Here is a 71,664-nt window from a genome sequence, read left to right as displayed (position 1 = left end):
TCTGGGGTTCAGTGACCGATGGGACTGGGGTTCACTGACCGATGGGTCTGGGGTTCAGTGACTGATGGGACTGGGGTTCACTGACAGATGGAGCTGGGGTTCACTGACCGATGGGGCTGGAGTTCAGTGACCGATGGAGCTGGGGTTCAGTGACTGATGGGGCTGGAGTTCAGTGACCGATCGAGCTGGGGTTCAGTGACCGAAGTGACTGGGTTTCAGTCACCGATGGGTCTGGGGTTCAGTGACCGATGGGTCTGGGGTTCACTAACCGATGGGTCAGGGTTTCAGTGGCAAATGCGACTGGGGTTCGTGACCAATAGGGTTGGTGTTCATTGACCGATGAGTCAGGGGTTCAGTGACCGATGGAGCTGGTGTTCACTGACAGATGAAGCTGGGGTTCAGTGACCGATGGGGTTGGGGTTCAGTCACCGACGGGTCTGGGGTTTAGTGACCGATGTGCCTGGGGGTCAGTGGCAGATGGGACTGGGGTTCAGTGACCAATGGGTCTGGGGTTCACTGACCGATGGAGCTGGGGTTCACTGACCGATGGGTCTGGGGTTCAGTGACCGATGGGTCTGGGGTTCACTGACCGATGGAGCTGGGGTTCACTGACCGATGGGGCTAAGGTTCAGTGACCGATGGGACTGGGGTTCAGTGACCGATGTGACTGGAGTTCACTGACCGATGGGACTGGGGTTCACTGACCGATGGGGCTACGGTTCAGTGACCGATGGGACTGGGGTTCAGTGACCGATGGGGCTGGAGTTCAGTGACCGATGTGGCTGGGATTCAGTGACCGATGGGTCTGGGTTTCAGCGACCGATGGGGTTGGGGTTCAGTGACGGATGGGTCTGGGGTTTACTGACCGATGGGTCTGGGGTTCAATCACCGATGGGTCTGGCGTTCAGTGACCAATGGAGCTGGGGTTCAGTGACCGATGGGACAAGGGTTCAGTGACCGATGGGGTTGGGGTTCAGTGACCGTTGGGTCTGGGGTTCAGTGACCGATGGGGCTGGTGGCAGTGACCGATGGGACTGGGGATCCGTGACAGATGGGACTGGGGTCCAGTGACCGATTGATCTGGGGTTCAGTGACCAATGGGACTGGTGTTCAGTGACCGATGGGACTGGGGTTCAGTGACCGTTGGAGCTGGTGTTCAGTGACCAATTGGGTCTGGGGTTCAGTGAACGATGTATCTGGGGTTCAGTGACCAATGGAGTTGGGGTTCAGTAACCGATGGGACTGGGGTACAGTGACCGATGGGTCTGGGGTTCAGTGAACAATGGAGTTGGGGTTCAGTGACCGATGGGACTGGGGTACAGTGACAGATGGGACTGGGGTTCAGTGACCGATGGGACTGGGGTTCAGTGACCGTTGGAGCTGGTGTTCAGTGACCAATTGGGTCTGGGGTTCAGTGACCGATGTATCTGGGGTTCAGTGACCAATGGAGTTGGGGTTCAGTAACCGATGGGACTGGGGTACAGTGACCGATGGGTCTGGGGTTCAGTGACCAATGGAGTTGGGGTTCAGTGACCGATGGGACTGGGGTACAGTGACAGATGGGACTGGGGTTCAGTGACCGATGGATCTGGGGTTCAGTGACCGATGGGACTGGGGTTCAGTGACCGATGGGGCTGGGGTTCAGTGACCGATGGGACTGGGGTTCAGTGACCGATGGGGCTGGGGTTCAGTGACCGATGGAGCTCGGGTTCAGTAAGCGATGGGGCTGGGGTTCAGTGACCGATGGAGCTGGGTTTCAGTTACCGATGGAGCTGGGATTCACTGACCGATGGGTCTGGGGTTCAGTGACCGATGGGGCTGGAGTTCAGTGACCAATGGGACTGGGGTTCAGTGACCAATGGGACTGGGGTTCAGTGACCGATGGGTCTGGGGGTCAGTGACCGATGGGACTGGTTTTCAGTGACCGATGGGTCTGGGGTTCAGTGACTGATGGGACTGGGGTTCACTGACCGATGGGACTGGGGTTCAGTGACCGATGGGTCTGGGGGTCAGTGACCGATGGAGCTGGTGTTCACTGACCGATGGGGCTACGGTTCAGTGACCGATGGGACTGGGGTTCAGTGACCGATGCGTCTGGGGTTCAGTGACCGAAGGGTCTGGGGTTCAGTGACCGATGGGTCTGGGGTTCACTGCCGATGGGTCAGGGTTTCAGTGGCAAATGCGACTGGGGTTCGTGACCAATAGGGTTGGTGTTCATTGACCGAAGAGTCTGGGGTTCAGTGACCGATGGAGCTGGTGTTCACTGAAAGATGAAGCTGGGGTTCAGTGACCGATGGGGTTGGGGTTCAGCCACCGACGGGTCTGGGGTTTAGTGACCGATGTGTCTGGGGGTCAGTGGCAGAAGGGACTGGGGTTCAGTGACCAATGGGCCTGGGGTTCACTGACCGATGGAGCTGGGGTTCACTGACCGATGGGGCTAAGGTTCAGTGACCGATGGGACTGGGGTTCAGTGACCGATGGGACTGGAGTTCACTGACCGATGGGACTGGGGTTCACTGACCGATGGGGCTACGGTTCAGTGACCGATGGGACTGGGGTTCAGTGACCGATGGGGCTGGAGTTCAGTGACCGATGTGGCTGGGATTCAGTGACCGATGGGTCTGGGTTTCAGCGACCGATGGGGTTGGGGTTCAGTGACGGATGGGTCTGGGGTTTACTGACCGATGGGTCTGGGGTTCAATCACCGATGGGTCTGGCGTTCAGTGACCAATGGAGCTGGGGTTCAGTGACCGATGGGACAAGGGTTCAGTGACCGATGGGGTTGGGGTTCAGTGACCGTTGGGTCTGGGGTTCAGTGACCGATGGGGCTGGTGGCAGTGACCGATGGGACTGGGGATCCGTGACAGATGGGACTGGGGTCCAGTGACCGATTGATCTGGGGTTCAGTGACCAATGGGACTGGTGTTCAGTGACCGATGGGACTGGGGTTCAGTGACCGTTGGAGCTGGTGTTCAGTGACCAATTGGGTCTGGGGTTCAGTGAACGATGTATCTGGGGTTCAGTGACCAATGGAGTTGGGGTTCAGTAACCGATGGGACTGGGGTACAGTGACCGATGGGTCTGGGGTTCAGTGAACAATGGAGTTGGGGTTCAGTGACCGATGGGACTGGGGTACAGTGACAGATGGGACTGGGTTTCAGTGACCGATGGGACTGGGGTTCAGTGACCGTTGGAGCTGGTGTTCAGTGACCAATTGGGTCTGGGGTTCAGTGACCGATGTATCTGGGGTTCAGTGACCAATGGAGTTGGGGTTCAGTAACCGATGGGACTGGGGTACAGTGACCGATGGGTCTGGGGTTCAGTGACCAATGGAGTTGGGGTTCAGTGACCGATGGGACTGGGGTACAGTGACAGATGGGACTGGGGTTCAGTGACCGATGGATCTGGGGTTCAGTGACCGATGGGACTGGGGTTCAGTGACCGATGGGGCTGGGGTTCAGTGACCGATGGGACTGGGGTTCAGTGACCGATGGGGCTGGGGTTCAGTGACCGATGGAGCTCGGGTTCAGTAAGCGATGGGGCTGGGGTTCAGTGACCGATGGAGCTGGGTTTCAGTTACCGATGGAGCTGGGATTCACTGACCGATGGGTCTGGGGTTCAGTGACCGATGGGGCTGGAGTTCAGTGACCAATGGGACTGGGGTTCAGTGACCAATGGGACTGGGGTTCAGTGACCGATGGGTCTGGGGGTCAGTGACCGATGGGACTGGGGTTCAGTGAGCGATGGGTCTGGGGTTCAGTGACTGATGGGACTGGGGTTCACTGACCGATGGGACTGGGGTTCAGTGACCGATGGGTCTGGGGGTCAGTGACCGATGGAGCTGGTGTTCACTGACCGATGGGGCTACGGTTCAGTGACCGATGGGACTGGGGTTCAGTGACCGATGCGTCTGGGGTTCAGTGACCGAAGGGTCTGGGGTTCAGTGACCGATGGGTCTGGGGTTCAGTGACCGATGGGACTGGGGTTCACTGCCGATGGGTCTGGGGTTCAGTGACTGATGGGACTGGGGTTCACTGACCGATGGGACTGGGGTTCAGTGACCGATGGAGCTGGGGTTCAGTAACTGATGGGACTGGGGTTCAGTGACCGATGGGACTGGGGTTCACTGCCGATGGGTCTGGGGTTCAGTGACTGATGGGACTGGGGTTCACTGACAGATGGAGCTGGGGTTCACTGACCGATGGGGCTGGAGTTCAGTGACCGATGGAACTGGGGTTCAGTGACTGATGGGGCTGGTGTTCAGTGACCGAAGTGACTGGGTTTCAGTCACCGATGGGACTGGGGTTCAGTGACCGATGAGTCTGGGGTTCACTAACAGATGGGTCAGGGTTTCAGTGGCAAATGCGACTGGGGTTCGTGACCAATAGGGTTGGTGTTCATTGACCGATGAGTCTGGGGTTCAGTGACCGATGGAGCTGGTGTTCACTGAAAGATGAAGCTGGGGTTCAGTGACCGATGGGTTTGGGGTTCAGTCACCGACGGGTCTGGGGTTTAGTGACCGATGTGTCTGGGGGTCAGTGGCAGAAGGGACTGGGGTTCAGTGACCAATGGGCCTGGGGTTCTGTGACCGATGGGTCTGGGGTTCAGTGGCCGATGGGGCTGGGGTTCAGTGACCGATGGGTCGGGGGGTCAGTGACCGATGGAGCTGGTGTTCACTGACCGATGGGGCTACGGTTCAGTGACCGATGGGACTGGGGTTCAGTGACCGATGCGTCTGGGGTTCAGTGACCGAAGGGTCTGGGGTTCAGTGACCGATGGGTCTGGGGTTCAGTGATCGATGGGACTGGGGTTCACTGCCGATGGGTCTGGGGTTCAGTGACTGATGGGACTGGGGTTCACTGACCGATGGGACTGGGGTTCAGTGACCGATGGAGCTGGGGTTCAGTGACTGATGGGACTGGGGTTCAGTGACCGATGGGACTGGGGTTCACTGCCGATGGGTCTGGGGTTCAGTGACTGATGGGACTGGGGTTCACTGACAGATGGAGCTGGGGTTCACTGACCGATGGGGCTGGAGTTCAGTGACCGATGGAACTGGGGTTCAGTGACTGATGGGGCTGGTGTTCAGTGACCGAAGTGACTGGGTTTCAGTCACCGATGGGACTGGGTTTCAGTGACCGATGGGTCTGGGGTTCACTAACAGATGGGTCAGGGTTTCAGTGGCAAATGCGACTGGGGTTCGTGACCAATAGGGTTGGTGTTCATTGACCGATGAGTCTGGGGTTCAGTGACCGATGGAGCTGGTGTTCACTGAAAGATGAAGCTGGGGTTCAGTGACCGATGGGGTTGGGGTTCAGTCACCGACGGGTCTGGGGTTTAGTGACCGATGTGTCTGGGGGTCAGTGGCAGAAGGGACTGGGGTTCAGTGACCAATGGGCCTGGGGTTCTGTGACCGATGGGTCTGGGGTTCAGTGGCCGATGGGGCTGGGATTCAGTGACCGATGGGTCTGGGGTTCAGCGACCGATGGGGTTGGGGTTCAGTGACGGATGGGTCTGGGGTTTACTGACCGATAGGTCTGGGGTTCAATCACCGATGGGTCTGGCGTTCAGTGACCAATGGAGCTGGGGTTCAGTGACCGATGGGACTAGGGTTCAGTGACCGATGGGGTTGGGGTTCAGTGACCGATGGGACTGGGGTACAGTGACCGATGGGACTGGGGTTCAGTGACCGATAGATCTGGGGTTCAGTGACCGATGGGACTGGGGTTCAGTGACCGTTGGAGATGGTGTTCAGTGACCAATTGGGTCTGGGGTTCAGTGACCGATGTATCTGGGGTTCAGTGACCAATGGAGTTGGGGTTCAGTAACCGATGGGACAGGGGTACAGTGACCGATGGGTCTGTGGTTCAGTGACAGATGTGTCTGGGGTTCAGTGACCAACGGAGTTGGGGTTCAGTGACCGATGGGACTGGGGTTCAGTGACCGATAGATCTGGGGTTCAGTGACCGATGGGACTGGGGTTCAGTAACCGTTGGAGATGGTGTTCAGTGACCAATTGGGTCTGGGGTTCAGTGACCGATGTATCTGGGGTTCAGTGACCAATGGAGTTGGGGTTCAGTAACCGATGGGACTGGGGTACAGTGACCGATGGGTCTGTGGTTCAGTGACCGATGTGTCTGGGGTTCAGTGACCAACGGAGTTGGGGTTCAGTGACCGGTGGGACTGGGGTACAGTGACAGATTGGACTGGGGTTCAGTGACCGATGGGACTGGGGTTCAGTGACCGATGGGTCTGGGGTTCAGTGACGGATGGGTCTGGGGTTCAGTGACCGATGGGACTGGGGTTCAGTGACCGATGGGTCTGGGGATCAGTGACCGATGGGTCTGGGGTTCAGTGACCGATGGAGCTGGGGTTCACTGATCGATGGAGCTGGGGTTCACTGCCCGATGGGGCTAAGGTTCAGTGAGCAATGGGTCTGGGGTTCAATGACCATTGGGACTGGGGTTCACTGACCGATGGGTCTGGGGTTCAGTGACCGATGGGTCTGGGGTTCACTGACCAATGGAGCTGGGGTTCACTGACCGATGGGGCTAAGGTTCAGTGAGCGATGGGTCTGGGGTTCAGCGACCGATGGGGTTGGGGTTCAGTGACGGATGGGTCTGGGGTTTACTGACCGATGGGTCTGGGGTTCAATCACCGATGGGTCTGGCGTTCATTGACCAATGGAGCTGGGGTTCAGTGACCGATGGGACTAGGGTTCAGTGACCGATTGGGTTGGGGTTCAGTGACCGATGGGACTGGGGTACAGTGACCGATGGGACTGGGGTTCAGTGACCGATAGATCTGGGGTTCAGTGACCGATGGGACTGGGGTTCAGTGACCGTTGGAGATGGTGTTCAGTGACCAATTGGGTCTGGGGTTCAGTGACCGATGTATCTGGGGTTCAGTGACCAATGGAGTAGGGGTTCAGTAACCGATGGGAATGGGGTACAGTGACCGATGGGTCTGTGGTTCAGTGACCGATGTGTCTGGGGTTCAGTGACCAACGGAGTTGGGGTTCAGTGACCGATGGGACTGGGGTTCAGTGACCGATAGATTTGGGGTTCAGTGACCGATGGGACTGGGGTTCAGTGACCGTTGGAGATGGTGTTCAGTGACCAATTGGGTCTGGGGTTCAGTGACCGATGTATCTGGGGTTCAGTGACCAATGGAGTTGGGGTTCAGTAACCGATGGGACTGGGGTACAGTGACCGATGGGTCTGTGGTTCAGTGACCGATGTGTCTGGGGTTCAGTGACCAACGGAGTTGGGGTTCAGTGACCGATGGGACTGGGGTACAGTGACAGATTGGACTGGGGTTCAGTGACCGATGGGACTGGGGTTCAGTGACCGATGGGTCTGGGGTTCAGTGACGGATGGGTCTGGGGTTCAGTGACCGATGGGACTGGGGTTCAGTGACCGATGGGTCTGGGGATCAGTGACCGATGGGTCTGGGGTTCAGTGACCGATGGGTCTGGGGTTCACTGATCGATGGAGCTGGAGTTCACTGCCCGATGGGACTGTGGTTCAGTGACCGATGGGACTGTGGTTCAATGACCATTGGGACTGGGGTTCACTGACCGATGGGTCTGGGGCTCAGTGACCGATGGGTCTGGGGTTCACTGACCAATGGAGCTAGGGTTCACTGACCGATGGGGCTAAGGTTCAGTGAGCGATGGGACTGGGGTTCAGTGACCGATGGGACTGGGGTTCACTGACCGATGGGACTGGGGTTCAGTGACCGATGGGTCTGGGGTTCAGTGACCAATGGGTCTGGGTTCACTGACAGATGGGTCCGGGGTTCAGTGACCGATGGGACTGGGGTTCACTGACCGATGGGGCTGGGGTTCAGTGACTGATGGGACTGGGGTTCACTGACCGATGGGACTGGGGTTCACTGACCGATGGGACTGGAGTTCAGTGACCGATGGGGCTGGGGTTCAGTGACCGATGGAGCTGAGGTTCAGTGACCGATGGGGCTGTGGTTCAGTGACCGATGGGACTGGGGTTCACTGACCGATGGGTCTGGGGTTCAGTTACCGATGGGTCTGGTGTTCACTGACCGATGGAGCTGGGGTTCAGTGACCGATGGGGCTACGGTTCACTGACCGGTGGGACTGGGGTTCAGTGACCGATGGGACTGGGAATCACTGACCGATGGGTCTGGGGTTCAGTGACCGATGGGTCTGGGGTTCACTGACCGATGGAGCTGGGGTTCAGTGACCGATGGAGCTGGTGTTCACTGACCGATGGGGCTACTGTTCAGTGACCGATAGGTCTGGGGTTCAGTGACCGATGGGACTGGGGTTCACTGACCGATGGGTCTGGGGTTCAGTGACCGATGGAGCTGGTGTTCACTGACCGATGGGGCTACTGTTCAGTGACCGATGGGTCTGGGGTTCAGTGACCGATGTGTCTGGGGTTCAGTGACCGATGGGTCTGGGGTTCACTGATCGATGGGTCTGGGGTTCACTGATCGATGTGTCTGGGGTTCAGTGACCGATGGGACTGGGGTTCACTGACCGATGGGTCTGGGGTTCAGTGACGGATGGGACTGTGGTTCACTGACAGATGGGACTGGGGTTCACTGACAGATGGAGCAGGGGTACACTGACCGATGGGGCTGGAGTTCAGTGACCGATGGGACTGGGGTTCAGTGACCGATGGATCTGGGTTTCAGTCACAGATGGAGCTCGGGTTCAGTGACCGATGGAGCTGGGTTTCAGTGACCGATGGAGCTGGGTTTCAGTGACCGATGGGACTGGGGTTCAGTGACCAATGGGTCTGTGGTTCAGTGACCGATGGAGCTGGGGTTCAGTGACTGATGGGACTGGGGTACACTGACCGATGGGGCTAGGGTTCAGTGACCGATGGGGTTGGGGTTCTGTGACCGATGGGACTGGGGTTCAGTCACCGATAGGTCTGGGGTTCAGTGATCGATGGGACTGGGGTTCAGTGAACGAAGGAGCTGGGGTTCAGTGACTGATGGAGCTGTGGGTCAGTGACCGATGGGACTGGGGTTCAGTGCCCGCTGGGTCTGGGGTCCGTGTCCCTGGGTCTGGGGTTCAGTGACTAATGAGACTGGTGTTCAGTGACCGATGGAGCTGGGGTTCAGTGACCGATGGGGCTGGGGTCAGTGACCGATGGGACTGATGTTCATATACCGATGGGACTGGGGTTCAGTGACCGATGTGTCTGGGGTCCAGAGACCGATGGGTCTGGGGTTCAGTGAGTGAATGGTCTGGAGTTCAGTGGCCGATGGAGCTGGGGTTCAGTGACCGATGGGACTGGGGTTCAGTGACCGATGAGTCTGGGGTCCGTGCCCCATCAGTCTGGGGTTCAGTGACTGATGAGACTGGAGTTCATTGACCGATGGAGCTGGGGTTCAGTGACCGAGGGGCTGGAGTTCACTGACCGATGGGGCTGTGGTTCAGTGACCGATCGGACTGGGGTTCAGTGACCGATGGGTCTGGGGTTCAGTGACCGATGGGACTGGGGTTCAGTGACCGATGTGTCTGGGGTTCAGTGACTGATGAGTCTGGAGTTCAGTGGCCGATGGAGCTAGGGTTCAGTGACCGATAGCCTGGGGTTCACTGACCGATGGTGTGGGGTTCAGTGACAGATGGTCTGGGGTTCACTGACCGATGGGTCTGGGGTTCAGTGACCGGTGGGTCTGGGGTTCAGTGACCGGTGGGTCTGGGGCTTAGTGACCGATGGGTCTGGGGGTTAGTGACCAATGGGACAGGGGTTCAGTGACCGATGAGTCTGGGGTTCAGTGACCGATGAGTCTGGGTTTCAGTGACCCATGGGTCTGGGGTTCACTGACCGGTGGTTTGGGGTTCAGTGACCAAAGAGACTGCGGTTCAGTGACCGATGGGTCTTTGGTTTAGTGCTTGATGGGTCTGGGGTTCAGTGACCGATGGGGCTGGGGTTCAGTGACCGATGGGACTCGGTTTCAGAGAGCGATTGGTCTGGGGTTCACTGACCGATGGGTCTGGGGTTCAGTGACCGATGAGTCTGTGGTTCAGTGACCGATGGGGCTGGGGTTCAGTGACCAATGGGGCTGGGGTTCAGTGACCGATGGGACTGGGGTTCAGAGAGCGATTGGTCTTGGGTTCACTGACCGATGGAGCTGGGGTTCACTGACCGATGGGGCTGGGGTTTAGTGACCGATGTGACTGTGGTTCAGTGACCGATGGGACTGGGGTTCACTGGCCAATGGGTCTGGGGTTCAGTGACCAATGGAGCTGGGGTTCCCTGACCTATGGAGCTACGGTTCAGTGACCGATGGGACTGTGGTTCAGTGACCAATGGGACTGTGGTTCAGTGACCGATGGGACTGGGGTTCACTGACCGATGGGTCTGGGGTTCAGTGACCGATGGGTCTGGGGTTCACTGACCGATGGAGCTGGGGTTCACTGACCGATGGGGCTAAGGTTCAGTGACCGATGGGACTGGGGTTCAGTGACCGATGGGACTGGGGTTCACTGACTGATGGGCCCGGGGTTCAGTGACCGATGGGACTGGGGTTCACTGACCGAAGGAGCTGGTGTTCACTGACCGATGGGGCTACGGTTCAGTGACCGATGGGACTGGAGTTCAGTGACCGATGGGTCTGGGGTTCAGTGACCGATGGGTCTGGGGTTCAGTGACCGATGGGACTGGGGTTCACTGACCGATGGGTCTGGGGTTCAGTGACTGATGGTACTGGGGTTCACTGACCGATGGGACTGCGGGTCACTGACAGATGGAGCTGGGGTTCACTGACCGATGGGGCTGGAGTTCAGTGACCGATGGGACTGGGGTTCAGTGACCGATGGATCTGGGTTTCAGTCACCGATGGAGCTCGGGTTCAGTTACCGATGGGTCTGGGGTTCAGTGAACGATGGGTCTGGGGTTCACTGACCGATGGAGCTGGGGTTCACTGACCGATGGGGCTAAGGTTCAGTGACCGATGGGACTGGTGTTCAGTGACCGATGGGACTGGGGTTCACTGACCGATGGGTCTGGGGTTCAGTGACCGATGGGACTGGGGTTCACTGACCAATGGAGCTGGTGTTCACTGACCAATGGGGCTGCGGTTCAGTGACCGATGGGACTGGGGTTCAGTTTCGATGCGTCTGGGGTTCAGTGACCGAAGGGTCTGGGGTTCAGTGACCGATGGGTCTGGGGTTCAGTGACCGATGGGACTGGGGTTCACTGACCGATGGGTCTGGGGTTCAGTTACTGATGGGACTGGGGTTCACTGACCGATGGGACTGGGGTTCACTGACAGATGGAGCTGGGGTTCACTGACCGATGGGGCTGGAGTTCAGTGACCGATGGAGCTGGGGTTCAGTGACTGATGGAGCTGGAGTTCAGTGACCGATGGAGCTGGGGTTCAGTGACCGAAGTGACTGGGTTTCATTCACCGATGGGTCTGGGGTTCAGTGACCGATGGGTCTGGGGTTCACTAACCGATGGGTCTTGGTTTCAGTGGCAAATGCGACTGGGGTTCGTGACCAATAGGGTTGGTGTTCATTGACCGATGAGTCAGGGGTTCAGTGACCGATGGAGCTGGTGTTCACTGACAGATGAAGTTGGGGTTCAGTGACCGATGGGGTTGGGGTTCAGTCACCGACGGGTCTGGGGTTTAGTGACCGATGTGCCTGAGGGTCAGTGGCAGATGGGACTTGGGTTCAGTGACCAATGGGTCTGGGGTTCACTGACCGATGGAGCTGGGGTTCACTGACCGATGGGTCTGGGGTTCAGTGACCGATGGGTCTGGGGTTCACTGACCGATGGAGCTGGGGTTCACTGACCGATGGGGCTAAGGTTCAGTGACCGATGGGACTGGGGTTCAGTGACCGATGGGACTGGAGTTCACTGACCGATGGGACTGGGGTTCACTGACCGATGCGGCTACGGTTCAGTGACCGATAGGACTGGGGTTCAGTGACCGATGGGGCTGGAGTTCAGTGACCGATGGGGCTGGGATTCAGTGACCGATGGGTCTGGGGTTCAGCGACCGATGGGGTTGGGGTTCAGTGACGGATGGGTCTGGGGTTTACTGACCGATGGGTCTGGGGTTCAATCACCGATGGGTCTGGCGTTCAGTGACCAATGGAGCTGGGGTTCAGTGACCGATGGGACAAGGGTTCAGTGACCGATGGGGTTGGGGTTCAGTGACCGTTGGGTCTGGGGTTCAGTGACCGATGGGGCTGGTGGCAGTGACCGATGGGACTGGGGATCAGTGACAGATGGGACTGGGGTCCAGTGACCGATTGATCTGGGGTTCAGTGACCAATGGGACTGGTGTTCAGTGACCGATGGGACTGGGGTTCAGTGACCGTTGGAGCTGGTGTTCAGTGACCAATTGGGTCTGGGGTTCAGTGACCGATGTATCTGGGGTTCAGTGACCAATGGAGTTGGGGTTCAGTAACCGATGGGACTGGGGTACAGTGACCGATGGGACTGGGGTTCAGTGACCGTTGGAGCTGGTGTTCAGTGACCGATGGAGCTCGGGTTCAGTAAGCGATGGGGCTGGGGTTCAGTGACCGATGGAGCTGGGTTTCAGTTACCGATGGAGCTGGGATTCACTGACCGATGGGTCTGGGGTTCAGTGACCGATGGGGCTGGAGTGCAGTGACCAATGGGACTGGGGTTCAGTGACCAATGGGACTGGGGTTCAGTGACCGATGGGTCTGGGGGTCAGTGACCGATGGGACTGGGGTTCAGTGACCGATGGGTCTGGGGTTCAGTGACTGATGGGACTGGGGTTCACTGACCGATGGGACTGGGGTTCTGTGACCGATGGGTCTGGGGGTCAGTGACCGATGGAGCTGGTGTTCACTGACCGATGGGGCTACGGTTCAGTGACCGATGGGACTGGGGTTCAGTGACTGATGCGTCTGGGGTTCAGTGACCGAAGGGTCTGGGGTTCAGTGACCGATGGGTCTGGGGTTCAGTGACCGATGGGACTGGGGTTCACTGCCGATGGGTCTGGGGTTCAGTGACTGATGGGACTGGGGTGCACTGACCGATGGGACTGGGGTTCAGTGACCGATGGAGCTGGGGTTCAGTGACTGATGGGACTGGGGTTCAGTGACCGATGGGACTGGGGTTCACTGCCGATGGGTCTGGGGTTCAGTGACTGATGGGACTGGGGTTCACTGACAAATGGAGCTGGGGTTCACTGACCGATGGGGCTGGAGTTCAGTGACCGATGGAGCTGGGGTTCAGTGACTGATGGGGCTGGTGTTCAGTGACCGAAGTGACTGGGTTTCAGTCACCGATGGGACTGGGGTTCAGTGACCGATGGGTCTGGGGTTCACTAACCGATGGGTCAGGGTTTCAGTGGCAAATGCGACTGGGGTTCGTGACCAATAGGGTTGGTGTTCATTGACCGATGAGTCTGGGGTTCATTGACCGATGGAGCTGGTGTTCACTGAAAGATGAAGCTGGGGTTCAGTGACCGATGGGGTTGGGGTTCAGTCACCGACGGGTCTGGGGTTTAGTGACCGATGTGTCTGGGGGTCAGTGGCAGAAGGGACTGGGGTTCAGTGACCAATGGGCCTGGGGTTCTGTGACCGATGGGTCTGGGGTTCAGTGGCCGATGGGGCTGGGATTCAGTGACCGATGGGTCTGGGGTTCAGCGACCGATGGGGTTGGGGTTCAGTGACGGATGGGTCTGGGGTTTACTGACCGATGGGTCTGGGGTTCAATCACCGATGGGTCTGGCGTTCAGTGACCAATGGAGCTGGGGTTCAGTGACCAATGGGACTAGGGTTCAGTGACCGATGGGGTTGGGGTTCAGTGACCGATGGGACTGGGGTACAGTGACCGATGGGACTGGGGTTCAGTGACCGATAGATCTGGGGTTCAGTGACCATTGGAGATGGTGTTCAGTGACCAATTGGGTCTGGGGTTCAGTGACCGATGTATCTGGGGTTCAGTGACCAATGGACTTGGGGTTCAGTAACCGATGGGACTGGGGTACAGTGACCGATGGGTCTGTGGTTCAGTGACCGATGTGTCTGGGGTTCAGTGACCAACGGAGTTGGGGTTCAGTGACCGATGGGACTGGGGTTCAGTGACCGATAGATCTGGGGTTCAGTGACCGATGGTGACTGGGGTTCAGTGACCAATTGGGTCTGGGGTTCAGTGACCGATGTATCTGGGGTTCAGTGACCAATGGAGTTGGGGTTCAGTAACCGATGGGACTGGGGTACAGTGACCGATGGGTCTGTGGTTCAGTGACCGATGTGTCTGGGGTTCAGTGACCAACGGAGTTGGGGTTCAGTGACCGATGGGACTGGGGTACAGTGACAGATTGGACTGGGGTTCAGTGACCGATGGGACTGGGGTTCAGTGACCGATGGGTCTGGGGTTCAGTGACGGATGGGTCTGGGGATCAGTGACCGATGGGACTGGGGTTCAGTCACCGATAGGTCTGGGGTTCAGTGATCGATGGGACTGGGGTTCAGTGAACGAAGGAGCTGGGGTTCAGTGACTGATGGAGCTGTGGGTCAGTGACCGATGGGACTGGGGTTCAGTGCCCGCTGGGTCTGGGGTCCGTGTCCCTGGGTCTGGGGTTCAGTGACTAATGAGACTGGTGTTCAGTGACCGATGGAGCTGGGGTTCAGTGACCGATGGGGCTGGGGTCAGTGACCGATGGGACTGATGTTCATATACCGATGGGACTGGGGTTCAGTGACCGATGTGTCTGGGGTCCAGAGACCGATGGGTCTGGGGTTCAGTGAGTGAATGGTCTGGAGTTCAGTGGCCGATGGAGCTGGGGTTCAGTGACCGATGGGACTGGGGTTCAGTGACCGATGAGTCTGGGGTCCGTGCCCCATCAGTCTGGGGTTCAGTGACTGATGAGACTGGAGTTCATTGACCGATGGAGCTGGGGTTCAGTGACCGAGGGGCTGGAGTTCACTGACCGATGGGGCTGTGGTTCAGTGACCGATCGGACTGGGGTTCAGTGACCGATGGGTCTGGGGTTCAGTGACCGATGGGACTGGGGTTCAGTGACCGATGTGTCTGGGGTTCAGTGACTGATGAGTCTGGAGTTCAGTGGCCGATGGAGCTAGGGTTCAGTGACCGATAGCCTGGGGTTCACTGACCGATGGTGTGGGGTTCAGTGACAGATGGTCTGGGGTTCACTGACCGATGGGTCTGGGGTTCAGTGACCGGTGGGTCTGGGGTTCAGTGACCGGTGGGTCTGGGGCTTAGTGACCGATGGGTCTGGGGGTTAGTGACCAATGGGACAGGGGTTCAGTGACCGATGAGTCTGGGGTTCAGTGACCGATGAGTCTGGGTTTCAGTGACCCATGGGTCTGGGGTTCACTGACCGGTGGTTTGGGGTTCAGTGACCAAAGAGACTGCGGTTCAGTGACCGATGGGTCTTTGGTTTAGTGCTTGATGGGTCTGGGGTTCAGTGACCGATGGGGCTGGGGTTCAGTGACCGATGGGACTCGGTTTCAGAGAGCGATTGGTCTGGGGTTCACTGACCGATGGGTCTGGGGTTCAGTGACCGATGAGTCTGTGGTTCAGTGACCGATGGGGCTGGGGTTCAGTGACCAATGGGGCTGGGGTTCAGTGACCGATGGGACTGGGGTTCAGAGAGCGATTGGTCTTGGGTTCACTGACCGATGGAGCTGGGGTTCACTGACCGATGGGGCTGGGGTTTAGTGACCGATGTGACTGTGGTTCAGTGACCGATGGGACTGGGGTTCACTGGCCAATGGGTCTGGGGTTCAGTGACCAATGGAGCTGGGGTTCCCTGACCTATGGAGCTACGGTTCAGTGACCGATGGGACTGTGGTTCAGTGACCAATGGGACTGTGGTTCAGTGACCGATGGGACTGGGGTTCACTGACCGATGGGTCTGGGGTTCAGTGACCGATGGGTCTGGGGTTCACTAACCGATGGAGCTGGGGTTCACTGACCGATGGGGCTAAGGTTCAGTGACCGATGGGACTGGGGTTCAGTGACCGATGGGACTGGGGTTCACTGACTGATGGGCCCGGGGTTCAGTGACCGATGGGACTGGGGTTCACTGACCGAAGGAGCTGGTGTTCACTGACCGATGGGGCTACGGTTCAGTGACCGATGGGACTGGAGTTCAGTGACCGATGGGTCTGGGGTTCAGTGACCGATGGGTCTGGGGTTCAGTGACCGATGGGACTGGGGTTCACTGACCGATGGGTCTGGGGTTCAGTGACTGATGGTACTGGGGTTCACTGACCGATGGGACTGCGGGTCACTGACAGATGGAGCTGGGGTTCACTGACCGATGGGGCTGGAGTTCAGTGACCGATGGGACTGGGGTTCAGTGACCGATGGATCTGGGTTTCAGTCACCGATGGAGCTCGGGTTCAGTTACCGATGGGTCTGGGGTTCAGTGAACGATGGGTCTGGGGTTCACTGACCGATGGAGCTGGGGTTCACTGACCGATGGGGCTAAGGTTCAGTGACCGATGGGACTGGTGTTCAGTGACCGATGGGACTGGGGTTCACTGACCGATGGGTCTGGGGTTCAGTGACCGATAGGACTGGGGTTCACTGACCAATGGAGCTGGTGTTCACTGACCAATGGGGCTGCGGTTCAGTGACCGATGGGACTGGGGTTCAGTTTCGATGCGTCTGGGGTTCAGTGACCGAAGGGTCTGGGGTTCAGTGACCGATGGGTCTGGGGTTCAGTGACCGATGGGACTGGGGTTCACTGACCGATGGGTCTGGGGTTCAGTTACTGATGGGACTGGGGTTCACTGACCGATGGGACTGGGGTTCACTGACAGATGGAGCTGGGGTTCACTGACCGATGGGGCTGGAGTTCAGTGACCGATGGAGCTGGGGTTCAGTGACTGATGGGGCTGGAGTTCAGTGACCGATGGAGCTGGGGTTCAGTGACCGAAGTGACTGGGTTTCATTCACCGATGGGTCTGGGGTTCAGTGACCGATGGGTCTGGGGTTCACTAACCGATGGGTCTTGGTTTCAGTGGCAAATGCGACTGGGGTTCGTGACCAATAGGGTTGGTGTTCATTGACCGATGAGTCAGGGGTTCAGTGACCGATGGAGCTGGTGTTCACTGACAGATGAAGTTGGGGTTCAGTGACCGATGGGGTTGGGGTTCAGTCACCGACGGGTCTGGGGTTTAGTGACCGATGTGCCTGAGGGTCAGTGGCAGATGGGACTTGGGTTCAGTGACCAATGGGTCTGGGGTTCACTGACCGATGGAGCTGGGGTTCACTGACCGATGGGTCTGGGGTTCAGTGACCGATGGGTCTGGGGTTCACTGACCGATGGAGCTGGGGTTCACTGACCGATGGGGCTAAGGTTCAGTGACCGATGGGACTGGGGTTCAGTGACCGATGGGACTGGAGTTCACTGACCGATGGGACTGGGGTTCACTGACCGATGCGGCTACGGTTCAGTGACCGATAGGACTGGGGTTCAGTGACCGATGGGGCTGGAGTTCAGTGACCGATGGGGCTGGGATTCAGTGACCGATGGGTCTGGGGTTCAGCGACCGATGGGGTTGGGGTTCAGTGACGGATGGGTCTGGGGTTTACTGACCGATGGGTCTGGGGTTCAATCACCGATGGGTCTGGCGTTCAGTGACCAATGGAGCTGGGGTTCAGTGACCGATGGGACAAGGGTTCAGTGACCGATGGGGTTGGGGTTCAGTGACCGTTGGGTCTGGGGTTCAGTGACCGATGGGGCTGGTGGCAGTGACCGATGGGACTGGGGATCAGTGACAGATGGGACTGGGGTCCAGTGACCGATTGATCTGGGGTTCAGTGACCAATGGGACTGGTGTTCAGTGACCGATGGGACTGGGGTTCAGTGACCGTTGGAGCTGGTGTTCAGTGACCAATTGGGTCTGGGGTTCAGTGACCGATGTATCTGGGGTTCAGTGACCAATGGAGTTGGGGTTCAGTAACCGATGGGACTGGGGTACAGTGACCGATGGGACTGGGGTTCAGTGACCGTTGGAGCTGGTGTTCAGTGACCGATGGAGCTCGGGTTCAGTAAGCGATGGGGCTGGGGTTCAGTGACCGATGGAGCTGGGTTTCAGTTACCGATGGAGCTGGGATTCACTGACCGATGGGTCTGGGGTTCAGTGACCGATGGGGCTGGAGTGCAGTGACCAATGGGACTGGGGTTCAGTGACCAATGGGACTGGGGTTCAGTGACCGATGGGTCTGGGGGTCAGTGACCGATGGGACTGGGGTTCAGTGACCGATGGGTCTGGGGTTCAGTGACTGATGGGACTGGGGTTCACTGACCGATGGGACTGGGGTTCTGTGACCGATGGGTCTGGGGGTCAGTGACCGATGGAGCTGGTGTTCACTGACCGATGGGGCTACGGTTCAGTGACCGATGGGACTGGGGTTCAGTGACTGATGCGTCTGGGGTTCAGTGACCGAAGGGTCTGGGGTTCAGTGACCGATGGGTCTGGGGTTCAGTGACCGATGGGACTGGGGTTCACTGCCGATGGGTCTGGGGTTCAGTGACTGATGGGACTGGGGTGCACTGACCGATGGGACTGGGGTTCAGTGACCGATGGAGCTGGGGTTCAGTGACTGATGGGACTGGGGTTCAGTGACCGATGGGACTGGGGTTCACTGCCGATGGGTCTGGGGTTCAGTGACTGATGGGACTGGGGTTCACTGACAAATGGAGCTGGGGTTCACTGACCGATGGGGCTGGAGTTCAGTGACCGATGGAGCTGGGGTTCAGTGACTGATGGGGCTGGTGTTCAGTGACCGAAGTGACTGGGTTTCAGTCACCGATGGGACTGGGGTTCAGTGACCGATGGGTCTGGGGTTCACTAACCGATGGGTCAGGGTTTCAGTGGCAAATGCGACTGGGGTTCGTGACCAATAGGGTTGGTGTTCATTGACCGATGAGTCTGGGGTTCATTGACCGATGGAGCTGGTGTTCACTGAAAGATGAAGCTGGGGTTCAGTGACCGATGGGGTTGGGGTTCAGTCACCGACGGGTCTGGGGTTTAGTGACCGATGTGTCTGGGGGTCAGTGGCAGAAGGGACTGGGGTTCAGTGACCAATGGGCCTGGGGTTCTGTGACCGATGGGTCTGGGGTTCAGTGGCCGATGGGGCTGGGATTCAGTGACCGATGGGTCTGGGGTTCAGCGACCGATGGGGTTGGGGTTCAGTGACGGATGGGTCTGGGGTTTACTGACCGATGGGTCTGGGGTTCAATCACCGATGGGTCTGGCGTTCAGTGACCAATGGAGCTGGGGTTCAGTGACCAATGGGACTAGGGTTCAGTGACCGATGGGGTTGGGGTTCAGTGACCGATGGGACTGGGGTACAGTGACCGATGGGACTGGGGTTCAGTGACCGATAGATCTGGGGTTCAGTGACCATTGGAGATGGTGTTCAGTGACCAATTGGGTCTGGGGTTCAGTGACCGATGTATCTGGGGTTCAGTGACCAATGGACTTGGGGTTCAGTAACCGATGGGACTGGGGTACAGTGACCGATGGGTCTGTGGTTCAGTGACCGATGTGTCTGGGGTTCAGTGACCAACGGAGTTGGGGTTCAGTGACCGATGGGACTGGGGTTCAGTGACCGATAGATCTGGGGTTCAGTGACCGATGGTGACTGGGGTTCAGTGACCAATTGGGTCTGGGGTTCAGTGACCGATGTATCTGGGGTTCAGTGACCAATGGAGTTGGGGTTCAGTAACCGATGGGACTGGGGTACAGTGACCGATGGGTCTGTGGTTCAGTGACCGATGTGTCTGGGGTTCAGTGACCAACGGAGTTGGGGTTCAGTGACCGATGGGACTGGGGTACAGTGACAGATTGGACTGGGGTTCAGTGACCGATGGGACTGGGGTTCAGTGACCGATGGGTCTGGGGTTCAGTGACGGATGGGTCTGGGGATCAGTGACCGATGGGACTGGGGTTCAGTGACCGATGGGTCTGGGGTTCACTGATCGATGGAGCTGGGGTTCACTGCCCGATGGGGCTACGGTTCAGTGACCGATGGGACTGTGGTTCAATGACCATTGGGACTGGGGTTCACTGACCGATGGGTCTGGGGTTCAGTGACCGATGGGTCTGGGGTTCACTGACCAATGGAGCTGGGGTTCACTGACCGATGGGGCTAAGGTTCAGTGAGCGATGGGACTGGGGTTCAGTGACCGATGGGACTGGGGTTCACTGACCGATGGGACTGGGGTTCAGTGACCGATGGGTCTGGGGTTCAGTGACCAATGGGTCTGGGTTCACTGACAGATGGGTCCGGGGTTCAGTGACCGATGGGACTGGGGTTCACTGACCGATGGGGCTGGGGTTCAGTGACTGATGGGACTGGGGTTCACTGACCGATGGGACTGGGGTTCACTGACCGATGGGACTGGAGTTCAGTGACCGATGGGGCTGGGGTTCAGTGACCGATAGAGCTGCGGTTCAGTGACCGATGGGACTGGGGTTCAGTGACCAATGGGTTTGTGGTTCAGTGACCGATGGAGCTGGGGTTCAGTGACCGATGGGACTGGGGTACACTGACCGATGGAGCTGGGGTTCACTGACCGATGGGGCTAATGTTCAGTGAGCGATGGGACTGGGGTTCAGTGACCGATGGGACGGGGGTTCACTGACCGATGGGGCTGGGGTTCAGTGACCGATGGGACTGGGGTTCACTGACCGATGGAGCTGGTGTTCACTGACTGATGGGGCTACGGTTCAGTGACCGATGGGACTGGGGTTCAGTGATGGATGGGTCTGGGGTTCAGTGACCGAAGGGTCTGGGGTTCACTGACAGATGGGTCCGGGGTTCCGTGACCGATGGGACTGGGGTTCACTGACCGATGGGGCTGGGGTTCAGTGACTGATGGGACTGGGGTTCACTGACCGATGGGACTGGGGTTCACTGACCGATGGGACTGGAGTTTAGTGACCGATGGGACTGGGGTTCAGTGGCCTATGTGTCTTGGGTTCAGTGACCAATGGAGTTGGGGTTCAGTGACCGATGGGACTGGGGTTCAGTGACCAATGTGTCTTGGGTTCAGTGACCAATGGAGTTGGGGTTCAGTGACCGATGGGTCTGTGGTTCAGTGACCGATGGGGCTGGGGTTCAGTGACCGATGGGACTAGGGTACAGTGACCGATGGGTCTGTGGTTCAGTGACCGATGCTTCTGGGGTTCAGTGACCAATGGAGTTGGGGTTCAGTGACCGATGGGACTGTTGTTCAGTGACCGATGGGTCTGGGGTTCAGTGACCAATGGGACTGGGGTTCAGTGACCGATGGGTCTGGGGTTCAGTGACCGATGGGTCTGGTGTACACTGACCGATGGAGCTGGGGTTCACTGACCGATGGGGCTAAGGTTCAGTGAGCGATGGGACTGGGGTTCAGTGACCGATGGGACGGGGGTTCACTGACCGATGGGGCTGGGGTTCAGTGACCGATGGGACTGGGGTTCACTGACCGATGGAGCTGGTGTTCACTGACTGATGGGGCTACGGTTCAGTGACCGATGGGACTGGGGTTCAGTGACCGATAGGGCTGGGGTTCAGTGACTGATGGGACTGGGGTTCAGTGACCGATGGGACTGGGGTTCACTGACCGATGGGGCTGGGGTTCACTGACAGATGGGTCCGGGGTTCCGTGACCGATGGGACTGGGGTTCACTGACCGATGGGGCTGGGGTTCAGTGACTGATGGGACTGGGGTTCACTGACCGATGGGACTGGGGTTCACTGACCGATGGGACTGGGGTTCACTGACCGATGGGACTGGGGTTCACTGACCGATGGGACTGGGGTACAGTGACCGATGGGTCTGTGGTTCAGTGATCGATGGGGCTGGGGTTCAGTGACCAATGGAGTTGGGGTTCACTGACCGATGGGACTGGCGTACAGTGACCGATGCTTCTGGGGTTCAGTGACCGATGGGACTGGCGTTCAGTGACCGATGGGTCTGGGGTTCAGTGACCGATGGGACTGGGGTTCAATGACCGATGGGTCTGGGGTTCAGTGACTGATGGGGCTGGAGTTCAGTGACCGATGGAGCTGGGGTTCAGTGACTGATGGGGCTGGGGTTCACTGACCGATGGGGCTGGAGTTCAGTGACCGATGGAGCTGGGGTTCAGTGACGGATGGGTCTGGGGTTCAGTGACCGATGGGACTGGGTTTCAGTCACCGATGGGACTGGGGTTCAGTGACCGATGGGTCAGGGTTTCAGTGGCAAATGCGACTGGGGTTCGTGACCAATAGGGTTGGTGTTCATTGACCGAAGAGTCTGGGGTTCAGTGACCGATGGAGCTGGTGTTCACTGAAAGATGAAGCTGGGGTTCAGTGACCGATGGGGTTGGGGTTCAGCCACCGACGGGTCTGGGGTTTAGTGACCGATGTGTCTGGGGGTCAGTGGCAGAAGGGACTGGGGTTCAGTGACCAATGGGCCTGGGGTTCTGTGACCGATGGGTCTGGGGTTCAGTGGCCGATCGGGCTGGGATTCAGTGACCGTTGGGTCTGGGGTTCAGTGACCGATGGGGCTGGTGGCAGTGACCGATGGGACTGGGGATCAGTGACAGATGGGACTGGGGTTCAGTGACCGATAGATCTGGGGTTCAGTGACCGATGGGACTGGGGTTCAGTGACCGATGGGTCTGGGGTTCAGTGACCGAAGGGTCTGGGGTTCACTGACAGATGGGTCCGGGGTTCAGTGACCGATGGGACTGGGGTTCACTGACCGATGGGGCTGGGGTTCAGTGACTGATGGGACTGGGGTTCACTGACCGATGGGACTGGGGTTCACTGACCGATGGGACTGGGGTTCAGTGACTGATGGGACTGGGGTTCACTGACCGATGGGACTGGGGTTCACTGACCGATGGGACTGGGGTTCACTGACCGATGGGACTGGGGTTCAGTGACCGATGGGACTGGGGTTCAGTGACTGATGGGACTGGGGTTCAGTGACCGATAGATCTGGGGTTCAGTGACCGATGGGACTGGGGTTCAGTGACTGATGGGACTGGGGTTCAGTGACCGATGGGACTGGGGTTCACTGACCGATGGGTCTGGGGTTCAGTGACCGATGGGTCTGTGGTTCAGTGACCGATGGGGCTGGGGTTCAGTGACCGATGTGTCTGGGGTTCAGTGACCAATGGAGTTGGGGTTCAGTGACTGATGGGTCTGGGGTTCAGTGACCGATGGGGCTGGGGTTCAGTGACCGATGGGGCTGGGGTTCAGTGACCGATGTGTCTGGGGTTCAGTGACCAATGGAGTTGGGGTTCAGTGACAGATGGGACTGGGGTTCAGTGACCGATGGGGCTGGGGTTCGGTGACCGATGGAGCTGCGGTTCAGTGGCCGATGGGACTGGGGTTCAGTGACCAATGGGTTTGTGGTTCAGTGACAGATGGGAATCGGGGTCAGTGACCGATGGAGCTGGGGTTCAGTGACCGATGGGACTGGGGGTTAGTGGCAGAAGGGACTGGGGTTCAGTGACCAATGGGCCTGGGGTTCTGTGACCGATGGGTCTGGGGTTCAGTGGCCGATGGGGCTGGGATTCAGTGACCGTTGGGTCTGGGGTTCAGTGACCGATGGGGCTGGGGATCAGTGACCGATGGGACTGGGGTTCAGTGACCGATGGGTCTGGGGTTCAGTGACCGAAGGGTCTGGGGTTCACTGACAGATGGGTCCGGGGTTCAGTGACCGATGGGACTGGGGTTCACTGACCGATGGGGCTGGGGTTCAGTGACTGATGGGACTGGGGTTCACTGACCGATGGGACTGGGGTTCACTGACCGATGGGACTGGGGTTCAGTGACTGATGGGACTGGGGTTCACTGACCGATGGGACTGGGGTTCACTGACCGATGGGACTGGGGTTCACTGACCGATGGGACTGGGGTTCAGTGACCGATGGGACTGGGGTTCAGTGACTGATGGGACTGGGGTTCAGTGACCGATAGATCTGGGGTTCAGTGACCGATGGGACTGGGGTTCAGTGACTGATGGGACTGGGGTTCACTGACCGATGGGACTGGGGTTCACTGACCGATGGGACTGGGGTTCAGTGACCGATGGGACTGGCGTTCACTGACCGATGGGACTGGGGTTCAGTGACTGATGGGACTGGGGTTCACTGACCGATGGGACTGGGGTTCACTGACCGATGGGACTGGGGTTCACTGACCGATGGGACTGGGGTTCACTGACCGATGGGACTGGGGTTCACTGACCGATGGGACTGGCGTTCAGTGACCGATGGGACTGGGGTTCACTGACCGATGGGTCTGGGGTTCAGTGACCGATGGGTCTGTGGTTCAGTGACCGATGGGGCTGGGGTTCAGTGACCGATGTGTCTGGGGTTCAGTGACCAATGGAGTTGGGGTTCAGTGACTGATGGGTCTGGGGTTCAGTGACCGATGGGGCTGGGGTTCAGTGACCGATGGGGCTGGGGTTCAGTGACCGATGTGTCTGGGGTTCAGTGACCAATGGAGTTGGGGTTCAGTGACAGATGGGACTGGGGTTCAGTGACCGATGGGGCTGGGGTTCAGTGACCGATGGAGCTGCGGTTCAGTGGCCGATGGGACTGGGGTTCAGTGACCAATGGGTTTGTGGTTCAGTGACAGATGGGACTCGGGGTCAGTGACCGATGGAGCTGGGGTTCAGTGACCGATGGGACTGGGGTACACTGACCGATGGGTCTGGGTTTCAGTGACCGATGGGCCTGGAGTTCAGTGACCGATGGGGCTGGGATTCAGTGACCGATGGGACTGGGGATCAGTGACAGATGGGACTGGGATTCAGTGACCGATAGATCTGGGGTTCAGTGACCGATGGGACTGGGATTCAGTGAACGAAGGAGCTGGGGTTCAGTGACCAATTGGGTCTGTGTTCAGTGACCGATGGGGCTGGTTTCCAGTGACCGTTGGAACTGGTGTTCAGTGACCAATTGGGTCTGGGGTTCAGTGACCGATGGGACTGGGGTTCACTGTCCGATGGGGCTGGATATCAGTGACCGATGGGACTGGGGTTCAGTGACCGATGGGACTGGGGTTCAGTGACCGATGGGTCAGGGTTTCAGTGGCAAATGCGACTGGGGTTCGTGACCAATAGGGTTGGTGTTCATTGACCGAAGAGTCTGGGGTTCAGTGACCGATGGAGCTGGTGTTCACTGAAAGATGAAGCTGGGGTTCAGTGACCGATGGGGTTGGGGTTCAGCCACCGACGGGTCTGGGGTTTAGTGACCGATGTGTCTGGGGGTCAGTGGCAGAAGGGACTGGGGTTCAGTGACCAATGGGCCTGGGGTTCTGTGACCGATGGGTCTGGGGTTCAGTGACCGATGGGGCTGGGATTCAGTGACCGTTTGGTCTGGGGTTCAGTGACCGATGGGGCTGGTGGCAGTGACCGATGGGACTGGGGATCAGTGACAGATGGGACTGGGGTTCAGTGACCGATAGATCTGGGGTTCAGTGACCGATGGGACTGGGGTTCAGTGACCGATGGGTCTGGGGTTCAGTGACCGAAGGGTCTGGGGTTCACTGACAGATGGGTCCGGGGTTCAGTGACCGATGGGACTGGGGTTCACTGACCGATGGGGCTGGGGTTCAGTGACTGATGGGACTGGGGTTCACTGACCGATGGGACTGGGGTTCACTGACCGATGGGACTGGGGTTCAGTGATTGATGGGACTGGGGTTCACTGACCGATGGGACTGGGGTTCACTGACCGATGGGACTGGGGTTCACTGACCGACGGGACTGGGGTTCAGTGACCGATGGGACTGGGGTTCAGTGACTGATGGGACTGGGGTTCAGTGACCGATAGATCTGGGGTTCAGTGACCGATGGGACTGGGGTTCAGTGACTGATGGGACTGGGGTTCAGTGACCGATGGGATTGGGGTTCACTGACCGATGGGTCTGGGGTTCAGTGACCGATGGGTCTGTGGTTCAGTGACCGATGGGGCTGGGGTTCAGTGACCGATGTGTCTGGGGTTCAGTGACCAATGGAGTTGGGGTTCAGTGACTGATGGGTCTGGGGTTCAGTGACCGATGGGGCTGGGGTTCAGTGACCGATGGGGCTGGGGTTCAGTGACCGATGTGTCTGGGGTTCAGTGACCAATGGAGTTGGGGTTCAGTGACAGATGGGACTGGGGTTCAGTGACCGATGGGGCTGGGGTTCAGTGACCGATGGAGCTGCGGTTCAGTGGCCGATGGGACTGGGGTTCAGTGACCGATGGGTTTGTGGTTCAGTGACAGATGGGACTCGGGGTCAGTGACCGATGGAGCTGGGGTTCAGTGACCGATGGGACTGGGGTACACTGACCGATGGGTCTGGGCTTCAGTGACCGATGGGCCTGGAGTTCAGTGACCGATGGGGCTGTGATTCAGTGACCGATGGGGTTGGGGTTCAGCCACTGACGGGTCTGGGGTTTAGTGACCGATGTGTCTGGGGGTCAGTGGCAGAAGGGACTGGGGTTCAGTGACCAATGGGCCTGGGGTTCTGTGACCGATGGGTCTGGGGTTCAGTGGCCGATGGGGCTGGGATTCAGTGACCGTTGGGTCTGGGGTTCAGTGACCGATGGGGCTGGTGGCAGTGACCGATGGGACTGGGGATCAGTGACAGATGGGACTGGGGTTCAGTGACCGATAGATCTGGGGTTCAGTGACCGATGGGACTGGGGTTCAGTGACCGATGGGTCTGGGGTTCAGTGACCGAAGGGTCTGGGGTTCACTGACAGATGGGTCCGGGGTTCAGTGACCGATGGGACTGGGGTTCACTGACCGATGGGGCTGGGGTTCAGTGACTGATGGGACTGGGGTTCACTGACCGATGGGACTGGGGTTCACTGACCGATGGGACTGGGGTTCAGTGACTGATGGGACTGGGGTTCACTGACCGATGGGACTGGGGTTCACTGACCGATGGGACTGGGGTTCACTGACCGATGGGACTGGGGTTCAGTGACCGATGGGACTGGGGTTCAGTGACTGATGGGACTGGGGTTCAGTGACCGATAGATCTGGGGTTCAGTGACCGATGGGACTGGGGTTCAGTGACTGATGGGACTGGGGTTCACTGACCGATGGGACTGGGGTTCACTGACCGATGGGACTGGGGTTCACTGACCGATGGGACTGGCGTTCACTGACCGATGGGACTGGGGTTCAGTGACTGATGGGACTGGGGTTCACTGACCGGTGGGACTGGGCTTCACTGACCGATGGGACTGGGGTTCACTGACCGATGGGACTGGGGTTCACTGACCGATGGGACTGGGGTTCACTGACCGATGGGACTGGCGTTCAGTGACCGATGGGACTGGGGTTCACTGACCGATGGGTCTGGGGTTCAGTGACCGATGGGTCTGTGGTTCAGTGACCGATGGGGCTGGGGTTCAGTGACCGATGTGCCTGGGGTTCAGTGACCAATGGAGTTGGGGTTCAGTGACTGATGGGTCTAGGGTTCAGTGACCGATGGGGCTGGGGTTCAGTGACCGATGGGGCTGGGGTTCAGTGACCGATGTGTCTGGGGTTCAGTGACCAATGGAGTTGGGGTTCAGTGACAGATGGGACTGGGGTTCAGTGACCGATGGAGCTGCGGTTCAGTGGCCGATGGGACTGGGGTTCAGTGACCAATGGGTTTGTGGTTGAGTGACAGATGGGACTCGGGGTCAGTGACCGATGGAGCTGGGGTTCAGTGACCGATGGGACTGGGGTACACTGACCGATGGGTCTGGGTTTCAGTGACCGATGGGCCTGGAGTTCAGTGACCGATGGGGCTGGGATTCAGTGACCGATGGGACTGGGGATCAGTGACAGATGGGACTGGGATTCAGTGACCGATAGATCTGGGGTTCAGTGACCGATGGGACTGGGATTCAGTGAACGAAGGAGCTGGGGTTCAGTGACCAATTGGGTCTGTGTTCAGTGACCGATGGGGCTGGTTTCCAGTGACCGTTGGAACTGGTGTTCAGTGACCAATTGGGTCTGGGGTTCAGTGACCGATGGGACTGGGGTTCACTGTCCGATGGGGCTGGATATCAGTGACCGATGGGACTGGGGTTCAGTGACCGATGGATCTGGGTTTCAGTGACCGATGGAGCTGGGGTTCAGTGACCGATGGGACTGATGTTCAGTGACCGATGGAGCTGGGTTTCAGTGACCGATGGAGCTGGGGTTCAGTGACCGATGGGACTGGGGTTCAGTGACCAATGGGTCTGTGGTTCAGTGACCGATGAAGCTGGGGTTCAGTAACCGATGGGACTGGGGTACACTGACCGATGGGTCTGGGTTTCAGTGACCGATGGATCTGGAGTTCTGTGACCGATGGGGCTGGGGTTCAGAGACCGATGGAGCTGGGTTTCAGTGACCGATGGAGCTGGGTTCAGTGACCGATGGAGCTGGGGTTCAGTGACCGATGGGACTGGTGTTCAGTGACCAATGGGTCTGTGGTTCAGTGACCGATGGAGCTGGGTGTCAGTGACCGATGGAGCTGGGGTTCAGTGACGGATGGGACTGGGGTTCAGTGACCAATGGGTCTGTGGTTCAGTGACCGATGAAGCTGGGGTTCAGTAACCGATGGGGTACACTGACCGATGGGTCTGGGTTTCAGTGACCGATGGGTCTGGAGTTCAGTGACCGATGGGGCTGGTGTTCAGTGATCGATGGAGCTGTGGATCAGTGACTGATCGGGCCTATGGTTCAGTGACCGATGGAGCTGGGGTTCAGTGACCGAAGTGACTGGGTTTCACTAACCGATGGGTCAGGGTTTCAGTGGCAAATGGGACTGGGGTTCGTGACCAATGGGGCTGGTGTTCAGTGACCGACGAGTCTGGGGTTCAGTGACCGATGGAGCTGGGGCTCACTGACCGATGAAGCTGGGATTCAGTGACCGATGGGGTTGGGGTTCAGTGACGGATGGGTCTGGGGTTTACTGACCGATGGGTCTGGGGTTCAATCACCGATGGGTCTGGCATTCAGTGACCAATGGAGCTGGGGTTCAGTGTCCGATGGGACTAGGGTTCAGTGACCAATGGGACTAGGGTTCAGTGAACGAAGGAGCTGTGGTTCAGTGATCAATTGGGTCTGGGGTTCAGTGACCGATGTGTCTGTGGTTCAGTGACCGATGGGGCTGGGGTTCAGTGACCGATGTGTCTGGGGTTCAGTGACCAATGGAGTTGGGGTTCAGTGACCGATGGGATTGGGGTACAGTGACCGATGGGTCTGTGGTTCAGTGACCGATGGGGCTGGGGTTCAGTGACCGATGTGTCTGGGGTTCAGTGACCAATGGAGTTGGGGTTCAGTGACCGATGGGACTGGGGTTCAGTGACCGATGGATCTGGGGTTCAGTGACCGATGGGACTGGGATACAGTGACAGATGGGACTGGGGTTCAGTGACCGATGGGGCTGGGGTTCAGTGACCGATGGGGCTGGGTTTCAGTCACCGATGGAGCTCGGGTTCATTAAGCGATGGGGCTGGGGTTGGCTGACCAATGGTTCTGGGGTCAGTGACCGATGGAGCTGGGGTTCAGTGACCGATGGAGTTGAGGTTCAGTGACCGATGAAGCTGGGGTTCAGAGTCCGATGCTTCTGGGGTTCAGTGACCGATGGGTCTGGGGTACAGTGACCAATGGGACTGGGGTTCCGTGACCGATGGAGCTGGGTTTCAGTGACTGATGGAGCTGGGGTTCAGTGACCGATGGGGCTGGGGTACACTGACCGAATGGTCTGGGGTTCAGTGACCGATGGAGCTGGGGTTCACTGACCGATGTGTCTGGGGTTCAGTGACCGATGGGGCTGGCGTTCACTGACCGATGGGACTGGGGTTCTCTAACCGATGGGTCAGGGTTTCAGTGCAAATGGGACTGAGATTCAGTGACCGATGGACCTGGGGTTCAGTGACCGATCGGGCTGGGGTTCACTGACCGATGTGTCTGGGGTTCAGTGACCGATGGGGCTGGGGTCACTGACCGATGGGTCTGGGGTTCAGTGACCGATGGGTCTGGGGTTCACTAACCGATGGGTCAGGGTTTCAGTGCAAATGGGACTGAGGTTCAGTGACCAATGGGGCTGGGGTTCAGTGACCGATGGAGCTGGGGTTCAGTGACCGATGGGGTTGGGGTTCAGTCACCGACGGGTCTGGGGTTTAGTGACCAATATGTCTGGGGTTCAGTGGCAGATCGGACTGGGGTTCAGTGACCGATGGGTCTGGGGTTCAGTGACCGATGGGGTTGGGGTTCAGTGACGGATGGGTCAGGGGTTTACTGACCGATGGGTCTGGGGTTCACTCACCGATGGGTCTGGGGTTCAGTGACCGATGGGGTTGGGGTTCAGTGACGGGTGGGTCTGGGGTTCACTCACCGATGGGTCTGGGGTTCACTGACCGATGGGTCTGGGGTTTACTGACCGATGGGTCTGGGGTTCACTCACCGATGGGTCTGGGGTTCAGTGACCAATGGAGCTGGGGTTCAGTGACCAATGGGAATGGGGTTCAGTGACCGATGGGACTGGGGTTCAGTGACCGATGGGACTGGGGTTCAGTGACCGATGGGGTTGGGGTTCAGTGACCGATGGGTCTGGGGTTCAGTGACCGTTGGGACTGGGGATCAGTGACAGGTGGGACTGGGGTTCAGTGACCGATAGATCTGGGGTTCAGTGACCGATGGGACTGGGGTTCAGTGAACGAAGGAGCTGGGGTTCAGTGACCAATTGGGTCTGCGTTCAGTGACCAATGGGACTGGGGTTCAGTGACCGATGGGACTGGGGTTCAGTGAACGAAGGAGCTGGGGTTCAGTGACCAATTGGGTCTGCGTTCAGTGACCAATGGGACTCCGGTTCAGTGACCGATGGGACTGGGGTTCACTAACCGATGGGTCAGGGTTTCAGTGGCAAATGGGACTGGGGTTCAGTGACCAATGGGGCTGGGGTTCAGTGACCGATGGAGCTGGGGTTCAATGACCGATGGAGCTGGGTGTCAGTGACCGATGGAGCTGGGGTTCAGTGACCGATGGGACTAGGGTTCAGTGACCAATGGGTCTGTGGTTCAGTGACCGATGAAGCTGGGGTTCAGTAACCGATGGGACTGGGGTACACTGACCGATGGGTCTGGGTTTCAGTGACCGATGGGTCTGGAGTTCAGTGACCGATGGGGCTGGGGTTCAGTGACCGATGGAGCTGGGGATCAGTGACTGATCGGGCCTATGTTTCAGTGACTGATCGGGCCTATGGTTCAGTGACCGATGGAGCTGGGGCTCACTGACCGATGAAGCTGGGATTCAGTGACCGATGGGGTTGGGGTTCAGTGACGGATGGGTCTGGGGTTTACTGACCGATGGGTCTGGGGTTCAATCACCGATGGGTCTGGCGTTCAGTGACCAATGGAGCTGGGGTTCAGTGTCCGATGGGACTAGGGTTCAGTGACCGATGGGTCTGGGGTTCAGTGGCCGATGGGACTGGTTGCAGTGACCGATAGATCTGGGGTTCAGTGACCGATGGGTCTAGGGTTCAGTGAACGAAGGAGCTGGGGTTCAGTGACCAATTGGGTCTGGGGTTCAGTGACCGATGTGTCTGTTGTTCAGTGACCGATGGGGCTGGGGTTCAGTGACCGATGTGTCTGGGGTTCAGTGACCAATGGAGTTGGGGTTCAGTGACCGATGGGATTGGGGTACAGTGACCGATGGGTCTGTGGTTCAGTGACCGATGGGGCTGGGGTTCAGTGACCGATGTGTCTGGGGTTCAGTGACCAATTTAGTTGGGGTTCAGTGACCGATGGGACTGGGGTACAGTGACAGATGGGACTGGGGTTCAGTGACCGATGGATCTGGGGTTCAGTGACCGATGGGACTGGGATACAGTGACAGATGGGACTGGGGTTCAGTGACCGATGGGGCTGGGGTTCAGTGACCGATGGGGCTGGGTTTCAGTCAACGATGGAGCTCGGGTTCATTAAGCGATGGGGCTGGGGTTCAGTGACCGATGGAGCTGGGTTTCAGTTACCGATGGAGCTGGGATTCACTGACCGATGATCCTGGGGTTCAGTGATCGATGGGGCTGGAGTTCAGTGACCAATGGGACTGGGGTTCAGCGACCGATGGGTCTGGGGGTCAGTGACCGATGGGTCTGGGTTTGGCTGACCAATGGTTCTGGGGTCAGTGACCGATGGAGCTGGGGTTCAGTGACCGATGGAGTTGAGGTTCAGTGACCGATGAAGCTGGGGTTCAGAGTCCGATGCTTCTGGGGTTCAGTGACCGATGGGTCTGGGGTACAGTGACCAATGGGACTGGGGTTCAGTGACCGATGGAGCTGGGTTTCAGTGACTGATGGGTCTGGGGTTCAGTGACCGATGGGACTGGGGTACACTGACCGAATGGTCTGGGGTTCAGTGACCGATGGAGCTGGGATTCACTGACCGATGTGTCTGGGGTTCAGTGACCGATGGGGCTGGGGTTCACTGACCGATGGATCTGGGGTTCAGTGACCGATGGGACTGGGGTTCTCTAACCGATGGGTCAGGGTTTCAGTGCAAATGGGACTGAGGTTCAGTGACCAATGGGGCTGGTGTTCAGTGACCGATGGAGCTGTGGTTCAGTGACCGATCGGGCTGGGGTTCAGTGATCAATGGGACTGGGGTTCAGTGACCGATGGAGCTGGGATTCAGTGACCGATGGGGTTGGTGTTCAGTGACCGATGTGTCTGGGTTTCAGTGACCGATTGGTCTGGGGTTCGCTGACCAATGGTTCTGGGGTCAGTGACCGATGGAGCTGGGGTCCAGTGGCCGATGGTGCTGAGGTTCAGTGACCGATGAAGCTGGGGTTTAGAGTCCGATGGTTCTGGGGTTCACTGACCGATGGGTCTGTGGTTCACTGACCGATGGGTCTGGGGTTCATTGGCCGATGGAGCTGGTGTTCACTGACCGATGGGTCTGTGGTTCACTGACCGATGGGTCTGGGGTTCAGTGACCGATGGAGCTGGTGTTCACTGACCGATGTGTCTGTGGTTCAGTGACCGATGGGTCTGGGGTTCAGTGACCCGTGGGACTGAGGTTCAGTGACCAATGGGTCTGAGGTTCAGTGACCGATGGGGCTGGGGTTCCGTGACCGATGTATCTGGGGTTCAGTGACCAATGGAGTTGGGATTCAGTGACCGATGGTTCTGGGGTTAACTAACTGATGGGTCAGGGTTTCAGTGGCAAATGGGACTGGGGTTCAGTGACGGATGGGTCTGGGGTTTACTGACCGATGGGTCTGGCATTCACTGACTGATGGGTCTGGGGTTCAGTGACCAATGGGGCTGGAGTTCAGTGACCGATGGAGCTGGGGTTCAGTGACCGATGGGGTTGGTGTTCAGTGACCGATGAGTCTGGGGTTCAGTGACCGATGGGGCTGGGGTTCGATGACCAATGGTTCTGGGGTCAGTGACCGATGGGACTGGGGTTCAGTGACCGATGGGTCTGGGGTTCACTAACTGATGGGTCAGGGTTTCAGTGGCAAATGGGACTGGGGTTCAGTGACGGATGGGTCTGGGGTTTACTGACCGATGGGTCTGGCATTCACTGACCGATGGGTCTGGGGTTCAGTGACCGATGGGACTGGGGTTCAGTGGCAGATGGGCCTGGGGTTCAGTGACCAATGGGCCTGTGGTTCAGTGACCGATGGGTCTGGGGTTCAGTGACCGATTGGGTTGGGGTTCAGTGACCGATGTGTCTGGGGTTCAGTGACCAATGGAGTTGGGGTTCAGTGACCGATGGGATTGGGGTACAGTGACCGATGGGTCTGTGGTTCAGTGACCGATGGGGCTGGGGTTCAGTGACCGATGTGTCTGGGGTTCAGTGACCAATAGAGTTGGGGTTCAGTGACCGATGGGACTGGGGTACAGTGACAGATGGGACTGGGGTTCAGTGACCGATGGATCTGGGGTTCAGTGACCGATGGGACTGGGATACAGTGACAGATGGGACTGGGGTTCAGTGACCGATGGGGCTGGGGTTCAGTGACCGATGGGGCTGGGTTTCAGTCACCGATGGAGCTCGGGTTCATTAAGCGATGGGGCTGGGGTTCAGTGACCGATGGAGCTGGGTTTCAGTTACCGATGGAGCTGGGATTCACTGACCGATGATCCTGGGGTTCAGTGATTGATGGGGCTGGAGTTCAGTGACCAATGGGACTGGGGTTCAGCGACCAATGGGTCTGGGGTTCAGTGACGGATGGGTCTGGGGTTCACTGACCGATCGGTCTGGGGTTCAGTGACTGATGGTCTGGGGTTCAGTGACCGATGGGACTGGGGTTCAGTGACCGATGGGTCTGGGGGTCAGTGACCGATGGGTCTGGGGTTGGCTGACCAATGGTTCTGGGGTCAGTGACCGATGGAGCTGGGGTTCAGTGACCGATGGAGTTGAGGTTCAGTGACCGATGAAGCTGGGGTTCAGAGTCCGATGCTTCTGGGGTTCAGTGACCGATGGGTCTGGGGTACAGTGACCAATGGGACTGGGGTTCAGTGACCGATGGAGCTGGGTTTCAGTGACTGATGGAGCTGGGGTTCAGTGACCGATGGGACTGGGGTACACTGACCGAATGGTCTGGGGTTCAGTGACCGATGGAGCTGGGGTTCACTGACCGATGTGTCTGGGGTTAAGTGACCGATGGGGCTGGGGTTCACTGACCGATGGGTCTGGGGTTCAGTGTACGATGGGACTGGGGTTCTCTAACCGATGGGTCAGGGTTTCAGTGCAAATGGGACTGAGGTTCAGTGACCAATGGGGCTGGTGTTCAGTAACCGATGGAGCTGTGGTTCAGTGACCGATCGGGCTGGGGTTCACTGACCGATGTGTCTGGGGTTCAGTGACCGATGGGGCTGGGGTTCACTGACCGATGGGTCTGGGGTTCAGTGACCGATGGGTCTGGGGTTCACTAACCGATGGGTCAGGGTTTCAGTGCAAATGGGACTGAGGTTCAGTGACCAATGGGGCTGGGGTTCAGTGACCGATGGAGCTGGGGTTCAGTCACCGACGGGTCTGGGGTTTAGTGACCGATATGTCTGGGGTTCAGTGACCGATGGGACTGGGGTTCAGTGGCAGATCGGACTGGGGTTCAGTGACCAATGTGCCTGGGGTTCAGTGACCGATGGGTCTGGGGTTCAGTGACCGATGGGGTTGGGGTTCAGTGACGGATGGGTCAGGGGTTTACTGACCGATGGGTCTGGGGTTCACTCACCGATGGGTCTGGGGTTCAGTGACGGATGGGGTTGGGGTTCAGTGACGGATGCGTCTGGGGTTTACTGACCGATGGGTCTGGGGTTCACTCACCGATGGGTCTGGGGTTCAGTGACCAATGGAGCTGGGGTTCAGTGACCGATGGGACTGGGGTTCAGTGACCGATGGGACTGGGGTTCAGTGACCGATGGGGTGGGGTTCAGTGACCGATGGGTCTGGGGTTCAGTGACCGTTGGGACTGGGGATCAATGACAGGTGGGACTGGGGTTCAGTGACCGATAGATCTGGGGTTCAGTGACCGATGGGACTGGGGTTCAGTGACCGATGGGTCTGTGGTTCAGTGACCGATGGGACTGGGGTTCAGTGAACGAAGGAGCTGGGGTTCAGTGACCAATTGGGTCTGGGGTTCAGTGACCGATGGGTCTGTGGTTCAGTGACCGATGGGACTGGGGTTCACTAACCGATGGGTCAGGGTTTCAGTGGCAAATGGGACTGGGGTTCAGTGACCAAAGGGGCTGGGGTTCAGTGACCGATGGAGCTGGGGTTCAGTGACCGATGGGGTTGGGGTTCAGTCAGCGACGGGTCTGGGGTTTAGTGACCGATGTGTCTGGGGTTCACTAACCGATGGGTCAGGGTTTCAGTGGCAAATGGGACTGGGGTTCAGTGACCAAAGGGGCTGGGGTTCAGTGACCGATGGAGCTGGGGTTTAGCGACCGATGGGGTTGGGGTTCAGTCAGCGACGGGTCTGGGGTTTAGTGACCGATGTGTCTGGGGTTCAGTGACCGATGGGACTGGGGTTCAGCGGCAGATGGGACTGGGTTTCAGTGACTGATGGGTCTGGGGTTCAGTGGCCGATGGGGCTGGGATTCAGTGACCGATGTGTCTGGGGTTCAGTGACCGATGGGGTTGGGGTTCAGTGACGGATGGGTCTGGGGTTTACTGACCGATGCGTCTGGCGTTCAGTGGCCGATGGATCTGGGGTTCAGTGACCGATGGGACTAGGGTTCAGTAACCGATGGGGTTGGGGTTCAGTGACCGATGGGGCTGGTGGCAGTGACTGATGGGACTGGGGTTCAGTGACCGATAGATCTGGGGTTCAGTGACCGATGGGACTGGGGTTCAGTGACCAATTGGGTCTGTGTTCAGTGACCGATGGGGATGGTTTTCAGTGACCGATGGAGCTGGTCTTCACTGACCGATGTGTCTGGGGTTCAGTGACCAATGGAGTTGGGGTTCAGTGACCGATGGGACTCGGACTCAGTGACCGATGGGGCTGGGGTTCAGTGACCGATGTGTCTGGGGTTCAGTGACCAATGGAGTTGGGGTTCAGTGACCGATGGGACTGGGACTCAGTGACAGATGGGACTGAGGTTCAGTGACCAATGGGACTGCGGTACAGTGACAGGTGGGACTGGGGTTCAGTGACCGATGGGGCTGGGGTTCAGTGACCGATGGGGCTGGGTTTCAGTCACCGATGGAGCTCGGGTTCTGTAACCGATGGGGCTGGGGTTCAGTGACCGATGGGTCTGGGGTTCAGTGACCGATGGAGCTCGGGTTCACTGACCGATGGGTCTGGGGTTGACTGACCGATGGGGCTGTAGTTCAGTGACCAATGGGACTGGGGTTCAGCGACCAATGGGTCTGGGGTTCAGTGACCGATGGGTCTGGGGTTCACTGACTGATGGGTCTGGGGTTCAGCGACCAATGGGACTGGGGTTCAGTGACGGATGGGTTTGGGGTTTACTGACCGATGGGTCTGGCATTAACTGACCGATGGGTCTGGGGTTCAGTGACCGATGGGACTGGGTTTCAGTGACCGATGGAGCTGGGGTTCACTGACCAATGGGGCTGGGGTTCAGTGACCGATGGAGCTGGGGTTCACTAACCGATGGGTCAGGGTTTCAGTGCAAATGGGACTGAGGTTCAGTGACCAATGGGGCTGGGGTTCAGTGACCGATGGAGCTGGGGTTCAGTCACCGACGGGTCTGGGGTTTAGTGACCGATATGTCTGGGGTTCAGTGACCGATGGGACTGGGGTTCAGTGGCAGATCGGACTGGGGTTCAGTGACCAATGTGCCTGGGGTTCAGTGACCGATGGGTCTGGGGTTCAGTGACCGATGGGGTTGGGGTTCAGTGACGGATGGGTCAGGGGTTTACTGACCGATGGGTCTGGGGTTCACTCACCGATGGGTCTGGGGTTCAGTGACGGATGGGGTTGGGGTTCAGTGACGGATGGGTCTGGGGTTTACTGACCGATGGGTCTGGGGTTCACTCACCGATGGGTCTGGGGTTCAGTGACCAATGGAGCTGGGGTTCAGTGACCGATGGGACTGGGGTTCAGTGACCGATGGGACTGGGGTTCAGTGACCGATGGGGTGGGGTTCAGTGACCGATGGGTCTGGGGTTCAGTGACCGTTGGGACTGGGGATCAATGACAGGTGGGGCTGGGGTTCAGTGACCGATAGATCTGGGGTTCAGTGACCGATGGGACTGGGGTTCAGTGACCGATGGGTCTGTGGTTCAGTGACCGATGGGACTGGGGTTCAGTGAACGAAGGAGCTGGGGTTCAGTGACCAATTGGGTCTGGGGTTCAGTGACCGATGGGTCTGTGGTTCAGTGACCGATGGGACTGGGGTTCACTAACCGATGGGTCAGGGTTTCAGTGGCAAATGGGACTGGGGTTCAGTGACCAAAGGGGCTGGGGTTCAGTGACCGATGGAGCTGGGGTTCAGTGACCGATGGGGTTGGGGTTCAGTCAGCGACGGGTCTGGGGTTTAGTGACCGATGTGTCTGGGGTTCACTAACCGATGGGTCAGGGTTTCAGTGGCAAATGGGACTGGGGTTCAGTGACCAAAGGGGCTGGGGTTCAGTGACCGATGGAGCTGGGGTTTAGCGACCGATGGGGTTGGGGTTCAGTCAGCGACGGGTCTGGGGTTTAGTGACCGATGTGTCTGGGGTTCAGTGACCGATGGGACTGGGGTTCAGCGGCAGATGGGACTGGGTTTCAGTGACTGATGGGTCTGGGGTTCAGTGGCCGATGGGGCTGGGATTCAGTGACCGATGTGTCTGGGGTTCAGTGACCGATGGGGTTGGGGTTCAGTGACGGATGGGTCTGGGGTTTACTGACCGATGCGTCTGGCGTTCAGTGGCCGATGGATCTGGGGTTCAGTGACCGATGGGACTAGGGTTCAGTAACCGATGGGGTTGGGGTTCAGTGACCGATGGGGCTGGTGGCAGTGACTGATGGGACTGGGGTTCAGTGACCGATAGATCTGGGGTTCAGTGACCGATGGGACTGGGGTTCAGTGACCAATTGGGTCTGTGTTCAGTGACCGATGGGGATGGTTTTCAGTGACCGATGGAGCTGGTCTTCACTGACCGATGTGTCTGGGGTTCAGTGACCAATGGAGTTGGGGTTCAGTGACCGATGGGACTCGGACTCAGTGACCGATGGGGCTGGGGTTCAGTGACCGATGTGTCTGGGGTTCAGTGACCAATGGAGTTGGGGTTCAGTGACCGATGGGACTGGGACTCAGTGACAGATGGGACTGAGGTTCAGTGACCAATGGGACTGCGGTACAGTGACAGGTGGGACTGGGGTTCAGTGACCGATGGGGCTGGGGTTCAGTGACCGATGGGGCTGGGTTTCAGTCACCGATGGAGCTCGGGTTCTGTAACCGATGGGGCTGGGGTTCAGTGACCGATGGGTCTGGGGTTCAGTGACCGATGGAGCTCGGGTTCACTGACCGATGGGTCTGGGGTTGACTGACCGATGGGGCTGTAGTTCAGTGACCAATGGGACTGGGGTTCAGCGACCAATGGGTCTGGGGTTCAGTGACCGATGGGTCTGGGGTTCACTGACTGATGGGTCTGGGGTTCAGCGACCAATGAGACTGGGGTTCAGTGACGGATGGGTTTGGGGTTTACTGACCGATGGGTCTGGCATTAACTGACCGATGGGTCTGGGGTTCAGTGACCGATGGGACTGGGTTTCAGTGACCGATGGAGCTGGGGTTCTGTGACCAATGGGGCTGGGGTTCAGTGACCGATGGAGCTGGGGTTCAGTGACCGATGGGGTTGGTGTTCAGTGACCGATGAGTCTCGGGTTCAGTGACCGATGGGTCTGGGGTTCGCTGACCAATGGTTCTGGGGTCAGTGACCGATGGGACTGGGGTTCAGTGACCGATGCGTCTGGGGTTCACTAACTGATGGGTCAGGGTTACAGTGGCAAATGGGACTGGGGTTCAGTGACGGATGGGTCTGGGGTTTACTGACCGATGGGTCTGGCATTCACTGACCGATGGGACTGGGGTTCAGTGACCAATGGGCCTGGGATTCAGTGACCAATGGGTCTGGGGTTCAGTGGCCGATGGGGCTGGGTTTCAGTGACCGATTGGGTTGGGGTTCAGTGACGGATGGGTCTGGGGTTCAGTGACCGGTGGGACTGGGGTTCAGTGACCGATGGGGCTGGGTTTCAGTCACCGATGGAGCTCGGGTTCTGTAACCGATGGGGCTCGGGTTCAGTGACCGATGGGTCTGGGGTTCAGTGACCGATGGAGCTCGGGTTCACTGACCGATGGGTCTGGGGTTCACTGACCGATGGGGCTGTAGTTCAGTGACCAATGGGACTGGGGTTCAGCGACCAATGGGTCTGGGGTTCAGTGACCGATGGGTCTGGGGTTCACTGACTGATGGGTCTGGGGTTCAGTGACCAATGGGACTGGGGTTCAGTGACCAATGGGGCTGGGGTTCAGTGACCGATGGAGCTGGGGTTCAGTGACCGATGGGGTTGGTGATCAGTGACCGATGAGCTGTGGTTCAGTGACCGATGGGTGTGGGGTTCAGTGACCAATGGGGCTGGGGTTCAGTGACCGATGGAGCTGGGGTTCAGTGACCGATGGGGTTGGTGTTCAGTGACCGATGAGTCTCGGGTTCAGTGACCGATGGGTCTGGGGTTCGCTGACCAATGGTTCTGGGGTCAGTGACCGATGGGACTGGGGTTCAGTGACCAATGGGTCTGGGGTTCACTAACTGATGGGACAGGGTTACAGTGGCAAATGGGACTGGGGTTTCAATGACGGATGGGTCTGGGGTTTACTGACCGATGGGTCTGGCATTCACTGACCGATGGGTCTGGGGTTCAGTGGCAGATGGGACTGGGGTTCAGTGACCAATGGGCCTGGGGTTCAGTGACCGATGGGTCTGGGGTTCAGTGGCCGATGGGGCTGGGTTTCAGTGACCGATTGGGTTGGGGTTCAGTGACGGATGGGTCTGGGGTTTACTGACCGATGGGTCTGGGGTTCACTCAACGATGGGTCTGGCATTCAGTGACCGATGGAGCTGTGGATTAGTGACCGATGGGACTAGGGTTCAGTGACCGATGGGGTTGGGGTTCAGTGACCGATGGGGTTGGCGTTCAGTGACCGATGGGTCTGGGGTTCAGTGACCAATGGGGCTGGTGGCAGTGACCAATGGGACTGGGGTTCAGTGACCGATAGATCTGGGGTTCAGTGACCGATGGGACTGGGGTTCAGTGAACGAAGGAGCTGGGGTTCAGTGACCAATTGGGTCTGTGTTCAGTGACCGATGGGGCTGGTTTTCAGTGACCGATGGAGCTGGTGTTCACTGACCGATGTGTCTGTGGTTCAGTGACCGATGGGTCTGGGGTTCAGTGACCGGTGGGACTGGGGTTCAGTGACCGATGGGTCTGTGGTTCAGTGACCGATGGGGCTGGGGTTCAGTGACCGATGGGGCTGGGGTTCAGTGACCGATGTGTCTGGGGTTCGGTGACTAATGGAGTTGGGGTTCAGTGACCGATGGGACAGGGGTACAGTGACCGATGGATCTGGGGTTCAGTGACCGATGGGACTGGGGTACAGTGACAGATGGGACTGGGGTTCAGTGACCGATGGGACTGGGGTTCAGCGACCAATGGGACTGGGGTTCAGTGACGGATGGGTCTGGGTTTCACTGACCGATGGGTCTGGGGTTCAGTGACCGATGGGTCTGGGTTTCACTGACCGATGGGTCTGGGGTTCAGTGACCGATGGGTCTGGGGTTCAGTGACCGATGGGACTGGGGTTCAGTGACCGATGGGTCTGGGGTTGAGTGACCGATGGGTCTGGGGTTCAGTGACCAATGGGACTGGGGTTCAGTGACCGATGGAGCTGGGGTTCAGTGACCGATGGGGTTGGTGTTCAGTGACCGATGAGTCTGGGGTTCAGTGACCGATGGGTCTGGGGTTCGCTGACCAATGGTTCTGGGCTCAGTGACCGATGGAGCTGGGGTTCAGTGACCGATGGAGTTGAGGTTCAGTGACCGATGAAGCTGGGGTTCAGCGTCCGATGGTTCTGGGGATCAGTGACCGATGGGTCTGGGGTACAGTGATCAATGGGAACTGGGGTTCAGTGACCGATGGGACTTGGGTTCACTGACCGAATGGTCTGGGGTTCAGTGACCGATGGAGCTGGGGTTCACTGACCGATGTGTCTGGGGGTCAGTGACCGATGGGGCTGTGGTTCACTGACCGATGGGTCTGGGGTTCAGTGGCCGATGGAGCTGGGGTTCACTGACCGATTTGTCTGGGGTTCAGTGACCGATGGGGTTGGGGTTCACTGACCGATGGGTCTGGGGTTCAGTGCCGATAGGGCTGGGTTTCAGTTACCGATGGAGCTGGGGTGCAGTGACCAATGGGTCTGGGGTTCAGTGATCGATGGAGCTGGGGTTCAGTGACAGATGGGACTGGGGTTCAGTGACCGATGGCTCTGTGATTCAGTGACCGATGGAGCTGGGGTTCAGTGACCGATGGGGCTGGGGTTCAGTGACCGATGGGACTGGGGTTCAGTGACCAATGGGACTGGGGTTCAGTGACCGATGGGACTGGGTTTCAGTGACCGATGGAGCTGGGGTTCAGTGACCAATGGGGCTGGGGTTCAGTGACCGATGGAGCTGGGGTTCAGTGACCAATGGGGTTGGTGTTCAGTGACCGATGAGTCTCGGGTTCAGTGACCGATGGGTCTGGGGTTCGCTGACCAATGGTTCTGGGGTCAGTGACCGATGGGACTGGGGTTCAGTGACCGATGGGTCTGGGGTTCACTAACTGATGGGTCAGGGTTACAGTGGCAAATGGGACTGGGGTTCAGTGACGGATGGGTCTGGGGTTTACTGACCGATGGGTCTGGCATTCACTGACCGATGGGTCTGGGGTTCAGTGGCAGATGGGACTGGGGTTCAGTGACCAATGGGCCTGGGGTTCAGTGACCGATGGGTCTGGGGTTCAGTGGCCGATGGGGCTGGGTTTCAGTGACCGATTGGGTTGGGGTTCAGTGACGGATGAGTCTGGGGTTTACTGACCGATGGGTCTGGGGTTCACTCAACGATGGGTCTGGCATTCAGTGACCGATGGAGCTGTGGATTAGTGACCGATGGGACTAGGGTTCAGTGACCGATGGTGTTGGGGTTCAGTGACCGATGGGGTTGGGGTTCAGTGACCGATGGGTCTGGGGTTCAGTGACCAATGGGGCTGGTGGCAGTGACCAATGGGACTGGGATTCCGTGACCGATAGATCTGGGGTTCAGTGACCGATGGGACTGGGGTTCAGTGAACGAAGGAGCTGGGGTTCAGTGACCAATTGGGTCTGTGTTCAGTGACCGATGGGGCTGGTTTTCAGTGACCGATGGGTCTGGGGTTCAGTGATCAATGGGACTGGGGTTCAGTGACCGATGGGGCTGGTTTTCAGTGACCGATGGGTCTGGGGTTCAGTGATCAATGGGACTGGGGTTCAGTGACCGATGGGGTTGGTGTTCAGTGACCGATGTGTCTGGGTTTCAGTGACCGATGGGTCTGGGGTTCGCTGACCAATGGTTCTGGGGTCAGTGACCGATGGAGCTGGGGTCCAGTGACCGATGGAGCTGAGGTTCAGTGACCGATGAAGCTGGGGTTTAGAGTCCGATGGTTCTGGGGTTCACTGACCGATGGGTCTGTGGTTCACTGACCGATGGGTCTGGGGTTCATTGGCTGATGGAGCTGGTGTTCACTGACCGATGGGTCTGGGGTTCAGTGACCGATGGGACTGGGGTTCAGTGACCGATGGGTCTGTGGTTCAGTGACCGATGGAGCTGGGTGTCAGTGACCGATGGAGCTGGGGTTCAGTGACGGATGGGACTGGGGTTTACTGACCGATGGGTCTGGCATTCACTGACCGATGGGTCTGGGGTTCAGTGACCAATGGGGCTGGAGTTCAGTGACCGATGGAGATGGGGTTCAGTGACCGATGGGGTTGGTGTTCATTGACCGATGAGTCTGGGGTTCAGTGACCGATGGGTCTGGGGTTCGATGACCAATGGTTCTGTGGTCAGTGACCGATGGGGTTGGGGTTCAGTGACCGATTGGTCTGGGGTTCAGTGACCATTGGGGCTGGTGGCAGTGACCGATGGGACTGGGGTTCAGTGACCGATGTGTCTGTGGTTCAGTGACCGATGTGTCTGTGGTTCAGTGACCGATGGGTCTGGGGTTCAGTGACCGATGGGACTGGGGTTCAGTGACCGATGGGTCTGGGGTTCAGTGACCGATGGGTCTGTGGTTCAGTGACCGATGGGGCTGGGGTTCAGTGACCGATGTGTCTGGGGTTCGGTGACCAATGGATTTGGGGTTCAGTGACCGATGGGACTGGGGTACAGTGACAGATGGGACTGGGGTTCAGTGACCGATGTGTCTGGGGTTCGGTGACCAATGGAGTTGGGGTTCAGTGACAGATGGGACTGGGGTACAGTGACAGATGGGACTGGGGTTCAGAAACCAATGGGACTGGGGTTCAGTGACGGATGGGTCTGGGGTTCACTGACCGATGGGTCTGGGGTTCAGTGACCGATGGGTCTGGGGTTCAGTGACCGATGGAGCTGGGGTTCAGTGACCGATGGGACTGGGGTTCAGTGACCGATGGGTCTGGGGTTCAGTGACCGATGGGTCTGGGGTTCAGTGACCAATGGGACTGGGGTTCAGTGACTGATGGAGCTGGGGTTCAGTGACCGATGGGGTTGGTGTTTAGTGACCGATGAGTCTGGGGTTCAGTGACCGATCGGTCTGGGGTTCGCTGACCAATGGTTCTGGGCTCAGTGACCGATGGAGCTGGGGTTCAGTGACCGATGGAGCTGAGGTTCAGTGACCGATTAAGCTGGGGTTCAGCGTCCGATGGTTCTGGGGTTCAGTGACCGATGGGTCTGGGGTACAGTGACCAATGGGACTGAGGGTCAGTGCCCGATGGATCTGGATTTCAGTCGCCGATGGAGCTCGGGCTCAGTGACCGATGAGGCTGGGTTTCAGTGACCGATGGAGCTGGGGTTCAGTGACCAATGGGACTGGGGTACACTGACAGAATGGTCTGGGGTTCAGTGACCGATGGAGCTGGGGTTCACTGACCGATGAGTCTGTGGGTCAGTGACCGATGCGGCTGGGGTTCACTGACCGATGGGTCTGGGGTTCAGTGGCCGATGGAGCCGGGATTCACTGACCGATGTGTCTGGGGTTCAGTCACCAATGGAGCTCGGGTTCAGTCACCGATGGGCCTGGGGTTCAGTGGCCGATGGGGCTGGGTTTCAGTGATCGATTGGGCTGGGGTTCAGTGACGGATGGGTCTGGGGTTTACTGACCGATGGGTCTGGGGTTCACTCACCGATGGGTCTGGCGTTCAGTGACCGATGGAGCTGTGGTTTAGTGACCGATGGGTCTGGGGTTCAGTGACCGATGGGGTTGGGGTTCATTGACCGATGGGTCTGGGGTTCAGTGACCAATGGGGCTGGTGGCAGTGACCGATGGGACTGGTGTTCAGTGACCGATAGATCTGGGGTTCAGTGACCGATGGGACTGGGGTTCAGCGACCAATGGGTCTGGGGTTCAGTGACCGATGGGTCTGGGGTTCACTGACTGATGGGTCTGGGGTTCAGTGACCAATGGGACTGGGGTTCAGTGACCAATGGGGCTGAGGTTCAGTGACCGATGGAGCTGGGGTTCAGTGACCGATGGGGTTGGTAATCAGTGACCGATGAGCTGGAGTTCAGTGACCGATGGGTGTGTGGTTCGCTGACCAATGGTTCTGGGGTCAGTGACCGATGGGATTGGGGTTCAGTGACCGATGGATCTGGGGTTCATAACTGATGGGTCAGGGTTTCAGAGGCTAATGGGACTGGGGTTCAGTGACGGATGGGTCTGGGGTTTACTGACCGATGGGTCTGGCATTAACTGACCGATGGGTCTGGGGTTCAGTGACCGATGGGACTGGGTTTCAGTGACCGATGGAGCTGGGGTTCAGTGACCAATGGGGCTGGGGTTCAGTGACCGATGGAGCTGGGGTTCAGTGACCGATGGGGTTGGTGTTCAGTGACCGATGCGTCTCGGGTTCAGTGACCGATGGGTCTGGGGTTCGCTGACCAATGGTTCTGGGGTCAGTGACCGATGGGACTGGGGTTCAGTGACCGATGGGTCTGGGGTTCACTAACTGATGGGTCAGGGTTACAGTGGCAAATGGGACTGGGGTTCAGTGACGGATGGGTCTGGGGTTTACTGACCGATGGGTCTGGCATTCACTGACCGATGGGTCAGGGGTTCAGTGACCGATGGGACTGGGGTTCAGTGACCAATGGGCCTGGGGTTCAGTGACCGATGGGTCTGGGGTTCAGTGGCCGATGGGGCTGGGTTTCAGTGACCGATTGGGTTGGGGTTCAGTGACGGATGGGTCTGGGGTTCAGTGACCGGTGGGACTGGGGTTCAGTGACCGATGGAGCTCGGGTTCACTGACCGATGGGTCTGGGGTTCACTGACCGATGGGGCTGTAGTTCAGTGACCAATGGGACTGGGGTTCAGCGACCAATGGGTCTGGGGTTCAGTGACCGATGGGTCTGGGGTTCACTGACTGATGGGTCTGGGGTTCAGTGACCAATGGGACTGGGGTTCAGTGACCAATGGGGCTGAGGTTCAGTGACCGATGGGTCTGGGGTTCACTGACTGATGGGTCTGGGGTTCAGTGACCAATGGGACTGGGGTTCAGTGACCAATGGGACTGGGGTTCAGTGACGGATGGGTCTGGGGTTTACTGACCGATGGGTCTGGGGTTCACTCACCGATGGGTCTGGCGTTCAGTGACCGATGGAGCTGTGGTTTAGTGACCGATAGGACTGGGGTTCAGTGACCGATGGGGTTGGGGTTCAGTGACCGATTGGTCTGGGGTTCAGTGACCATTGGGGCTGGTGGCAGTGACCGATGGGACTGGGGTTCAGTGACCGATGTGTCTGTGGTTCAGTGACCGATGTGTCTGTGGTTCAGTGACCGATGGGTCTGGGGTTCAGTGACCGATGGGACTGGGGTTCAGTGACCGATGTGTCTGTGTTTCAGTGACCGATGGGTCTGGGGTTCAGTGACCGATGGGTCTGGGGTTCAGTGACCGATGGGTCTGGGGTTCAGTGACCGATGGGTCTGTGGTTCAGTGACCGATGGGGCTGGGGTTCAGTGACCGATGTGTCTGGGGTTCGGTGACCAATGGAGTTGGGGTTCAGTGACCGATGGGACTGGGGTACAGTGACAGATGGGACTGGGGTTCAGTGACCGATGTGTCTGGGGTTCGGTGACCAATGGAGTTGGGGTTCAGTGACAGATGGGACTGGGGTACAGTGACAGATGGGACTGGGGTTCTGAAACCAATGGGACTGGGGTTCAGTGACGGATGGGTCTGGGGTTCACTGACCGATGGGTCTGGGGTTCAGTGACCGATGGGCCTGGGGTTCAGTGACCGATGGAACTGGGGTTCAGTGACCGATGGGACTGGGGTTTAGTGACCGATGGGTCTGGGGTTCAGTGACCGATGCGTCTGGGGTTCAGTGACCGATGGGTCTGGGGTTCAGTGACCGATGGGTCTGGGGTTCAGTGACCGATGGGTCTGGGGTTCAGTGACCAATGGGACTGGGGTTCAGTGACCGATGGAGCTGGGGTTCAGTGACCGATGGAGCTGAGGTTCAGTGACCGATGAAGCTGGGGTTCAGCGTCCGATGGTTCTGGGGTTCAGTGACCGATGGGTCTGGGGTTCAGTGACCAATGGGACTGGGGGTCAGTGCCCGATGGATCTGGATTTCAGTCGCCGACGGAGCTCGGGTTCAGTGACCGATGAGGCTGGGTTTCAGTGACCGATGGAGCTGGGGTTCAGTCACCAATGGAGCTCGGGTTCAGTCACCGATGGATCTGGGGTTCAGTGGCCGATGGGGCTGGGTTTCAGTGATCGATTGGGCTGGGGTTCAGTGACGGATGGGTCTGGGGTTTACTGACCGATGGGTCTGGGGTTCACTCACCGATGGGTCTGGGGTTCAGTGACCGATGGAGCTGTGGTTTAGTGACCGATGGGTCTGGGGTTCAGTGACCGATGGGGTTGGGGTTCAGTGACCGATGGGTCTGTGGTTCAGTGACCAATGTGGCTGGTGGCAGTGACCGATGGGACTGGTGTTCAGTGACCGATAGATCTGGGGTTCAGTGACCGATGGGACTGGGGTTCAGCGACCAATGGGTCTGGGGTTCAGTGACCGATGGGTCTGGGGTTCACTGACTGATGGGTCTGGGGTTCAGTGACCAATGGGACTGGGGTTCAGTGACCAATGGGGCTGAGGTTCAGTGACCGATGGAGCTGGGGTTCAGTGACCGATGGGGTTGGTGATCAGTGACCGATGAGCTGGAGTTCAGTGACCGATGGGTCTGGGGTTCACTCACCGATGGGTCTGGCGTTCAGTGACCGATGGGTCTGGGGTTCAGTGACCGATGGGGTTGGGGTTCAGTGACCGATGGGGTTGGGGTTCAGTGACCGATGGGTCTGGGGTTCCGTGACCAATGGGGCTGGTGGCAGTGACCGATGGGACTGGTGTTCAGTGACCGATAGATCTGGGGTTCAGTGACCGATGGGACTGGGGTTCAGCGACCAATGGGTCTGGGGTTCAGTGACCGATGGGTCTGGGGTTCACTGACTGATGGGTCTGGGGTTCAGTGACCAATTGGACTGGGGTTCAGTGACCAATGGGGCTGAGGTTCAGTGACCGATGGAGCTGGGGTTCAGTGACCGATGGGGTTGGTGATCAGTGACCGATGAGCTGGAGTTCAGTGACCGATGGGTGTGGGGTTCGCTGACCAATGGTTCTGGGGTCAGTGACCGATGGGATTGGGGTTCAGTGACCGATGGATCTGGGGTTCATAACTGATGGGTCAGAGTTTCAGAGGCTAATGGGACTGGGGTTCAGTGACGGATGGGCCTGGGGTTTACTGACCGATGGGTCTGGCATTAACTGACCGATGGGTCTGGGGTTCAGTGACCGATGGGACTGGGTTTCAGTGACCGATGGAGCTGGGGTTCAGTGACCAATGGGGCTGGGGTTCAGTGACCGATGGAGCTGGGGTTCAGTGACCGATGGGGTTGGTGATCAGTGACCGATGAGTCTCGGGTTCAGTGACCGATGGGTCTGGGGTTCGCTGACCAATGGTTCTGGGGTCAGTGACCGATGGGACTGGGGTTCAGTGACCAATGGGTCTGGGGTTCACTAACTGATGGGTCAGGGTTACAGTGGCAAATGGGACTGGGGTTCAGAGACGGATGGGTCTGGGGTTTACTGACCGATGGGTCTGGCATTCACTGACCGATGGGTCTGGGGTTCAGTGACCGATGGGACTGGGGTTCAGTGACCAATGGGCCTGGGGTTCAGTGACCGATGGGTCTGGGGTTCAGTGGCCGATGGGGCTGGGTTTCAGTGACCGATTGGGTTGGGGTTCAGTGACGGATGGGTCTGGGGTTCAGTGACCGGTGGGACTGGGGTTCAGTGACCGATGGGGCTGGGTTTCAGTCACCGATGGAGCTCGGGTTCTGTAACCGATGGGGCTGGGGTTCAGTGACCGATGGGTCTGGGGTTCAGTGACCGATGGAGCTCGGGTTCACTGACCGATGGGTCTGGGGTTCACTGACCGATGGGGCTGTAGTTCAGTGAACAATGGGACTGGGGTTCAGCGACCAATGGGTCTGGGGTTCAGTGACCGATGGGTCTGGGGTTGACTGACTGATGGGTCTGGGGTTCAGTGACCAATGGGACTGGGGTTCAGTGACCAATGGGGCTGGGGTTCAGTGACCGATGGAGCTGGGGTTCAGTGACCGATGGGGTTGGTGATCAGTGACCGATGAGCTGGGGTTCAGTGACCGATGGGTGTGGGGTTCGCTGACCAATGGTTCTGGGGTCAGTGACCGATGGGACTGGGGTTCAGTGACCGATGGATCTGGGGTTCACTAACTGATGGGTCAGGGTTTCAGAGGCAAATGGGACTGGGGTTCAGTGACGGATGGGTCTGGGGTTTACTGACCGATGGGTCTGGCATTCACTGACCGATGGGTCTGGGGTTCAGTGACCGATGGGACTGAGTTTCAGTGACCGATGGAGCTGGGGTTCAGTGACCAATGGGGCTGGGGTTCAGTGACCGATGGAGCTGGGGTTCAGTGACCGATGGGGTTGGTGTTCAGTGACCGATGAGTCTCGGGTTCAGTGACCGTTGGGTCTGGGGTTCGCTGACCAATGGTTCTGGGGTCAGTGACCGATGGGACTGGGGTTCAGTGACCGATGGGTCTGGGGTTCACTAACTGATGGGTCAGGGTTACAGTGGCAAATGGGACTGGGGTTCAGTGACGGATGGGTCTGGGGTTTACGGACCGATGGGTCTGGCATTCACTGACCGATGGGTCTGGGGTTCAGTGGCAGATGGGACTGGGGTTCAGTGACCAATGGGCCTGGGGTTCAGTGACCGATGGGTCTGGGGTTCAGTGGCCGATGGGGCTGGGTTTCAGTGACCGATTGGGTTGGGGTTCAGTGACGGATGGGTCTGGGGTTTACTGACCGATGGGTCTGGGGTTCACTCAACGATGGGTCTGGCATTCAGTGACCGATGGAGCTGTGGTTTAGTGACCGATGGGACTAGGGTTCAGTGACCGATAGGGTTGGGGTTCAGTGACCGATGGGGTTGGGGTTCAGTGACCGATGGGTCTCGGGTTCAGTGACCAATGGGGCTGGTGGCAGTGACCAATGGGACTGGGGTTCCGTGACCGATAGATCTGGGGTTCAGTGACCGATGGGACTGGGGTTCAGTGAACGAAGGAGCTGGGGTTCAGTGACCAATTGGGTCTGTGTTCAGTGACCGATGGGGCTGGTTTTCAGTGACCGATGGAGCTGGTGTTCACTGACCGATGTGTCTGTGGTTCAGTGACCGATGGGTCTGGGGTTCAGTGACCGGTGGGACTGGGGTTCAGTGACCGATGGGTCTGTGGTTCAGTGACCGATGGGGCTGGGGTTCAGTGACCGATGGGGCTGGGGTTCAGTGACCGATGTGTCTGGGGTTCGGTGACTAATGGAGTTGGGGTTCAGTGACCGATGGGACAGGGGTACAGTGACCGATGGATCTGGGGTTCAGTGACCGATGGGACTGGGGTACAGTGACAGATGGGACTGGGGTTCAGTGACCGATGGGGCTGGGTTTCAGTTAACGATGGGTCTGGGGTTCAGTGACCGATGGGTCTGGGTTTCACTGACCGATGGGTCTGGGGTTCAGTGACCGATGGGTCTGGGGTTCAGTGACCGATGGGACAGGGGTTCAGTGACCGATGGGTCTGGGGTTCAGTGACCGATGGGTCTGGGGTTCAGTGACCGATGGAGCTGGGGTTCAGTGACCGATGGGGTTGGTGTTCAGTGACCGATGAGTCTGGGGTTCAGTGACCGATGGGTCTGGGGTTCGCTGACCAATGGTTCTGGGCTCAGTGACCGATGGAGCTGGGGTTCAGTGACCGATGGAGTTGAGGTTCAGTGACCGATGAAGCTGGGGTTCAGCGTCCGATGGTTCTGGGGTTCAGTGACCGATGGGTCTGGGGTACAGTGACCAATGGGAGCTGGGGTTCAGTGACCGATGGGACTGGGGTACACTGACCGAATGGTCTGGGGTTCAGTGACCGATGGAGCTGGGGTTCACTGACTGATGTGTCTGGGGGTCAGTGACCGATGGGGCTGGGGTTCACTGACCGATGGGTCTGGGGTTCAGTGGCCGATGGAGCTGGGGTTCACTGACCGATTTGTCTGGGGTTCAGTGACCGATGGGGTTGGGGTTCACTGACCGATGGGTCTGGGGTTCAGTGACCGATAGGGCTGGGTTTCAGTTACCGATGGAGCTGGGGTGCAGTGACCAATGGGTCTGGGGTTCAGTGATCGATGGAGCTGGGGTTCAGTGACCGATGGGACTGGGGTTCAGTGACCGATGGCTCTGTGATTCAGTGACCGATGGGGTTGGTGATCAGTGACCGATGAGCTGGAGTTCAGTGACCGATGGGTCTGGGGTTCACTCACCGATGGGTCTGGCGTTCAGTGACCGATGGGTCTGGGGTTCAGTGACCGATGGGGTTGGGGTTCAGTGACCGATGGGGTTGGGGTTCAGTGACCGATGGGTCTGGGGTTCAGTGACCAATGGGGCTGGTGGCAGTGACCGATGGGACTGGTGTTCAGTGACCGATAGATCTGGGGTTCAGTGACCGATGGGACTGGGGTTCAGCGACCAATGGGTCTGGGGTTCAGTGACCGATGGGTCTGTGGTTCAGTGACCGATGGGGCTGGGGTTCAGTGACCGATGGGGCTGGGGTTCAGTGACCGATGTGTCTGGGGTTCGGTGACTAATGGAGTTGGGGTTCAGTGACCGATGGGACAGGGGTACAGTGACCGATGGATCTGGGGTTCAGTGACCGATGGGGCTGGGGTTCAGTGACCGATGGGGCTGGGGTTCAGTGACCGATGTGTCTGGGGTTCGGTGACTAATGGAGTTGGGGTTCAGTGACCGATGGGACAGGGGTACAGTGACCGATGGATCTGGGGTTCAGTGACCGATGGGACTGGGGTACAGTGACAGATGGGACTGGGGTTCAGTGACCGATGGGTCTGGGGTTCAGTGACCGATGGGTCTGGGTTTCACTGACCGATGGGTCTGGTGTTCAGTGACCGATGGGTCTGGGCTTCAGTGACCGATGGGACTGGGGTTCAGTGACCGATGGGTCTGGGGTTCAGTGACCGATGGGTCTGGGGTTCAGTGACCGATGGAGCTGGGGTTCAGTGACCGATGGGGTTGGTCTTCAGTGACCGATGAGTCTGGGGTTCAGTGACCGATGGGTCTGGGGTTCGCTGACCAATGGTTCTGGGCTCAGTGACCGATGGAGCTGGGGTTCAGTGACCGATGGAGTTGAGGTTCAGTGACCGATGAAGCTGGGGTTCAGCGTCCGATGGTTCTGGGGTTCAGTGACCGATGGGTCTGGGGTACAGTGACCAATGGGAGCTGGGGTTCAGTGACCGATGGGACTGGGGTACACTGACCGAATGGTCTGGGGTTCAGTGACCGATGGAGCTGGGGTTCACTGACCGATGTGTCTGGGGGTCAGTGACCGATGGGGCTGGGGTTCACTGACCGATGGGTCTGGGGTTCAGTGGCCGATGGAGCTGGGGTTCACTGACCGATTTGTCTGGGGTTCAGTGACCGATGGTGTTGGGGTTCACTGACCGATGGGTCTGGGGTTCAGTGACCGATAGGGCTGGGTTTCAGTTACCGATGGAGCTGGGGTGCAGTGACCAATGGGTCTGGGGTTCAGTGATCGATGGAGCTGGGGTTCAGTGACCGATGGGACTGGGGTTCAGTGACCGATGGCTCTGTGATTCAGTGACCGATGGAGCTGGGGTTCAGTGACCGATGGGGCTGGGGTTCAGTGACCGATGGGACTGGGGTTCAGTGACCAATGGGACTGGGGTTCAGTGACTGATGGGTCTGGGGTTCAGTGACCGATGGGTCTGGGGTTCAGTGACCGATGGGTCTGGGGTTCAGTGATCAATGGGACTGGGGTTCAGTGACCGATGGAGCTGGGATTCAGTGACCGATGGGGTTGGTGTTCAGTGACCGATGTGTCTGGGTTTCAGTGACCGATGGATCTGGGGTTCGCTGACCAATGGTTCTGGGGTCAGTGACCGATGGAGCTGGGGTCCAGTGTCCGATGGAGCTGAGGTTCAGTGACCGATGAAGCTGGGGTTTAGAGTCCGATGGTTCTGGGGTTCACTGACCGATGGGTCTGTGGTTCACTGACCGATGGGTCTGGGGTTCATTGGCCGATGGAGCTGGTGTTCACTGACCGATGGGTCTGTGGTTCAGTGACCGATGGGTCTGGGGTTCAGTGACCGATGGAGCTGGTGTTTACTGACCGATGTGTCTGTGGTTCAGTGACCGATGGGTCTGTGGTTCAGTGACCGATGGGGCTGGGGTTCCGTGACCGATAGGTCTGGGGTTCAGTGACCGATGGGTCTGTGGTTCAGTGACCGATGGGGCTGGGGTTCCGTGACCGATGTATCTGGGGTTCAGTGACCAATGGAGTTGGGATTCAGTGACCGATGGTTCTGGGGTTAACTAACTGATGGGTCAGGGTTTCAGTGGCAAATGGGACTGGGGTTCAGTGACGGATGGGTCTGGGGTTTACTGACCGATGGGTCTGGCATTCACTGACCGATGGGTCTGGGGTTCAGTGACCAATGAGGCTGGAGTTCAGTGACCGATGGAGCTGGGGTTCAGTGACCAATGGGGTTGGGGTTCAGTGACCGATGAGTCTGGGGTTCAGTGACCGATTGGGTTGGGGTTCAGTGACGGATGTGTCTGGGGTTTACTGACCGATGGGTCTGGGGTTCACTCACCGATGGGTCTGGCGTTCAGTGACCGATGGAGCTGGGGTTCAGTGACCGAAGGGGTTGGGGTTCAGTGACCGATTGGTCTGGGGTTCAGTGACCATTGGGGCTGGTGGCAGTGACCGATGGGACTGGGGTTCAGTGACCGATGTGTCTGTGGTTCAGTGACCGATGGGTCTGGGGTTCAGTGACCGATGGGACTGGGGTTCAGTGACCGATGGGGCTGGGGTTCAGTGACCGATGGGTCTGGGGTTCAGTGACCGATGGGACTGGGGTTCAGTGACCGATGGGGCTGGGGTTCAGTGACCGATGGGTCTGGGGTTCAGTGACTGATGGGTCTGGGGTTCAGTGACCGATGGGTCTGTGGTTCAGTGACCGATGGGGCTGGGGTTCTGTGACCGATGTGTCTGGGGTTCGGTGACCAATGGAGTTGGGGTTCAGTGACCGATGGGACTGGGGTACAGTGACAGATGGGACTGGGGTTCAGTGACCGATGTGTCTGGGGTTCGGTGACCAATGGAGTTGGGGTTCAGTGACAGATGGGACTGGGGTTCAGAAACCAATGGGACTGGGGTTCAGTGACGGATGGGTCTGGGGTTCACTGACCGATGGGTCTGGGGTTCAGTGACCGATGGGTCTGGGGTTCAGTGACCGATGGAGCTGGGGTTCAGTGACCGATGGGACTGGGGTTCAGTGACCGATGGGTCTGGGGTTCAGTGACCGATGGGTCTGGGGTTCAGTGACCAATGGGACTGGGGTTCAGTGACCGATGGAGCTGGGGTTCAGTGACCGATGGGGTTGGTGTTTAGTGACCGATGAGTCTGGGGTTCAGTGACCGATGGACCTGGGATTCAGTGACCGATGGAGCTGAGGTTCAGTGACCGATGAAGCTGGGGTTCAGCGTCCAATGGTTCTGGGGTTCAGTGACCGATGGGTCTGGGATACTGTGACCAATGGGACTGGGGGTCAGTGCCCGATGGATCTGGATTTCAGTCGCCGATGGAGCTCGGGTTCAGTGACTGATGAGGCTGGGTTTCAGTGACCGATGGAGCTGGGGTTCAGTGACCAATGGGACTGGGGTACACTGACTGAATGGTCTGGGGTTCAGTGACCGATGGAGCTGGGGTTCACTGACCGATGTGTCTGGGGGTCAGTGACCGATGGGTCTGGGGTTTACTGGCCGATGGGTCTGGGGTTCACTCACCGATGGGTCTGGCGTTCAGTGACCGATGGGTCTGGGGTTCAGTGACCAATGGGGCTGGTGGCAGTGACCGATGGGACTGGTGTTCAGTGACCGATGGGACTGGGGTACAGTGACCGATGGGTCTGTGGTTCAGTGACCGATGTGTCTGGGGTTCAGTGACCGATGGGACTGGGGTACAGTGACCGATGTGTCTGGGGTACAGTGACCGATGTGTCTGGGGTTCAGTGACCGATGGGACTGGGGTTCAGTGACCGATGGGTCTGTGGTTCAGTGACCGATGGGTCTGTGGTTCAGTGACCGATGGGTCTGTGGTTCAGTGACCGATGGGTCTGGGGTTCACTGACCGATGGGTCTGGGGTTCAGTGACCGATGGGTCTGGAGTTCAGTGACCGATGGGTCTGTGGTTCAGTGACCGATGGGTCTGTGGTTCAGTGACCGATGTGTCTGGGGTTCAGTGACCGATGGGACTGGGGTACAGTGACCGATGGATCTGGGGTTCAGTGACCGATGGGACTGGGTTTCAGTCACCGATAGAGATCGGGTTCACTGACCGATAGGTCTGGGGTTCAGTGACCGATGGGTCTGGGGTTCAGTGACCGATGGGACTGGGGTTCAGTGACCGATGGATCTGGGGTTCGCTGACCGATGGGTCTGGGCTCAGTGACCGATGGATCTGAGGTTCAGTGACCGATGAAGCTGTGGTTCAGCGTCCGATGGTTCTGGGGTTCAGTCATCGATGGGTCTGGGGTACAGAGACCAATGGGACTGGGGTTCAGTGCCCGATGGATCTGGGTTTCAGTCGCCGATGGAGCTCGGGTTCAGTGACCGATGAGGCTGGGTTTCAGTGACCGATGGAGCTGGGGTTCAGTGACCGATGGGACTGTGGTACACTGACCGAATGGTCTGGGGTTCAGTGACCGATGGAGCTGGGGTTCACTGACCGATGTGTCTGGGGGTCAGTGACCGATGGGGCTGGGGTTCACTGACCGATGAGCCTGGGGTTCAGTGGCCGATGGAGCTGGGGTTCACTGACCGATGGGTCTGGGGTTCAGTGACCGATGGGGTTGGGGTTCACTGACCGATGGGTCTGGGGTTCAGTGACCGATGGGGTTGGGGTTCACTGACCGATGGGTCTGGGGTTCAGTGACCGATAGGGCTGGGTTTCAGTCACCAATGGAGCTTGGGTTCAGTGGCCGATGGGGCTGGGTTTCAGTGACCGATTGGGTTGGGGTTCAGTGACGGATGGGTCTAGCATTCAGAGATCGATGGAGCTGGGGTTCAGTGACCGATGGGACTGGGGTTCAGTGACTGATGGGTCTGGGGTTCAGTGACCGATGGGACTGGGGTTCAGTGACTGATGGGTCTGTGGTTCAGTGACCGATGGGTCTGTGGTTCAGTGACCGATGGGTCTGTGGTTCAGTGACCGATGGGTCTGGGGTTCACTGACCGATGGGTCTGGGGTTCAGTGACCGATGGGTCTGGAGTTCAGTGACCGATGGGTCTGTGGTTCAGTGACCGATGGGTCTGTGGTTCAGTGACCGATGTGTCTGGGGTTCAGTGACCGATGGGACTGGGGTACAGTGACCGATGGACCTGGGGTTCAGTGACCGATGGGACTGGGTTTCAGTCACCGATAGAGATCGGGTTCACTGACCGATAGGTCTGGGGTTCAGTGACCGATGGGTCTGGGGTTCAGTGACCGATGGGACTGGGGTTCAGTGACCGATTGATCTGGGGTTCGCTGACCGATGGGTCTGGGCTCAGTGACCGATGGATCTGAGGTTCAGTGACCGATGAAGCTGTGGTTCAGCGTCCGATGGTTCTGGGGTTCAGTCACCGATGGGTCTGGGGTACAGAGACCAATGGGACTGGGGTCCAGTGCCCGATGGATCTGGGTTTCAGTCGCCGATGGAGCTCGGGTTCAGTGACCGATGAGGCTGGGTTTCAGTGACCGATGGAGCTGGGGTTCAGTGACCGATGGGACTGTGGTACACTGACCGAATGGTCTGGGGTTCAGTGACCGATGGAGCTGGGGTTCACTGACCGATGTGTCTGGGGGTCAGTGACCGATGGGGCTGGGGTTCACTGACCGATGAGCCTGGGGTTCAGTGGCCGATGGAGCTGGGGTTCACTGACCGATGGGTCTGGGGTTCAGTGACCGATGGGGTTGGGGTTCACTGACCGATGGGTCTGGGGTTCAGTGACCGATGGGGTTGGGGTTCACTGACCGATGGGTCTGGGGTTCAGTGACCGATAGGGCTGGGTTTCAGTCACCAATGGAGCTTGGGTTCAGTGGCCGATGGGGCTGGGTTTCAGTGACCGATTGGGTTGGGGTTCAGTGACGGATGGGTCTAGCATTCAGAGATCGATGGAGCTGGGGTTCAGTGACCGATGGGACTGGGGTTCAGTGACTGATGGGTCTGGGGTTCAGTGACCGATGGGACTGGGGTTCAGTGACTGATGGGTCTGGGATTCAGTGACCGATGGGTCTGGGGTTCAGTGACCGATGGGTCTGGGGTTCAGTTACCGACGGGACTGGGGTTCTGTGACCGATGGAACTGGGGTTCAGTGACCGATGGGGTTCGTGTTCAGTGATTTACCGCACAGTTCTGGTTTACCGCACAGTGCTTTTAGCCGTTAAAATTGCCGTTGGGGCTCTTATTAAGAGCCCAAAAGTCCGTTCCACCGGGAGCTGCCGAAACGAAGAGACTCAGCTGGTCATCGCCGCACCCGGAAGTCCTAAGCTCGCAGTCCTGCCACATCCAGTCGTGAATGGTGGTGGACAATTAAACAACTCGCTGGAGGAGGAGGCTCCACAAATATCCTCATCCTCAATGATGGAGGAGCCCAGCACAGCCCAGCACAGCCCAGCACAGCCCAGCACAGCCCAACCCAGCACAAACCAGTCCAGCACAACCCAGCACAGCACAGCCCAACCCAGCACAGCCCAGTCCAGCCCAGCCCAACCCAGCACAGCCCAGCACAGCCCAGCCCAGCACAGCCCAGTCCAGCACAGCCCAGTCCAGCACAGCCCAGCCCAGCCCAACCCAGCACAGCCCAGCACAGCCCAGTCCAGCCCAGCCCAACTCAGCCCAGCCCAACCGAGCACAGCCCGGTCCAGCCCAGCCCAACCCAGCACAGCACAGCCCAACCCAACCCAGCCCAGCCCAGCCCAGCCCAACCCAGCACAGCCCAGCACAGCCCAGCCCAGCACAGCCCAGTCCAGCCCAGCCCAACTCAGCCCAGCCCAACCCAGCACAGCCCGGTCCAGCCCAGCCCAACCCAGCACAGCCCAGCCCAGCCCAGCCCAACCCAGCACAGCCCAGCCCAGCACAGCACAGCACAGTCCAGCCCAGCCCAACTCAGCCCAGCCCAACCCAGCACAGCCCGGTCCAGCACAGCCCAGTCCAGCACAGCCCAACCCAGCCCAGCCCAGCCCAGTCCAGCACAGCCCAGACAAGCGCAACCCAGCCCAGCACAGCCCAACCCAGCCCAGCCCAGCCCAGTCCAGCACAGCCCAGTCCAGCACAGCCCAACCCAGCACAGCCCAGCCCAACCCAGCCCAGCACAGCACAGCCTAGCACAACCCAGCACAGCCCAGCCCAACCCAGCACAGCCCAGTCCAGCCCAGCCCAACCCAGCACAGCCCAGTCCCGCACAGCCCAACCCAGCCCAGCCCAGCCCAGCCCAGTCCAGCCCAGCACAGCCCAGTCCAGCACAGCCCAACCCAGCCCAGCCCAGCCCAGCAAAGCCCAGCCCAGCCCAGCCCAGTCCAGCCCAGCACAGCCCAGCACAGCCCAACCCAGCCCAGCCCAGCCCAGCAAAGCCCAGCCCAGCCCAGCCCAGTCCAGCCCAGCACAGCCCAACCCAGCCCAGCCCAGCCCAGCAAAGCCCAGCCCAGCCCAGCCCAGTCCAGCCCAGCAAAGCCCAGCCCAGCCCAGCCCAGTCCAGCCCAGTCCAGCCCAGCACAGCCCAGTCCAGCACAGCCCAACCCAGCCCAGCCCAGCCCAGCAAAGCCCAGCCCAGCCCAGCCCAGTCCAGCCCAGCACAGCCCAGCAAAGCCCAGCCCAGCCCAGCCCAGTCCAGCCCAGCACAGCCCAGCCCAGCCAAGTCCAGCCCAGCCCAACTCAGCCCAGCCCAACCCAGCACAGCCCGGTCCAGCCCAGCCCAACCCAGCACAGCCCAACCCAGCACAGCCCAGCCCAACCCAGCACAGCCCAACCCAGCACAGCCCAGTCCAGCACAGCACAGCACAGCACAGCACAGCACAGCCCAGCACAGCCCAGCCCAGCACAGCCCAGCCCAACCCAGCACAGCCCGGTCCAGCCCAGCCCAACCCAGCACAGCCCAACCCAGCACAGCCCAGCCCAACCCAGCACAGCCCAACCCAGCACAGCCCAGTCCAGCACAGCACAGCACAGCACAGCACAGCACAGCACAGCCCAGCCCAACCCAGCACAGCCCAACCCAGCACAGCCCAGCCCAACCCAGCACAGCCCAACCCAGCACAGCCCAGTCCAGCACAGCACAGCACAGCACAGCACAGCCCAGCCCAGCCCAACCCAGCACAGCCCAGCACAGCACAGCCCATCCCAGCACAGCCCAGCACAGCCCAGCCCAGCCCAGTCCAGCACAGCCCAACCCAGCACAGCCCAACCCAGCACAGCCCAGCCCAACCCAGCACAGCCCAACCCAGCCCAGCCCAGTCCAGCCCAGCCCAACTCAGCCCAGCCCAGACCAGCCCAGCCCAACCCAGCACAGCCCAGCACAGCCCAGCACAGCACAGCCCATCCCAGCACAGCCCAACCCAGCCCAGCACAGCCCAGTCCAGCCCAGCACAGCCCATCCCAGCCCAGCACAGCCCAACCCAGCCCAGCCCAGCACAACCCAGCACAACCCAGCACAGCCCAGCCCAACCCAACCCAGCCCAGCCCAGCGCAGCGCAACCCAGCCCAGCCCAGCCCAGCCCAGCACAGCCCAGCCCAGCACAGCCCAACACAGCCCAGCCCAGCACAGCACAGCCCAACCCAGCACAGCCCAGTCCAGCCCAGCCCAACCCAGCACAGCCCAGTCCAGCCCAGCCCAACCCAGCACAGCCCAGTCCAGCACAGCCCAGTCCAGCACAGCCCAGTCCAGCACAGCCCAGCCCAGCCCAGCCCAACCCAGCACAGCCCAGCACAGCCCAGTCCAGCCCAGCCCAACTCAGCCCAGCCCAACCCAGCACAGCCCGGTCCAGCCCAGCCCAACCCAGCACAGCCCAGCACAGCCCAGCCCAGCACAGCACAGCACAGTCCAGCCCAGCCCAACTCAGCCCAGCCCAACCCAGCACAGCCCGGTCCAGCACAGCCCAGTCCAGCACAGCCCAACCCAGCCCAGCCCAGCCCAGTCCAGCACAGCCCAGCCCAGCACAGCCCAGACAAGCGCAACCCAGCCCAGCACAGCCCAACCCAGCCCAGCCCAGCCCAGTCCAGCACAGCCCAGTCCAGCACAGCCCAACCCAGCACAGCCCAGCCCAACCCAGCCCAGCACAGCACAGCCTAGCACAACCCAGCACAGCCCAGCCCAACCCAGCACAGCCCAGTCCAGCCCAGCCCAACCCAGCACAGCCCAGTCCCGCACAGCCCAACCCAGCCCAGCCCAGCCCAGCCCAGCCCAGCCCAGTCCAGCCCAGCACAGCCCAGTCCAGCCCAGCACAGCCCAGCCCAGCCAAGTCCAGCCCAGCCCAACTCAGCACAGCCCAGTCCAGCCCAGCCCAACCCAGCACAGCCCAGTCCAGCCCAGCCCAACCCAGCACAGCCCAGTCCCGCACAGCCCAACCCAGCCCAGCCCAGCCCAGCCCAGTCCAGCTCAGCACAGCCCAGCCCAGCCCAGCCCAGTCCAGCCCAGCACAGCCCAGCCCAACCCAGCACAGCCCGGTCCAGCCCAGCCCAACCCAGCACAGCCCAGTCCAGCACAGCCCAGTCCAGCACAGCACAGCCCAGCACAGCCCAGCTCAACCCAGCACAGCCCAGCGCAGCGCAACCCAGCCCAGCCCAGCACAGCCCAGCCCAGCCCAGCCCAGTCCAGCCCAGCACAGCCCAGTCCAGCCCAGCACAGCCCAGCCCAGCCAAGTCCAGCCCAGCCCAACTCAGCCCAGCCCAACCCAGCACAGCCCAGTCCAGCCCAGCCCAGCCCAGCACAGCCCAACCCAGCACAGCCCAGCCCAGCACAGCCCAGCCCAGCACAGCCCAGCCCAGCCCAGCACAGCCCAGCCCAGCCCAGCCCAGCCCAGCACAGCCCAGCCCAGCACAGCCCAGCCCAGCCCAGCCCAGCCCAGCCCAGTCCAGCCCAGCCCAGCCCAGCCCAGCACAGCCCAGTCCAGCCCAGCCCAGCACAGCCCAGTCCAGCCCAGCCCAACTCAGCCCAGCCCAGACCAGCCCAGCCCAACCCAGCACAGCCCAGCACAGCACAGCCCAGCCCAGCACAGCCCAGCACAGCACAGCCCATCCCAGCACAGCCCAACCCAGCCCAGCACAGCCCAGTCCAGCCCAGCACAGCCCATCCCAGCCCAGCACAGCCCAACCCAGCCCAGCCCAGCACAACCCAGCACAACCCAGCACAGCCCAACCCAACCCAACCCAGCCCAACCCAGCCCAGCCCAGCCCAGCCCAGTCCAGCACAGCACAGCCCAGCACAGCCCAGCGCAGCGCAACCCAGCCCAGCCCAACTCAGCCCAGCCCAGCACAGCCCAGCCCAGCCCAGCCCAGCACAGCCCAGCCCAACCCAGCACAGCCCAGCACAGCCCAACCGAGCCCAGCACAGCCCAGCCCAACCCAGCACAGCCCAGCACAGCCCAGCACAGTGCAACCCGGCCCAAACCAGCACTGCCCAGCCCAGCCCAGCCCAGCACAGCGCAACCCAGCCCAGCCCAGCACAGCCCGGTCCAGCACAGCCCAGTCCAGCACAGCCCAACCCAGCCCAGCCCAGCCCAGCCCAACCCAGCACAGCCCGGTCCAGCACAGCCCAGACCAGCCCAGCCCAACCCAGCACAGCCCAGCACAGCACAGCCCAGCCCAGCACAGCCCAACCCAGCCCAGCACAGCCCAGTCCAGCCCAGCACAGCCCATCCCAGCCCAGCACAGCCCAACCCAGCCCAGCCCAGCACAACCCAGCACAACCCAGCACAGCCCAGCCCAACCCAACCCAGCCCAACCCAGCCCAGCCCAGCCCAGTCCAGCACAGCCCAGCCCAACCCAGCACAGCCCAGCACAGCCCAGCCCAACCCAGCACAGCCCAGCGCAGCGCAACCCAGCCCAGCCCAGCCCAGCCCAGCACAGCCCAACTCAGCCCAGCCCAGCACAGCCCAGCCCAGCCCAGCCCAGCACAGCCCAGCCCAACCCAGCACAGCCCAGCACAGCCCAACCGAGCCCAGCACAGCCCAGCCCAACCCAGCACAGCCCAGCACAGCCCAGCACAGTGCAACCCGGCCCAAACCAGCACTGCCCAGCCCAGCCCAGCCCAGCACAGCCCAACCCAGCCCAACCCAGCCCAACCCAGCCCAGCCCAGCCCAGCCCAGTCCAGCCCAGCCCAGCACAGCCCAGCCCAGCCCAGCACAGCCCGGTCCAGCACAGCCCAGTCCAGCACAGCCCAGCCCAGCCCAGCCCAGCCCAGTCCAGCCCAGCCCAGCACAGCCCAGCCCAGCACAGCCCAGCACAGCCCAGCACAGCCCAGCACAGCACAGCCCAGCACAGCCCAGCACAGCCCAGCACAGCCCAGCACAGCACAGCCCAGCACAGCCCAGCCCAACCCAGCACAGCCCAGCGCAGCGCAACCCAGCCCAGCCCAGCACAGCCCGGTCCAGCACAGCCCAGTCCAGCACAGCCCAACCCAGCCCAGCCCAGCCCAGTCCAGCACAGCCCAGCCCAGCACAGCCCAGACAAGCGCAACCCAGCCCAGCACAGCCCAACCCAGCCCAGCCCAGCCCAGTCCAGCACAGCCCAGTCCAGCACAGCCCAACCCAGCACAGCCCAACCCAGCACAGCACAGCCCAGTCCAGCACAACCCAGCACAGCCCTGTCCAGCCCAGCCCAACCCAGCACAGCCCAGCCCAGCCCAGTCCAGCCCAGCACAGCCCAGTCCAGCACAGCCCAACCCAGCCCAGCCCAGCCCAGCACAGCCCAGCCCAGCCCAGCCCAGCCCAACCCAGCACAGCCCGGTCCAGCCCAGCCCAACCCAGCACAGCCCAGCCCAGCCCAGCACAGCCCAGCCCAACCCAGCACAGCACAGCCCAGCACAGCCCAGCCCAGCACAGCCCAGCCCAGCACAGCCCAGCACAGCCCAGCCCAGCCCAGCCCAGTCCAGCCCAGCCCAGCACAGCCCAGCACAGCCCAGCCCAGTCCAGCCCAACCCAGCACAGCACAGCCCAGCACAGCCCAGCCCAGCCCAGCACAGCCCAGCACAGCCCAGCCCAGCCCAGCACAGCCCAGCCCAGCACAGCCCAGCCCAGCACAGCCCAGCACAGCCCAGCCCAGCCCAACCCAGTCCAGCCCAGTCCAGCCCAGACCAGCCCAGCCCAACCCAGCACAGCCCAGCACAGCCCATCCCAGCACAGCCCAGCCCAGCACAGCCCAGTCCAGCCCAGCCCAGCACAGCCCAGTCCAGCCCAGCCCAACTCTTCCCAGCCCAGACCAGCCCAGCCCAGCCCAGCCCAGCACAGCCCAGCCCAGCACAGCCCAACCCAGCCCAGCCCATCACAGGCCAGCCCAGCACAGCCCATCCCAGCCCAGCACAGCCCAACCCAGCCCAGCCCAGCACAACCCAGCACAACCCAGCACAGCCCAGCCCAGCACAGCCCAACCCAGCCCAGCACAGCACAGCCCAGCCCAGCCCAACCCAGCACAGCCCAGCACAACCCAGCACAACCCAGCACAGCCCAACTCAGCCCAGCCCAGCACAGCCCAGCACAGCCCAACTCAGCCCAGCCCAGCACAGCCCAGCCCAGCCCAACCCAGCACAGCCCAGCCCAACCCAGCCCAGCCCAGCCCAGCACAGCCCAGCACAGTGCAACCCGGCCCAACCCAGCCCAGCCCAGCCCAGCACAGCCCATCCCAGCCCAGCACAGCCCAACCCAGCCCAGCCCAGCACAACCCAGCACAACCCAGCACAGCCCAGCCCAACCCAACCCAGCCCAGTCCAGCCCAGTCCAGCACAGCACAGGCCAGCACAGCACAGCCCAACCCAGCCCAGCCCAGTCCAGCCCAGCACAGCCCAGTCCAGCCCAGCACCGGCCAGCCCAGCCAAGTCCAGCCCAGCCCAACTCAGCCCAGCCCAACCCAGCACAGCCCGGTCCAGCCCAGCCCAACCCAGCACAGCCCAGTCCAGCACAGCACAGCCCAGCACAGCCCAGCCCAGCCCAGCCCAGTCCAGCCCAGCCCAGCCCAGCACAGCCCAGCCCAGCCCAGCCCAGTCCAGCCCAGCCCAGCCCAGCACAGCCCAGTCCAGCCTAGCCCAGCACAGCCCAGTCCAGCCCAGCCCAACTCAGCCCAGCCCAGACCAGCCCAGTCCAACCCAGCACAGCCCAGCACAGCACAGCCCAGCCCAGCACAGCCCAACCCAGCCCAGCCCAGCCCAGCACAGCCCAACCCAGCCCAGCCCAGCACAGGCCAGCCCAGCACAGCCCATCCCAGCCCAGCATAGCCCAACCCAGCCCAGCCCAGCACAACCCAGCACAACCCAGCACAGCCCAGCCCAACCCAACCCAGCCCAGTCCAGCGCAGCGCAACCCAGCCCAACCCAGCCCAGCCCAGCCCAGCCCAGTCCAGCACAGCACAGCCCAACCCAGCCCAACCCAGCCCAGGCCAGCCCAGCACAGCCCAACCCAGCCCAGCCCAGCACAGGCCAGCCCAGCACAGCCCATCCCAGCCCAGCATAGCCCAACCCAGCCCAGCCCAGCACAACCCAGCACAACCCAGCACAGCCCAGCCCAACCCAACCCAGCCCAGTCCAGCGCAGCGCAACCCAGCCCAACCCAGCCCAGCCCAGCCCAGCCCAGTCCAGCACAGCACAGCCCAACCCAGCCCAACCCAGCCCAGCACAGTCCAGCACAGCCCAGCCCAACCCAGCCCAGCCCAGCCCAGCCCAGCACAGCCCAACTCAGCCCAGCCCAGCACAGCCCAGCCCAGCCCAGCCCAGCACAGCCCAGCCCAGCACAGCCCAACTCAGCCCAGCCCAGCACAGCCCAGCCCAGCCCAGCCCAGCACAGCACAGCCCAACCCAGCACAGCCCAGCACAGCCCAGCACAGCCCAACCCAGCCCAGCCCAGCACAGCCCAACTCAGCCCAGCCCAGCACAGCCCAGCCCAGCACAGCCCAACTCAGCCCAGCCCAGCACAGCCCAGCCCAGCCCAGCCCAGCACAGCACAGCCCAACCCAGCACAGCCCAGCACAGCCCAGCACAGCCCAACTCAGCCCAGCCCAGCACAGCCCAACTCAGCCCAGCCCAGCACAGCCCAGCCCAGCCCAGCCCAGCACAGCACAGCCCAACCCAGCACAGCCCAGCACAGCCCAGCACAGCCCAACCCAGCCCAGCACAGCCCAGCCCAACCCAGCACAGCCCAGCACAGCCCAGCACAGTGCAACCCGGCCCAAACCAGCACAGCCCAGCCCAGCCCAGCCCAGCACAGCCCAGCCCAGCCCAGTCCAGCACAGCACAGCCCAGCGCAGCCCAGCCCAGCGCAGCGCAACCCAGCCCAGCCCAGCCCAGCCCAGCCCAGCCCAGCCCAGCGCAGCGCAACCCAGCCCAGCCCAGCACAGCCCGGTCCAGCACAGCCCAGTCCAGCACAGCCCAACCCAGCCCAGCCCAGCCCAGTCCAGCACAGCCCAGCCCAGCACAGCCCAGACAAGCGCAACCCAGCCCAGCACAGCCCAACCCAGCCCAGCCCAGCCCAGTCCAGCACAGCCCAGTCCAGCACAGCCCAACCCAGCCCAGCACAGCACAGCCTAGCACAACCCAGCACAGCCCAGCCCAACCCAGCCCAGCACAGCACAGCCTAGCACAACCCAGTACAGCCCAGCCCAGCCCAGTCCAGCCCAGCACAGCCCAGTCCAGCACAGCCCAACCCAGCCCAGCCCAGCCCAGCACAGCCCAGCCCAGCCCAGCCCAGTCCAGCCCAGCACAGCCCAGTCCAGCCCAGCCCAACTCAGCCCAGCCCAACCCAGCACAGCCCGGTCCAGCCCAGCCCAACCCAGCACAGCCCAGTCCAGCACAGCGCAGCCCAGCACAGCCCAGCCCAGCCCAGCCCAACTCAGCCCAGCACAGCCCAGTCCAGCCCAGCCCAGCACAGCCCAGTCCAGCCCAGCCCAACTCAGCCCAGCCCAGACCAGCCCAGCCCAACCCAGCACAGCCCAGCCCAGCACAGCCCAGCACAGCACAGCCCAGCCCAGCCCAACCCAGCACAGCCCAGCACAGCACAGCCCAGCCCAGCCCAGCCCAGCCCAGCCCAGCCCAGCCCAGCACAGCCCAGCCCAGCCCAGCCCAGTCCAGCCCAGCCCAGCCCAGCCCAGCACAGCCCAGTCCAGCCCAGCCCATCACAGCCCAGTCCAGCCCAGCCCAACTCAGCCCAGCCCAGACCAGCCCAGCCCAACCCAGCCCAGCACAGCACAGCCTAGCACAACCCAGCACAGCCCAGTCCAGCCCAGCCCAACCCAGCACAGCCCAGTCCAGCCCAGCCCAGTCCAGCCCAGCACAGCCCAGTCCAGCCCAGCCAAGTCCAGCCCAGCCCAACTCAGCCCAGCCCAACCCAGCCCAGTCCAGCCCAGCCCAGTCCAGCCCAGCACAGCCCAGCCCAGCCCAGCCCAGTCCAGCCCAGCCCAGTCCAGCCCAGCACAGCCCAGCCCAGCCCAGCCCAGCCCAACTCAGCACAGCCCAGCACAGCCCAGCCCATCACAGCCCAGCCCAGTCCAGCCCAGCCCAACCCAGCCCAGCACAGCCCAGCCCAGCCCAGCCCAGCCCAACTCAGCACAGCCCAGCACAGCCCAGCCCAGCACAGCCCAGCCCAGCACAGCCCAGTCCAGCCCAGCCCAGTCCAGCCCAGCCCAGCCCAGCCCAGCCCAGCACAGCCCAGTCCAGCCCAGCCCAGCACAGCCCAGTCCAGCCCAGCCCAACTCAGCCCAGCCCAGACCAGCCCAGCCCAACCCAGCCCAGCCCAGCCCAACTCAGCCCAGTCCAGCCCAGCACAGCCCAGCCCAGCCCAGCCCAGCCCAACTCAGCACAGCCCAACCCAGCACAGCCCAGCACAGCCCAGCCCAGCCCAGCACAGCCCAGCCCAGCACAGCCCGGTCCAGCCCAGCCCAGCCCAACTCAGCACAGCCCAGCACAGCCCAACCCAGCACAGCCCAGCACAGCCCAGCCCAGCACAGCCCAGCACAGCCCAGCCCAGCCCAGCACAGCCCAGCCCAACTCAGCCCAGCCCAGCACAGCCCAGCCCAGCCCAGCCCAGCACAGCCCAGCCCAACCCAGCACAGCCCAGCACAGCCCAACCCAGCCCAGCCCAGCCCTGCACAGTGCAACCCGGCCCAACCCAGCACAGCCCAGCCCAGCCCAGCCCAGCACAGTCCAGCACAGCCCAGCCCAGCGCAGCGCAACCCAGCCCAACCCAGCCCAGCCCAGCCCAGCGCAGCGCAACCCAGCCCAACCCAGCCCAGCCCAGCCCAGCCCAGCACAGCGCAACCCAGCCCAACCCAGCCCAACCCAGCCCAGCCCAGCCCAGCACAGCACAGCACAGCCCAGCCCAGCCCAGCCCAGCCCAGCACAGCCCAGCCCAACCCAGCACAGCACAGCCCAGCCCAGCCTAGCACAGCCCAGCCCAGCACAGCACAGCCCAGCCCAGCCTAGCACAGCCCAGTCCAGCGCAGCCGAGCACCACATTCCGTCATTGAATCCAGAGGCAGAAATCCTGAGATGACGTCAGGCCTCAGAAGGTGAGGCAGGTGTGGTGAATGTATTCCAGCAACCGTTCACCTCTGTGTTGCATTATCCTATGTTGTTGCCCTTGTGGGCTCCACCTATGGACCATTGTATCACATTACATCGCACTCTATCATGTTGGTGCCCTTGTGGGATCGGTCCCTGGCTCCGCCCCCTTGGGGTGGTATATAGATCTGCTGCCCTGTAGGCGGCTCTCAGTACAGAGCAGTCGCAGACAGGCACAGTTCTAGCTGATTAAAACCACTGTTCACTTCAACTCTCCGTCTCGGGTGAATTGATGGTCGCATCAGCAGGGCAAAAGGAAGCAGCTGATTGGTCTGGGGCGAGGGGAGCAGCAGCGGGGGGAGGAGAGGCAGCGGGGAGAGAGGAGCAGCAGCGGAGAGAGAGGAGCAGCAGCGGGGAGAGAGGTGCAGTGGGGAGAGGAGCAGCAGCGGATAGAGAGGAGCAGCAGCGGGGGGGAGGAGAGGCAGCGGATAGAGAGGAGCAGCAGCGGGGGGAGAGGAGCAGCAGCAGGGGGGAGAGGAACAGCAGCGGGGGGGGGAGGAGAGGCAGCGGATAGAGAGGAACAGCAGCGGGGAGAGAGGAGCAGCAGCGGGGGGAGAGGAGCAGCAGCAGGAGGGAGAGGAGCGGCAGCGGGGAGAGAGGGGAAGCAGCAGAGAAAGAGGAGCAGCAGGGGGAGAGGACCAGCAGCGGATAGAGAGGAGCAGCAGCGGGGGGAGAGGAGCGGCAGCGGGGGGAGAGGAGCAGCAGCAGGGGGAGAGGAGCAGCAGCGGGGAGAGAGGGGCAGCAGCGGGGGGAGAGGTGCAGTGGGGAGAGGTGCAGCGGGGAGAGGAGCAGCAGCGGGGGGAGAGGGGCAGCAGCGGGGGGAGAGGAGCAGCAGCGGGGAGAGAGGGGCAGCAGCAGGGAAAGAGGAGCAGCAGGGGGAGAGGAGCAGCAGCGGGGGGAGAGGTGCAGCGGGGAGAGGAGCAGCAGCGGGGGGAGAGGAGCAGCAGCGGATAGAGAGGAGCAGCAGCAGGGGGGAGAGGGGCAGCAGCAGTGAGAGAGGAGCAGCAGCAGGGGGGAGAGGGGCAGCAGCGGGGAGAGAGGAGCAGCAGCAGGGAGAGAGGGGCAGCAGCGGGGAGAGAGGAGCAGCAGGAGGGAGAGAGGAGCAGCAGGGGGGAGAGGGGCAGCAGGGGGGAGAGAGGAGCAGCAGCGGGGAGAGAGGTGCAGCAGCGGGGAGAGAGGAGCAGCAGCGGGGGGAGAGGAGCAGCAGCGGGGGGAGAGGGGCAGCAGGGGGGAGAGAGGAGCAGCAGCAGGGAGAGAGGGGCAGCAGCGGGGAGAGAGGAGCAGCAGGAGGGAGAGAGGAGCAGCAGGGGGGAGAGGGGCAGCAGGGGGGAGAGAGGAGCAGCAGCGGGGAGAGGGGCAGCAGGGGGAGAGAGGAGCAGCAGCGGGGGGAGAGGAGGAGCAGCGGGGGTGAGGAGCAGCAGCGGGGAGAGAGGGGCAGCAGCAGAGAAAGAGGAGCAGCAGGGGGAGAGGAGCAGCAGCGGGGGGAGAGGTGCAGCGGGGAGAGGAGCAGCAGCGGGGGGAGAGGTGCAGCAGCGGGGGGAGAGGAGCAGCAGGGGGAGAGGAGCAGCAGCGGGATGAGAGGAGCGGCAGCGGGGGGAGAGGAGCTGCAGGGTGGAGAGGACCAGCAGCGGGGAGAGAGGTGCAGTGGGGAGAGGAGCAGCAGCGGGGGGAGAGGAGCAGCAGGGGAGAGAGGAGCAGCAGGGGGGAGAGGAGCAGCAGGGGGGAGAGGAGCAGCAGGGGGGAGAGGAGCAGCAGGGGGGAGAGGAGCAGCAGCCGGGGGAGAGGAGCAGCAGCGGGGAGAGAGGTGCAGCAGCGGGGGGAGAGGTGCAGCAGCGGGGGGAGAGGAGCAGCAGCGGGGAGAGAGGTGCAGCAGCGGGGGGAGAGGTGCAGTGGGGAGAGAGGAGTGGCAGCGGGGGGAGAGGAGCAGCAGCGGGGGGAGAGGAGCAGCAGCGGGGGGAGAGGAGCAGCAGCGGGGAGAGAGGAGCAGCAGCGGGGGGAGAGGAGCAGCAGCGGGGGGGAGAGGAGCAGCAGCGGGGGGAGAGGAGCAGCAGCGGGGAGAGAGGAGCAGCAGCGGGGGGAGAGGAGCAGCAGCGGGGGGGAGAGGAGCAGCAGCGGGGGGAGAGGAGCAGCAGCGGGGGGAGAGGAGCAGCAGCGGGGAGAGAGGTGCAGCAGCGGGGGGAGAGGAGCAGCAGCGGGGGGAGAGGAGCAGTGGGGAGAGGAGCAGCAGCGGGGAGAGAGGTGCAGTGGGGAGAGAGGAGCGGCAGCGGGGGGAGAGGAGCAGCAGCGGGGAGAGAGGAGCAGCAGCGGGGGGAGAGGTGCAGCAGCGGGGGGAGAGGAGCAGCAGCGGGGGGAGAGGAGCAGCAGGAGACACTGATCTGATAGAATTCTGTGGATTTTGAAAATTTCAAGTAAAATCAGAAAATGCTGTAAATAAGCAGCGGGTTTGGCAGCATCTCTGTGAGGGAAATAGTTAAAGTTACAGCTCAGTGACCCCCACCAGGATAAAGATCACTGGCCTGTTAGCCTCTTTCTTTCTCCACTGCTGCTGCCAAACAGCCTGCGTTTTCTCCAATATGCAAACTATTTTTTGAGCTTGTTTTTACCAACTATATTATCCGACTAACGTAACTTCTGAGGTGAAGTTTGCCCGTTTCCCATTCCTCAATCCAACAAACAAATTCAGCCACTTAAATATCCTCCGCCTTGCTGTTCTGGCTGGTTTGAATTTTTCATAACTGAGGTATGGGGCGACATTCTCCGACCCCCGCCGCCCCCGCCGGTTGCCGGCACCAGAGATTCGGCAGGGGCGGGAATCGCGCCGCGCCGGTTGGCGGGCCCCCCCGCTCGATTCTCCGGTCCGGATGGGCCGAAGTCCCGCCGATAGAATGCCGGTCCCGCCGGCATAAATTAAATCACCTACCTTACCGGCGGGACAAGGCGGCGCGGGCGGGCTCCGGGGTCCTGTGGGGGGCGCGGGGCAATCTGACCCCGGAGGGTGCCCCACGGTGGCCTGGTCCGCGATCGGGGCCCACCGATCCGCAGGCGGGCCTGTGCCGTGGGGGCACACCATGGCGGAGGCGGAAGAGACTCCCTCCACTGCGCATGCGCGGGAAACTGTCGGCGGCCGCTGACGCTCCCGCGCATGCGCCGCCCGGAGATGTCATTTCCGCACCAGCTGGCGGGGCAACAAATGCCGTTTCCGACAGCTGGCGGGGCAGAAATTCCTCCGGCGTCGGCCTAGCCCCTCAATGTTGGGGCTCGGCCCCCAAAGATGCGGAGCATTCCGCACCTTTGGGGCGGCGCGATGCCCGTCTGGCGCCGTTTTGGGCGCCAGTCGGCGGACATCGCGCCGTTGCCGGAGAATTTCGCCCCGATTTAAAATAATTGTCCAACATGGATTTAAATAATCAGGGGCGACATTCTCCGACCCCCCGCTGGGTCAGAGAATTGCCGGGGGCTGGCGTGAATCCCGCCCCCGCCAGTTGCCGAAGTCTCCGGCACCGGAGATTCGCCGGGGGC

Source organism: Scyliorhinus torazame, chromosome 19, assembly GCF_047496885.1.
Source record: "Scyliorhinus torazame isolate Kashiwa2021f chromosome 19, sScyTor2.1, whole genome shotgun sequence".
Lineage (NCBI taxonomy): Eukaryota > Metazoa > Chordata > Chondrichthyes > Carcharhiniformes > Scyliorhinidae > Scyliorhinus > Scyliorhinus torazame.
Note: the sequence above shows the minus strand (reverse complement) of the source record.